Raw genomic sequence first — 72,089 nt, forward strand, 5'->3', positions numbered from 1 at the left:
GTGGATTTGGTGGTCAACTTTCAAAGCGACCCTTTTCCACCGGATGGATTTCCGCACAGGCTCTTAAGCACGATCAATTCAACAGAAAGAACGGTTGAATACTGGCACTTTTTTCTTTTGTTTTGATTGACAACTGAAAATTTTACAGACCTGTAATTCGAAAATAGCATGTAAACAACATGCTCAATCGATAATAAATAGCTTTGACCTGTAAAACTACAGTAAATGTCATGCTCCTTTTTGTTACAGAGCATTTACTGTAATTTCAAACGATTTTTCATTTAATATTACATGTTTTTCAAATTACAGGTTGCTTTATTTTACAGGCAACCGTTTTCAATGACACGTAATAGTCATTATTTTTTTCTGTGTAGATAAAAAAAAAAACTAAATTGCATCAAGGTCACTAAATGTGAATTTTTTGGACCGATTATCAGAATAAAGTTATACTTTGCGGTGGAGCTTGAGAGAGCACACGGCTAGCAGTATTATTGGTATGATTTGCAGTTGAATCAGAAGTTGAGATGAGCAGGAATTTTGGCGGTTGTACATCCTTGTGCTGGTGATTCTTTTGCAAATCCAGAAAAGCTTTCTGCAGCGTGAACTTCCACAAAACTGTGATGGGAAAATACCTCAAAATGATGAATATAGGCCTTAGTTAACCTGGCAAATTAATACTGAGACTTAATTTGGTTTTAACTACAAGATAGTGCTGCCATCTTCGACTTGAAACTGTAATAAGTGCGGATTACTGAAAAAAATGTATGTTTTTGATTTCCAACCTATTTTTATGATTAAAAACAAATCCCGAATATTTGTTTTATCATTTCATGTAATTTGAATGAAGAAAGTAAGTTGTTTGGTAAGGAATGACAGCTCAAATATCAAATTCCTTAACGCTAGAGGAGCTTCTCTTAAAACCCCCTTTTAAAACCTTTGATAACCTTTGGAATTCTGCAAAACTCCTTAAAATGCAGTTATCTATGAAAATATTTTGATGTGGCATTATGATTCGTTTTTACCTACTAAATTTTTTAAAATAATCTTGTTTTTGTTGAAAAACTCAAGTGGTACTATTCTTATTTCGCACCTCTTTTTTCACTTTTTTGGTCCTCATCGCCAATTGCTACGTCCAAAGAAAGTAAACTTATGCTTGATTTATCCGTTATACAATTCAGGACAAACTGTAGAAGGATATTTACGTGATTTTCATCATTCATATTTTAACAAGCAAAACACATAGTGGTACAATTCTTATTCGGCTCATTGTATAATAAAACACCAACTTATGTGTTCGCTCCAAGATTTTTTTTTTTGCATGTTCTATAATAGCACTCAGTGCATGGTGGATTATCTACATACATACATATATATGTACAAACAACTTTCATCTGAAGACACCAAAGTGAACCAACAACTCTTTAAGAGTTATGAAAGTTATAATGACAAAAATTCTCTTTTTTGCATCGAAACAATCAAAGCGCAATGGTCGAAAAACTGCACTCACATTTGCAGGTAGCGCGTGCTTCTAACAACATGGGAACAAAAGTATTTATCAAAGCAGGTAAAAACATTATTATCATATCAAATCAACGGAGAAAAGTTAAGTCGGAAGGTCTTTAACTTAACGTTGTAACAAGAGGTCCTACACTCAGAAGAAAAGCATAGTAAAACTCTACCAAATTCGCGATTCAAATGAAAAACCCGCAACCATATTTTTAAGTCAAATATGTTTTGTTGTTTAAAATACCTTATAGGCAAAGTTATTGTACCATGTGCTGAATTTGGCTGCGCATAGTAAATTCGACTGCGTTTTAGTAAATTCCCAATGGAAGGATGAGTTGTTTTACTTCGTGCGTTGTGAAATGGATACGTTTCATGATATAATAGTCTTGCCAGATACTTTCATAAAAATAGCGGGACATTTCACGACAAAAAAGCTGGACACAGCCGAAAAAAAACGGGACTATAAAGATTTATTGTATTGCCAAACTTATACGATTCGAAACAGAAATCAATCCAGATAGCTGTACCTTTGCACGCTTCAAAGCTGTAATAAAGAGTTATTTCTGACGAATCTTCTAAATTTAACAATTAGTGTACATTTTAGCACAGACAAAATTTTAGTATTCCTACTCACGTATTCCGAACCAAACTTGCATACGCCTGTAAATACCAACAACCTGTAGTGATTTAGCATTATCAAAGTTAGTCATTCAGTTCGTTAACAATTTAGAGTTACTTACTATGGAAACTTATGTTTCGTAAAATTAACAGCTGGCAAACGGCTGATGCGTATTTCGCGGATCTACTCTGCTGGCTAACTATCATCGGAACACTGATATATTTAGCTATGCTTATTATGCACAGTGAACGTTACCTACATATATTGAAATAGGAATATACTTAGCGTGAGCAATTTCTGCTAACACTATCCTCTTACCGAATCTAAATATCATCCGAAGGTATTTCACTGTGTGTTAGTTACAATTCACTCGCTTAAATTTCTAATTTAAATTATAATTATTCGCAATTGCGAAACTGTAGAAAAGCTACCAAACTCGTGTATAATCACAACTCTTCGCGCATGGTATCAACTCTTGATTGTAAACAATAGTCTAACCGTCACTTCTGGGAGCTCCTGGAACTCACGATACTTGCACCGGTTACTCATAGAAAGTACACAAAGGTTTTTTTTTAACGCGGATTGATTTTGCCTGCTAACATACTTCTACCTGCTTCTACTTACACGGTTTTTTTGTCATAAACAGCGTTATTTTACATGGTTCTCGCAAATTACCACGTTATTTGAGAGAAATATTTCAAGTTCTACATATAAATGGCGGACTAGATATCGCATGAAAAACCTTTATGCAACAACTAATATCTATATTACTTTATTTTTAATTTGAATACTCCTGCAAACTTTCATCATTGTATACTTTGGACAATTGAGTCGAAAAAGATGATGTATGATAAAAGGCATTTTAAATAAGATTCTGTTGAAAAATTAGGATCGAAAGATTAAGATCACTTGGAAGCAAACAATATCTTCTTCAAAGTCATTTGCTGAACGAACTCCGAGAACGCTTAATTGAATCAGAATCATACTGTAACTTTAGGTATTTTTGTGATATTTTTAAATAAAAATTGAGATTGAAGTTTGATTTTTTTCCAGTGTAAGTCAGTCAACTTTCCAAAAATTTTGCATAAAAAAAGCGGTACATTTGGAGGAAGAAACGGGACAGCACAAAAAACAGCGGCACACGTCCTGTTTTTGCGGGATGGATGGCAACCTTATGATATAACTAATTTGTGTTATGATAGAGATTAGTATGCACGAGGAGCTTGATTCAAAAAGTTAAATTACTATATATTGTGATATTTATTAACTACAGCATAATATATTTTGCACTTTGGTAAATTTATGAGTTTTTAATCCAAACCCATTGTTTATAAATATTTCACTGACTTACTTCCGACACACGCCGGTCAATTTGACTATGCTCTTCCGATGTTCTGAAAGAAATTTACAAAATATAAAAAAAAAATAAGAAGCCAAAATTTGTTTGTTTCATCACGGGTTTGAAAAGGAATGTTGAAAGATATCAACTGGTCCTCTGAATTCCAGTCAACCTGCAATACAAAACAACAAAACTCATTATAATAACATCAATTAGTATATAAACAAAAATAATATTTACCGAGCTCAGTCACGATCAACTTCTCCGAAACCATAGTATAATTATCATACCCGACGGTAAAATTTATAACACGCATTCATGTTTTGTTTTGTCATGTTTTCTCAAAGTACCATGCGCGTAGTATTTCATTTGTTTGAATTAATGTTATAATGTCTAGATAACTATGCGGACGCTAGTTGCAATAGAAATTACGATGAAGTTATCAAAACCATAGTTTTAACGAAAATTAAATTTGCAAGTTGTCAAACTTTACCAGGTGCATAGAAATAGCGATTAGGTATCAAGCGCACTTTTACTAAATTAATGCAGTACTATGCCGTGGGTCGAAATATTTAAACGATTAAATGGTAAAATTATTATGACAACGTTTTTTAAACAGCCATGCAATTTTTTCCGTGTACAAAGAAAGAATTGAAAGTCGCATAATAGTCCTATTTGCCGCTGGTAGTGTTCGCGATATTATGCTGGTTGTTTCACCAACACTTTTCAGTTTTGGGACAATCAACCTCAAAAACAACCATGTGTGCCCGTTTTTTGTACCGAGAGTTTTTGAGGTTAATTGTCCCGTCTCATCTGTACACGCTCAGCAAGTGTGCGTAAGAAATGTCAAAAACAACTCTATTGGAGTGGGAGTTGAATGAACTGAGAAAAAGATGAGACGGAAGGTCTTTAATTTAGCGTTGTAACGGGAGGTCCATCAAGTTCATCTGATTTTAAGCAACCTGGTTCCACTGCTGGTCGTAGAAAGAACAACATGGCTCATTTCTCACTTGGTGCCGCGCGGCAGAACAAATTGAGCAAAATCGTCATCAGCATCTGCAAACATGGCGTACGTCTCGACATCTCCGATTTAAACCGACTTCAAGTTATCATTTTTACGATTTTTACTTATTTGGTAGGAATTGCGATTCGAAATAACGTTGTCAACGACTTGAGCTATCATTTCTCATGTTTCCGTTTGTTTGCAAGGAATAGACAGACGGTTCAATTGAACATTAGGCTGGCATAAAAGCCAACGAAAAGTCTAACTGAAGAACTGTAGAGACAAAGGATTAAACAAACAAGAGAATAGACGAGAGTCCCAAAGGATAATGTCTAAAGAAAATGTTGCAGAGTGAAACATTCTTAAAATACTTCATGTAAACGTGAAAACCGAAACTTCTTCGAAAACTTTGAACTAGATCACCACAAGGGAATTAAGTTAACTGAACGAGTTTTAATAAATCCATGTTCTGCTACGTTATAAAATTAAATAATTTCGTTATTGTTCTGAAAGCTTCCTACTTTTTTTTATCTTTTCCAGTTTTTTTGTGTCTTTTTATTTTATCTTTTCCAGGTTTTTTGTGCTTTTTTGTGTGTAAGGGGGAGATGTGTGGTGGATTATAACTATCGTGTAATTTCGCAGAAGAACTACTACAAGGAGCCGTTCAACGGCTCCCGTTTCGTGTGAGTTACATGCTCTTCCTCTCTCAGTGCGCTCAGCAGAACAGACACTATCGCATCCGCATCAGTCGTTACTTAGCGAAAGGACCGTAAGGAAAGGAGTGTTGTCTTCCGTTCAACCAGGATAGCGCGAATCGCATGTTCCACAAGGCCAAGGCATGATTTCAGCGTAATATCTATTCCAAAGTAATCCCAAGTAACAATTTTAGCTTTATTATGGTCAGCAAAATTTCGTTTGGACTATCGCATTAATCTTCATAAAAAGCTAAAGCGCATTCTATAACATCACCTAGACTCTAATAAAGCCAAAATCAGGCTATTTGGCCCTACCCTAGAAACGTCATCAAGACATATCATTGTTAGTCATCAATGTTGGTCACCAAAGCTTTTAAAAAGCTATTATTAGAAATTTTTGTTTTTTTTTCGGTTCTGTGAGTTCTCGGAGTTTTTTTTTTATTTTTTCCAGCAACCATAATGGTTGATGAATGATGATTGCATTATTCAGATATGGTCTGGTAAAATTAATAGCTAAAAAACCAATGTTTTAACCATATAATGAGCGTCTTTTCTACTGCCAGTCAAGATTTTAGGTAAAATGTATATGAAATAGTATCTTAAAATAAATGCGCCTCGTCAAATCTGATGGTCAATCATGATGGAATTGATGAGAAAAAGGCCTGAAAAAATATTTTCCAATGCTTGCATTGTAAATCCATCAACATGGCGTCATTTTGTGCCCCTCGTTTTTGCAACCAACATAGCGTGAGTCAATTCATAGTTTTATTATGGTTTAATGATGACCTCAAAAAAAGCTACGATTTGACGTTTCTCTCGCAAGCCAACCAATTACACGCTTTTGATGAGTTCCTAATTTCTGAGTTGTTAATCCTTAGTACAGTAAATGAGGACAGACATTTTAAATAAAAACGGATTGGTTGTTAATCACTCGTGGAATAAATCATAAGTTGAAGTCAAATTTCGTTGTCTGACGCCATCTTGAAATCTAAGATGACGGCTTCCGCTGAACTTTAAAATGGTGTAAATGACTTGAAATCGCATGAAACCTCAACAAAATGGGTATCGGGTGAAAGGGCTAAACGAGTAGAAGTTGAATTTCGCTATCAGACGCCATCTCGAAATCCAAGATGGTGGTCGAAAAAAAAAAGCATTTTGCATGACCATAATAAAACCGTCATAAAACGAGCTGCACAAAAAAATGCCATAATTAAACCATAATAAAACTTCCTAATGCTAGTTGGCATAATCTGTGTTACTTGGGATCTTATCGAATCTGCACAAGAATGCCAGTTTCCTTCCCAAATATGATTGTTCAATATTTTCAAAGCAACTTCACCAGCCTCCAAAAAACGATAGTAACCGGTGAAGCGGTAGATAATCGATTTCGAATTTTTATAATGGTATCGCCCTAACCAGAAAGCACTCGGTTTAAGACCGATGTTTATGGTCCTGGTGAACGCAAAACCAGCGGAAATTCGACTGCTGGCGGCCGAAGATTAGTTTTCGAAAAGCTGCAGAACTTACCTAATAGCGTGAAAATGAAAAATACAGAACCCCGCAGACTGGCACAGCAGCGCTCAGCAAAATCCCGCCCGGGGCTTTGGCTGAATTGCACAGAACAATTCTCTTACGAACTACGAGGATACCACACTGGTACAGCACAGTTCGAAAGAAGAAGTAGAGAAGAGCGCGGGGAAATGAATGTTGCAAAGAATGTGAGCGCATGTTTTACATCAAGATTTGTGATTAGAGAGTTGAGCCAGCAGGAGCGCATTCGGGATGTTCGAGAGCGAGTGGAAAGCTGGGTCCGGGAATCGTTAAAATGAAAATAAACTTACGGCTCGGCCGTGTATTATTGCTGATCCGGCACGAAGCATTCATTCTGGTTGGCTTTTTTTTTCTTTGTATCTTTGCCTTACTTTTCGGGATAGCCGTATCGTGTCACGGTTATCTCGGGCTCCGGATTTTTTCTTCTCGCAGTTTTCGCCGCTACGAGTGGGTTCCAGATATGGGAGGTTGGATTATTTTATTTTCCGTTCAACCTCCATCACGATGATGGTCGGCTGTAATGTATTCCGTATGGTTGCCGGAACGTAATGATAGATTTAGGGCTGGAAATTAATCATCCTGCATCAGGCAAGGCGTAGAATCAGGAATGTATTCTACGTTGCAGTGAGAGCTATCGATTGATTAAGGGAAAATGGTGATGAATTTAAAAGGCCACATATGTATATGTAATCTGATGAGTAAGCGAATCGCAAATTCTTTTTCACTCTGGCTCTTAAACATTCGCTATAATATTGAAGCCCATGTGACGACCCTAGGCTACCCTTAACATTTTATACAGGAAACAATGAAAGGCTTCGAAAAAACCTGATTAAGCTATTCCGAAAGAACATTATCCCTGGCTCTTTCCAGTAAAACCAGCATGACACGGGCAGAAATTGCAGCCGCTTGGGTACGAAAAAAAAAAACAAAAGTTTTCCAAATAAATTAGTTCCATTTTAGCTTTGCCATCACGGCCGGATTGCCCGGAAAGGAAACTGAAAACACAATTAGTCACACGCCATAATTCCTTGCTTCGCGTTGTTCTTCTTCTCGCAAGTACACTGAACTGTAGTAGGAAAATGTTCCAACAGCGACGCCATTAGAAGGCCTTTTCTTCGAAATCTTTGCCATTGATTGTCTTCGCTGCATGGCATTTTCTCAATCGTCAGCCATGTGTCATCTCGAAGAAATCCCATCTAATTCAACTCGAAGACCCGGGAGAGAGGAGGAGAAAAGAAAGAATGAAAAAAAGAGACCCCCTGTCATCAAAAGTCAGTTCCAGATTGATGACCCAATATAATGGTTTCGTATTGTCACCAGATTAGTGAGGAAGGGTGAGCTTAAAAATACGGATGACCATAGTTTTGAAAGGTGTTTGACGTCCTTTAATCATGAAGCATTCAAACAGCATTTCCAAAGATTATGGCTATATGTAGAGGAATGGAGTCTAGAAATTCTTAATCATAATAGGAAATCTAACCATGTACCTAAGTATTTTTGTTAGTTAATATTTTTATGGATATCATGGATTTCAGGATGGCAGCTTCCTCTAAACTTAAAAATTTTGTGAATGATATAAAATCACCTGAAACTCCCATGATTTGGTTATAGGGTGAAAGGGATCTATTTGTTTGTTATAATTCTCTTTACATTACAACCTTTTAACTGTAGGGGAAAGGTTTCCTAAATGGGCCTATCGGGTTAAATGACCCTACGGCTGTTTGATGAAATGGCTGACTAGACAGCTTATCTGATCAATACATTTTGAGGGTGATACGCTTAGAACATAAGGCAAGAAAGAATTTTATGAATTTACAATCTCAAGAAAATTTAAAAATTCATAGAAGGTTTTGATACATTTTGATGTAATATTTCGACCTTTAAAAATTATACGGAAAGAAGCTTAGAACAAAAACTAGGATGGTTTTTGTTTCTTACTCAAATGAACTTAAGAAATTCTACACATTTCTCCTTTTGTGGAGGTTTAATAATGATTATATAGTGGAATAATAGAGTGTTTTTGTATGCCCCCATCATGTTTGTAAAATGCCTCCATCCTAAAATAACAGGTTAAATAGAATAAATAAATGATTTTTATCATTGAACCTTCAAATCTAAGCTCTGAATAACATCTTAAGAGAGAATTGAAGATCTAAAAACAGATTTGATAAAGTTTTTCTCTTGGATGCCTCCATAGCATGGCAACCCTAACTTTTGTTTTATTCCATAAAATTATAATATACATAGATTTTTATAAAACTTCAGCTTTGTCGTACGGAAGTTATTACCTTCTAGCAGTTTCTATGAAATTATACGGAAATATTGCCCAAAAAACAGAAATTTTGTTCAAAACATAAATAGGCGCATTTAGCCCGCACGGTTTGAGGTTTGGCATTTTAGACAACACTTATAATAAAATCATTTTCTTGGAAACAGAAGAAAAATTCAACATAAAAATTACTCTAATGTATAGAAAACAGATGCCTGCACACGTGTATATAGTTTTTGTACACATATTCGATGTGATATTTGATTAAATCAGTGTTCTGCTTAATAGGCGCATATAGCCCGCTCCTCCCCTATTCGTTTAATCGTTGCATGAGTTTCGTTTAAAGTACCTAGTTCCAAACAAGATTCACCATAAATGACCCATCACATATTGTTGATGAGATTGGATTCGAAATTTGAACGCCTTTTTCTGTCCCAGGAAACCGAAACAGATTGACGGAAAACAACTGTCTTCGTTCAGTCGCCACACTCTCATCTCAAATTTCCAGATTGATTTCCATACTTCATCAAAGTTTTTCCAACGCTGAAAATTGATTCTTTCTGGGTAAACAATTTTAACGAGCAACTTTAATTAACGATGTACCACCGAACCAAATCATGAAGCTATCTGTTTTTTTTTCTTCATTCTACTCTTTCCTCCGGGCAACATTCGATCCCATTGTGAAACATCATAGTCTTGAGATTCGAAACAAGCAAAGAAAAACCTTCCCGCATCAGCGGGTTTTCATGGGCTATAATTTCCTTCTTCGAGATTCTGGCTGGCCGCAGAAATCGACATTCGCTTCCAAAATCAATACCGACTGTATTTCGATATGCAGCAGCCTAAACCGTTCGCTGCGATGCTGATGGCTCCCGGCCTCCGGAGATTAGATTTTCATCGGAAATCGTTTTTTTTTTGTGCCGGATCCTTTCCTTGGATGCGGGCGGACCTGGCAACGACGACTTTCGAGAGAAATAACTCGAATCAATGAAATTCGAGCCATGCACCAGACGAAGCCTCCCAATATCGAAAGTTCAACCCATGAAAAAAAAAAAACATTCGAGAATGAGCCAAATTCTTCACGTGTTTCTTCGTCTGCCAGTAGCCATTAAATTGGCTGCTGCTGGTTTTCCCATTTAGGACCTTTGGCCACGAATCCCGACATGCTAGATTTTATAGGCAGATTTTAGATTGATTCAGTAAAAGTCATAAAAAGTCGGTTCTTTCAGCACCACTCATAAAAAGTCAGCTGGGTAATATGTACTTTGTTTAACGTCGTGCTCGATGAGGCTAAAGAATGAAAACCTAGAAAAGGTCGTAAATTCGACGCACTTGATGGAAAACCAAAGACTGTGTTTTTCCTTTAAGAATGATAGGAAATTATGCACAGTATAAAAATGTTCTCGATGGTTCTTAATACAGGGAGAAAAAATTAATCTCTCATGGTAAGAGCATACAAATCATACTGAAAACCTGATCAATCAATATAATTTTAGAATATAATTAAAAGAAAAGTAGCTCAAAACTACATTGCTTCTGGGTAAAATCATCAAATAAAAGAAATCATAAATAATAGTAGTATTTTAAATGACGGTAGCTTACAAAATTGGAATTTGACGAAGGACCGAACCGATTGGCCTTATTCAAAACAAATATTTTTGTGTGTCTATCGTCTCTTAAGCTTTTCCAAACGTCGCTCATCCAATAATTCTTCAAAAGACTCAACCACCGTTTACTAGGGATCTTATATTTTTATAAGAGCAAGTTCACCGGTGTTGGGAAAAAGTGGTAGACATTTTGTCACTTTTTGCACATTTTGAAAATTTTCCATGCAAAAACATTTTAAAGATCTGTGGACTTCAAGTTTTTCTACAACACGTGTTGTATTTCCACATGCTGTGATGCAAAAATAGCTTTAATTCTATCACATACGGCTGAAATAGAAACAGTGCTGTTAAAAATATAACGCCCAAAGATCTTGAAAACAATTTTGCATGATAAAATTTTCAAAATGTCAAAATTTCTACCAATTTTTCCCAACACCAGTGAACTTGCTCTGACAAACAGGTCTGTTTTTAATTCTAGAAGGTCGAAAAGCTGCCCATTCAATAAATAAACAAAATACGGTGGTCAAACCGTGCGCAAAATATTTGGACCGTTAGTGGGAAGATATTTAATAAAATGAACAGCAAATCGTAACGAACATCAAAACGAACTCCTTAGCGGACACCTGGCAGATTTTCAGCCAGAAAATTTCGAAACCGACCGAAAAATTTTCCTTCAGTTCAGTACGCTGATAGTCTCAAAATTCGTCTTAACCTGACTCGTTTTTTTCTTCCACATGCGTTCGTCTTTTCTCTCTCAGCTTCATCTCTCCGAATTGATTCATTTTTGTAAAGGGCGAAAGAAGTTTCGAGAAAATCGCGTTGAAAGTAATTAGGTTTAAAATGTAGGTCTTTAAACGGTACTTTTTCACCCAGCTGACTATTCGATTTGTTAACATTTGGCCGCACGCCCTTTTGAAAAATTGATACCACTGCAGCTGCTCTCATGCTAGGTAGGGAAAATAGAATCTTATTGGAAAAAAATACAAGTACAATTTTTTTTATCATTCAATTCCACTTGCTGTTCCAAATTTTCTTTGCCTATGAATTAACTGACATATACTCGTTCCTCAATCAAATTGGATAATTTCATCATCATTACAATTATTAATCTATTTGTCTATAAATTTATAACTTTCATTTGATAGTATTTCATATAAAGTTTAATACTGACAAAATCGATTAAAAAATGAGAAAAATGAAAAAGTTTACAAAATAGACAAATATTGACAAAAATAACTAAATTGAGAAAAGTCCAAATCGACCATTTCGACCAAATTCTCAAAATTTACAAAATTGGAAACAGTTGACAAACTTGAATAAATTAACTATACGACAAAAAATGAAAAAAAATCTATGTTGACCAATATGCGAATTTGACAAAATTGCAAAATTGTTAAAATTTAGACAATTGACAGAATTGACTAAACTGACTAAGTTTACTAAATTTGCTAAATTGACTACCTAGGCTTAATTGACAAAATAGCCTAAATTGACTAAATTCACAAAATTGACAAAACTATCCAAATAGACAAGATTGACAAAATTTACAAAATTTACAAAATTTACAAAATTTACAAAATTTACAAAATTTACAAAATTTACAAAATTTACAAAATTTACAAAATTTACAAAATTTACAAAATTTACAAAATTTACAAAATTTACAAAATTTACAAAATTTACAAAATTTACAAAATTTACAAAATTTACAAAATTTACAAAATTTACAAAATTTAAAAATTTACAAAATTTACAAAATTTACAAAATTTACAAAATTTACAAAATTTACAAAATTTACAAAATTTACAAAATTTACAAAACTTACAAAATTTACAAAATTTACAAAATTTACAAAATTTACAAAATTTACAAAATTTACAAAATTTACAAAATTTACAAAATTTACAAAATTTACAAAATTTACAAAATTTACAAAATTTACAAAATTTACAAAATTCACAAAATTTAATAAATTGACAAAATTTACAAAATTTAAAAAAATTTACAAAATTTACAAAATTTACAAAATTTACAAAATTTACAAAATTTACAAAATTTACAAAATTGTCAAAATTTACAAAATTTATAAAATTGACAAAATTGACAAAATTGACAAAATTGACAAATCGACGAAATCGACAAAATTGACAAAATTATCAGAACTGACAAAATTGACAAAAATGATAAAATAGACATAATTGACAAAATGACAGAATTGAAAATATTGACATTTCAAAGTTGGCAAAATGTTAAATATCTATAGTTAATTCGATCGATTATTGTAAACTACGTTGATTCATCATATTTTAGTCTAGCAGTTGTAATCTACTTTTTTTTATAACTTATTCGCTTCCTTTACTTGAGAGGTTTAATTATTTGAAACACATGGTTAGGAATCTTTTTTATAAAATTATACTCTTCATTTTTAGAGCTCTTCTATTTCATAGATATAAGATCATAATGTCATAGAAACGGGATAATACAAGATATTCCAGAATTCAATCATTCAAAAATTTACAATTAGTTTACAATTATGTTATTATTTAAGTGAAAGTTATAATTATTTAAAAATACGTTTGTCCTATAAAAAATTTTGAATCTTAATTTCTTAAATTCATTTAGGATTTACTACGTTCGAAATACTCAAATCATTACTCAGAATTTCTAAATCTATCATTAATTTATTACTTTGTGTCATGTGTATCCAAATATAATTTATAGACTGTAAGAAAGGCTACAATCCACTGTTAAGTGTATTAAATCGGGTTTTTTTCTCATATATTTATTTCCCACAGCCCGTATTTTCTGGAGTTAGACAAGAAGTTGAAAAGAAAGATGACAAGTACTCGAAGAGTCAGACGATTGGTGGAAGCTAAAATCAATCAATGTTTCATAACGATTGACACGATGAATGGCTTAATTTGCTACACAGAAAAAAAATAGACTATTACGTGTCACTGAAACTGAATCCTTTGAAATAAATCATGTCCTGTAAAAAAGTAGCACACTAAAAATTAAATGTCACGTAATTTGTTTTTCGACCTGTAAAATTACGGTGATTGTCCTGCTCCTTTTTGTGACAGGACATTTACGTAATTTTACATGATGTAATTTTTGCTGTGTAAGAAGGCTGCCTCGAAATGCAACCGTTTTCTCTGCACAGCACTCCAATAGGCCCGACAAAGTTTATAGGGGAAAACTGTACAAGACGCACCAGTTAAGCATAATCGCTATTTACAGCGATACCAATCATCTAAGAACCAAATTGAAAGTTTACGACAATTCAGCCTTCAAAATTACATATTATTAAAAAAGAAAAAATATGATAAAAACACGATTTTGATGATATTTTTGTAAAATACATAAACAGCCAGAAAACAAACCGCGGGGTAGAACGCCAAAACCAGTGGACAAAACGCACCATACCGAAAGGGTGGTAAGAAATGAAACAATGATTATAAGGAATGTAATGATTGAAATATTAAATGTTTGATTACATGTTCATCGTATTTTTGTAAACTAACCATACTTTGGCAAAAAATCATTTACTAATGTTAAACTTATCGAAAATTCGCTTTTCAAAATTTGTTTATAGCCTTAAAGGTAAAACGCCTTCAGGTAGGTAACGTAATTCAATTTCTTGTCTGATATCGCGGCAAACATGGCGGCAGATAATTTTTTCGTGTCGAATATTGGTGCACCTTTTTAACTCTAACAAAGACGAAATTTGTTATAATTATGCATTGATATCGTAATTTGGGAGTCAGCAAATGAAATTAATGGCATTTTGTATTGATATTTGGGGATTCTCAAAAGTTAAAAGCATTTAAAATTTGAGCCTGAAACACGTGGTCTTGTGAGCATTCTGCCCCAATTTTTATATGATTGTTTTTAGTTCAAATTTACATGAAGTTTGTAAAATAAAACAAAATATTTATAGTCTTCCGAAAGTGTATGCGATTGGAAAAACGATACGCTGCAGTTTCAGCACCTTGACCAGGCCAGTTTACGATAAAACCTTAAATGTAAACCATGAAAAATAATAGCTTTCACGCTGATTTAATTATTCCTTCTGTTTCTAAGAATTAAAGCCGTTTTTGTGAATTTTTCATCTAATAAATGATGAAAAAGCTTGTTTGCTACAATATCAATGAAGAAAAACAACATTCGAAGCCATAAGTTGGTGTATTTTTGAGAAAGAATGACATGGGCCATTTTACCTCGCTGGTGCGTTTTGTACAGTTCTCCCCTACTCTGTTTTGGTTGTGTTGAAACTCACTAGCGACGACCGAACATCGATGTTTACACCGCGGCGATCATTCCGGACTGACGAACCGCGTAACAAACAGTGATGTCAAACTTCCAGATTTTGTCTGGATCTTCCAGACTTTTTGGACTTTCGTCAAACATTTTTTTAGGTTTCCAGACTTCCAGACTTTTTTCATTTCCTCCAGACATTTCCAGACATTAAGTTTGGACATGGATGGTTTTACAAAACTGTGAAAATTCAAAATTTTTGTGGAAAAATAGCAGGAAATGATAAGATTTATAATTGAAAAGTGAGGAATGCTACGAATTTGTATGTCAAACTGAGAGCTAAGTTAAAAACGTACACGCCGCTACTACCAGAATGATCCAAGGATTGGTAGTGGTGAATTTAATGTATGATCATGACACGATTAACCCTTTCCTTCCCATGGTAGCACAGGTGATCCACAAATTTGCACAGCTCGCATTTGAACTGGGCGCTTTGGATCAACACCATTTATTCACCGAATGTGTATAGATATGAGTGAAGAAACATTGCACAAAATTTGAAGAAAATCGGTTTGCTAGGTTTTGCTTGGCAGATCAAAAGCTGCAAAAAAATCGGATTTTTTTCGAATTTAAATCAAGTCATCATTTGTTGTTCAATAACTTGACAAGTTTTTATAATTTCCTCCAAATAAAATTACTAACGTGCAGAAGATTGCTTATGCAAGCAGAATCAATTAAATACTTAGATTTAAACTAAAACATATAAATTTTTGAGTAAGTAAAGTGGATCACTGGTGATACAGTGGTAACATAACGTACTTTTCTTCTTGTGAAGCTTCTTAGCAATACTCAAAAAAATCATTTCGTCAACAAAAAAATTCTCTTCAGGATAGTTATTTCATCTGCTCAAATGATCACAAATCTCGAAATATTTGTAAGTCCGTGATTTTCTTGAAAAACGGCATGTTTTGTTTTCCTTGCGCAAAGTGTCATGGCGGCCATTGTTCAAGGCAAAAATGAAAATTTCAAATATTTCAATAAATAGGCTTTCGAGGGATGCGTATACCAAAGACATTTTTTTTATCAAATGATCGTTTTAGTTTGTGATCAATGAAGTGATGAAATTCCATGTTTTTTTGCAATAATTTCCTGTTTTTCATTTGCACCCTATGTGTTGTTATCTTCCCAATGGAGCACATATGATCCACCTCAAAACCCAAATTTATCAAATGGATCATTAAAGTAGGCTTAAATTATGCATCTTTTGTTCTAGAACTTTAGCTGTAAATCAATAATTCTATTTTCAAAACGTGAAAAACCTCGTGGGAAGGAAAGGGTTAATAAGCATCTGCAATATAGCCATCTGGTGACCAGAAAAAAAGGTCACCACCTATAAAGTTCGCCATCCACGCTTTTCCAGATATTTTATCTAAATCTTTCAGATTTTTTTGAAAAACTGTTGGCATCCCTGGTGACAAATATAAACAATAACAGAGAGTCACAAGTGTGTGAGAGAGAGAGAGAGAGAGAGAGAGAGAGAGAGAGAGAGAGAGAGAGAGAGAGAGAGAGAGAGAACGTCAATCCCCTCTTGTTCTAGAATCGACGGAGAGTGCACCGAATGAATTCTTCACATGAACGCTACGTGAAAATGTACATGAATTTTTGCTACCATGAAAATCACGTGAAACTTACGTGAATTGCAGGTGGCAAACAGAGCTCGCGCAGCAAGCAGAATTCACGTTATTTTCATATGAATTCAACTTGAAGCGTACGTGAAGAAGGGATTGGTTCTGCTACATGCTGTTCACATGAATTTCATATTGATGCATGGGATGTTTTATTTCGAATCGTAAATTTGTTAAAAAGGTTTCATTCTCAGAGGAACTTTATTATGTCGAATCATAATATAAACACGTGATGATAGATAACACGATTAACAAACTTCTTATTGCCACTTTTGCATTTTAACAGCACATTTACGTTTCACTATTTTTTAAAACACTTTCGCCGAGAAAATAGCATTCGAAGAGCCGCAGTTGCTGGCCGTCCTAGTGGCTCTAATTCCAAATCCTGTAAAAACAAAAGATGTAATCAACATTACGACACCTCAAAATTTTTACTACTTACGAAATATTTGCTTTTCTATAACCCAGAAAGTCTTCATCTGCCATCACCAACTGTTGGATCTATACGCCATATTGAATTCAGAATTATGTGAATTTCACTTAGAAAGCGCCAAATCCATCTATACTTGGCGAATCACTGGATTTTGTGTCTTTGTTTGGGCAGCATACAACTATGTGAATGTCACGTAAAGATCAGGTGATTTTTTATTAGCTACTAAGTGCTTCACGTAAATCAAGCAAAAATTCACATAATGAGCGCCTACGTGAAAATCCAGGTGAATTTAACGTTTTCTTTTCGGCTGAGTGTGAATTCGTAGTGTTCACAGGAATTGTTACCAGTTGAACCAACAGGAAATCATTAGAGAAATGTTGTCAATTTGACGGATGGATATCAATCACTATGGTAACCTGACCTTTTTACAAGACTTGACGAGAATAAATGTACTTGTATTATCAGTTTCCGATACAAATAGTATTTATTATGGTTTATTTTATATCGAAACTGGTTGAATCTGGAATCGTGCCATTACGCAAAAACTGTGGTGGAGTGACAAGAAGTCAATTATGTTGTTTTTCTTCCGAAGGAGGACAATCGACTAAAATTTTCATGACTTCGTCCAAATTAAAAAAAAAGAGTTATTTTGAAAGCAAAGCTTCAGGAAATAAAAAAACGTAATCTAAAATAGCATTGATTTGGAAATAGGGTAGTTAATAGGATATATAGATGGCAGATAGAAATAGGAAGGGGAAGAAGGTACTTTATCACCCTAAGCAGACTTAGGTGATTTTTGACAGAAATATTTCCGAATTAAAGTGATTTCTGTACCGATTTTGGTATTCTGATTTTGTTGTTTCCCGGATATCTATGAATCATTTCCAAGCAAATAATTTTCAATCACCCAAAGGCTTTCGTCTATCTTTTCGTCGGTGATGAAAAATCTTCTGCAGGCTTGGATAAGAACGGTTGTACTCCATTTACCCGAAAGCCATTGCCCAGAATGAAAAATCCCCAGAACTTCAATCGCCAGAAAGAACCATTCTCCAGAATTTTTTTCCCCAGACGAACCATTTCCCAGAAAAATTTTCGCCAGAATGTACCATTTCCCAGAAATTTTTTCACCAGAATGAACCATTTACAAGAAATTTTTTCACCAGAAGAACCATTTCCCAGAAAATTGAAAACATTTATCCTTACCAGAAATTATTTAAAAAAAAAGGAATTGTTACAAAAAATGTGGTTTCATAACCTTATTCTTTTGCGGCAAAGCCGCAACCAACGAGGATGCAGGGGCGAAGCTCCCAAATCCGAGGTGGCCGCCGACCCCCCGTCGGAAGCGGCGGCCCCATTACATTGGTCTAGGTCTGCCGGGGTTTCCTAGGTCTGCGGGAAAGCTAGGGGTGATCCCTTAGCCCCGTCCGCCACGCGACAGCGTGAAGGACAATATTTCTTTAAAGTTCGAACGCGCAGCGTGAGGAGTCGGATACAAAAACGGGTTTCAAAAGACCATGGTTGGCATTAAATTAATTCAAGTACCCAAACCACAAAACATAATATCGGTTCTGAAATAATTTTAGTTGGAAACTTTCAAAAAATTGGTTTCATTTGAAAAATCATTTTGAAAAATTTAATTTCGAATCATATGAAATTTACAAGAATTCATTAGATTTAACACCACAAAAAAAAAACAAGATGAAATAATCTGGGATTTGTGTCATTCTGGGAAATGTTCTATTCTGGGGAAAAAAAATTCTGGGAAGTGTTCCATTCTGGGAAAAAAATTTCTGGTAAATGGTGCATTCTGGGGAATTTTTTTCTGGGAAATGGTTCATTCTGGGGTTTGATTTCGGGTATTTGTCATTCTGGGGAAAAGTCATTCTGGGCAATGGTTTTCGGGTAAATGGGATACAATCATAAGAACGACCTAGACTGTTCAATTTCTGAAAAAAAAAAGAAAAAAAAAACATTTCCTATAAAGGGTGATACGGTCAAAATTTGGTCAATATCAACTTGACGTATTTCTTTCAATTTTGCATTTAAAAAACCTGAACACCCCTCATTTTGAAGGTGTGTGTGTAGAATGTTGCTCGTATTTTGATTTTGGAATTTACTCTTCAGTTGTCAAAATGCCGTCCAAGGAAGAAGAGCAGCGTATCAAAATTTTGCTCGCGCATCGCGAAAATCCGAGCTACTCGCACGCAAAGCTGGAAAATCGCTAAAAGTTGCCAAATCAACAGTTACAAATGTAATTAAAGTGTTTGGGGAACGTTTGTCGACAGTCAGGAAGTCTGGATCGGGAGGAAATCGAAAACCGGAAGCCGCTGAGACGACAAAGAGAGTTGCCGGTACTTTCAAGCGAAACCCTAATCTCTCTCTCCGAGATGCCGCAAATAAGCTGGGTGTATCGTCTACAACCGTGCATCGAGCCAAAAAACGAGCCGGACTATCGACTTACAAGAAGGTTGTGACTCCAAATCGCGATGATGAACAAAATACGACGGCCAAAGCGCGATCCCGAAGGCTGTACACGACGATGCTGACGAAGTTTGACTGCGTGGAAATGGACGACGAAACCTACGTCAAAGCCGACTACAAGCAGCTTCCGGGACAGGAGTTTTATACGGCAAAAGGAAGGGGAAAGGTAGCAGATATTTTCAAGCACATGAAACTGTCAAAGTTCGCGAAGAAATATCTGGTTTGGCAAGCCATCTGTACCTGTGGCTTGAAAAGCAGCATTTTCATAGCTTCCGGGACTGTCAACCAAGAAATTTACGTGAAAGAGTGTTTGAATAAACGTCTGCTGCCTTTCCTGGAGAAACACGGTTGTTCCGTACTGTTTTGGACGGATTTGGCATCTTGCCATTACGGTAAAAAGGCCATGGAGTGGTACGCCGCCAACAACGTGCAGGTTCCCAAGGACAAGAACCCTCTTAACATGCTAGAGCTCCGCCCAATTGAGAAATACTGGGCTATTGTCAAGCGGAGCCTAAAGAAGACCAAAAAAACTGCTAAGGACGAGCAGCAGTTCAAGGCAAACTGGCTTTCTGCGGCGAAGAAGGTGGACAAGGTGGCTGTACAAAATCTGACGGCCGGGGTTAGCGTAAGGCCTGGCAATTCGGATTTGGAAAAGCGGAAGCCTAACTGAATATTTCCCTGAATTTTATACTAATTAAACTTGAAAAAGAAATTTAATTTGATTTTTTAAATAAACGATTTCACCGATTTACACGCGTTTTCCCTTGACCAAATTTTGACCATATCACCCTTTAGTATCATTTTCCCGTGATGAATATTGTAGCCCAATCTTTGAAGTTGAAAAGTTCAGGTTTTCAGTTCGTGCTGCAAAAGCCTTAATTCAATTGTGCAAAAAAAACACACCGTACAACATCATTGCCAGACCATCGAAGGGGGGCAAACTGTAATGTTATGTTAACCACTGCTGGTAGCAGCAGGGAAAATTGTAATTAAAGGTTCTTCGCTCGGCTGAAAGATGCGAGCAGCTCCTCCTAATTGCCATCTCCGCAAATTACTAGCTAGCGTGTTACATACAATGTTATATGTTCTCGCTATCAGTAGGCTCGGTGAAGTGAGGAGGGACGTCCTGTCGTAACCGCAAGAGCCGGCAGTAGTTCTTACCCGGCGGCATTTCGGCCTGGTGTTCTGTCCCAAAAAAAATGTACGAGAAAGAAAAAAAAACGGCTTCTGAAACTTTTCCGAAGAACTGCCAGCAGCTCCACTTTCGTATCGCATAATCATCATCGTCAACATAGTATGTCATGCATGCAGCCCATCAGCTTGCTGGGATGGGTTGGGATATACGATTCTATCTCCGAGAAGAACCATTATTAGGCGGAAGGGAAAGCCATTCGGAGTCTTGTAATTTCATACATCTCACGATGGCCAAATGCTGCCGGAAAGCACTTCGTCTGATGTAGCTTTTTATCTGTCGGTCGGAGAACTTCTCTCTGGGCTACTATGCTCCGGGTTTCATGGAAGACCGGTTGTACACATTTGACGTGCCGTATTTGACATGTCACCGCTATCATCATCATCATCATCGGCATTCGTCGGCAGTTCTAGCTTACGAGAACCTCCTCGGCTGATGCCAAGCAAAAATAAGTGGAGGAAGATGCTCTCCCATGTGCACAGTCGGCCAGGTCCACAATACCCCACATACATATGAATCAGTAATGTTCCGGACGGTTGTTAACAACTATTTCCGCTGTTTCATCCGTTCTCCGGGCGATTCACTCTTTTGGCCTGGAGGGGCGTCTCTGATGGGCACGATAGCGTGCTGTAAAGGAACAATGTCACTCTTTCTTCTCATGTACACATACACAACACAAACACTCTATCGTCGGGCAAAACCCCAACAACACGACGGACGAGAGTGTGACATTATCTTTCCGCGTACATTGCAAAACTTAATTGACAGATTGCCATCAGTTTGTTTTCGATGTTTTTTTTTCTTTCTGTGTCTTGCTTTGTTCTCCCGTAACGCAAAATGCCCTTTTGCTGCTTGAGAGGTTATGTTACTCGAGGTGTGTCCTTCTACCCACTGTACTAGGGTAAGGTAATGTATGAAGACTACCCGTAGTAGCCAGCAAACATCACCCAGGAATGGGATTCGAGAGCGCACGAATTCTTCGCTTGCTCGTTTAATTTTTCGCAAGCGGTGCTGCAATCTCGTGTAGCGTGTTCCTAGATCGTTAAAGCTGTCAAGGTTGACATATTATCGTCCACCTGTATCTATGTTTCCGTTGAATGACAGTAGTGCTTTCGGAATATGTTCAAGTCAAAATGCATCACTGAAAGGAACTCGTCTACTTTATTGAGAGAATAGATGTAATGTATGTATTTTTTGAAAATATACCTACGAATTGTTTCTGTAAACTTTAAGTGTTGGCAGTTGTTCCTTGAAGAAGTACTATACCTACCACCAATAGAGAACATCAGTAATAAAACACTAAGTGATATGTTTTACTCAATCTACAGGAAACAGCCTACATGGTTTTAAAATTCCCGATTTTTTAAATTACTTATCTAAGGTTGAACTATTAAATAAACAATAACAGGTATTAGAATAGTGTGGGAATTATATTGACTTTCGGGCCTATGGTTTTGGCATTCCGAAAGTTCGAGACACAGGCATCCAAATGTCAAACAGTGTATGATTTCAGTTTTGTTCAATGCAGACTTGATTCTTTGTTCTTGATGGGGTTTTAAAAGCAGAACCGTGAAAAAGCTTTATACTTTTCTATGCGCATAAGATTATCTTTGCAATTTTCGTTTCAAATCATACTGTATTACCAAGCCAAATGAAATTCAGTAAACTGCTTGTCGCTGACAGTAACCATAGTACTGGTATCATATTCTAATTAGGCTCATCGTCTGAATGGCTGTATGTGGTTTGACAGCCCTTCTATCGTCAACTTTCAGCTGAGTACTTGTAAAAGATCGACAACCGGAAAGACTCGTTTGACCATTTCAGGAACCCGAGCTGTCACTCTGTTCCTGTCCAATAAACGAAGCCGTTTCAAGAAAAATACAACCAGAATCGTATGGGAAAAAAACAACAACACTTCAACCATTTGTATTCGACATTACGTTCGTTGATTCGTTCCCCTTCGCAACAGTCCTAATTCTCGCGGGAATGGAACCAAATTTTTCAGTCAGAGAGATCGGATTGCATCCTAGGGATCCCAAATCTATACAGTTTCTCTTAATGTGAACATTCAAGGAATGGGGTAGGATAGTTCTAAAATCGAAAAATAAAACTTATATTGAAGAACCGAACCAGAAAGTTTCCGACCGTCTAGGATTTTTTTTTATTCGTTAATGCAAATTTCATTCTATAAGAATGGCAGTTAAATCCTCGCCCCGGCAGACTGCGCTCGTACTGTATGGCACAACAGAACGGCAAAAGAGGATTAAAGCAGCAGCAGTATCATTTTAATGGTCTTGAAAAGCATAGCATGAGAGTAAAATATTTGGCGTGCAGCAATTTCTACCCGGGACTTGTGCTTGAGGGGCAGTAATTTGAAAAAGTTATCTTTCCCCAGAAATCAACTAATTGGATTAACAGGGCAATGTCCTATTTCGTGTTCAAATTTTAACATCGTGCAATTTAAGCAACTGCGTCGACTTTTGTGGGTACAGATTAAAAAAAAAGGTACATAACCTTGCAAAGTCAAGACGCAGTTTTCACATTACTTAAGATAATTTTACAGAACAACTTTGGCACAATTTGATACCAGAAAGAAAGTTCACACCATTTTGAGACAAGATTGACATAATGTTGACAATATCTTGAACAGTTTTGGTAAAAAATGACAAAATTTCATTTCAATATTTTGGCACAATTGCATCAAAGTTTTGATACAGGTTTGAACTTATTTTTGATACAATTTTCACAAAATTTTGACATTATTTGATACAATATTAAAAAAAAATATTGACACATTTTCTACAAAATTGAAACACTTGATTTTAAATTTCTCACTATTTCGACACAAAACCGAAAAAAATTTGTTTCAATATCTTATCATTTTAAAACTACTTTTGATTAAATTTTAAAATAACCTTGACATGATCAAACAAATTTTATGCACTATTTGAACTACATATTTTGAAAATTCTGACAGTTAAGACATGATAAAAAAAATTACAATTCAATTTTGGCAATTTTGACAATGCAGACATTTTGAAAATTTGAAATGCTGACTATTTTGACAATTTAGTCATTTTTGACATTTTTATGACAATTTTGACAATTTCGACAATTTTGACAATTTTGACAATTTTGACAATTTTGACAATTTTGACAATTTTGACAATTTTGACAATTTTGACAATTTTGACAATTTTGACAATTTTGACAATTTGGACAATTTTGACAATTTTGACAATTTTGACAATTTTGACAATTTTGACAATTTTGACAATTTTGACAATTTTGACAATTTTGACAATTTTGACAATTTTGACAATCTTGACAATTTTGACAATCTTGACAATTTTGACAATTTTGACAATTTTGACAATTTTGACAATTTTGACAATTTTGACAATTTTGACAATTTTGACAATTTTGACAATTTTGACAATTTTGAAAATTTTGACAATTTTGACAATTTTGACAATTTTGACAATTTTGACAATTTTGACAATTTTGACAATTTTGACAATTTTGACAATTTTGACAATTTTGACAATTTTGACAATTTTGACAATTTTGACAATTTTGACAATTTTGACAATTTTGACAATTTTGACAATTTTGACAATTTTGACAATTTTGACAATTTTGACAATTTTGACAATTTTGACAATTTTGACAATTTTGACAATTTTGACAATTTTGACAATTTTGACAATTTTGACAATTTTGACAATTTTGACAATTTTGACAATTTTGACAATTTTGACAATTTTGACAATTTTGACAATTTTGACAATTTTGACAATTTTGACAATTTTGACAATTTTGACAATTTTGACAATTTTGACAATATTGACAATTTTGACAATTTTGACAATTTTGACAATTTTGACAATTTTGACAATTTTGACAATTTTGACAATTTTGACAATTTTGACAATTTTGACAATTTTGACAATTTTGACAATTTTGACAATTTCTACAATTTTTACAATTTTGACAATTTTGACAATTTTGACAATTTTGACAATTTTGACAATTTTGACAATTTTGACAATTTTGACAATTTTGACAATTTTGACAATTTTGACAATTTTGACAATTTTGACAATTTTGACAATTTTGACAATTTTGACAATTTTGACAATTTTGACAATTTTGACAATTTTGACAATTTTGACAATTTGGACAATTTTGACAATTTTGACAATTTTGACAATTTTGACAATTTTGACAATTTTGACAATTTTGACAATTTTGACAATTTTGACAATTTTGACAATTTTGACAATTTTGACAATTTTGACAATTTTGACAATTTTGACAATTTTGACAATTTTGACAATTTTGACAATTTTGACAATTTTGACAATTTTGACAATTTTGACAATTTTGACAATTTTGACAATTTTGACAATTTTGACAATTTTGACAATTTTGACAATTTTGACAATTTTGACAATTTTGACAATTTTGACAATTTTGACAATTTTGACAATTTTGACAATTTTGACAATTTTGACAATTTTGACAATTTTGACAATTTTGACAATTTTGACAATTTTGACAATTTTGACAATTTTGACAATTTTGACAATTTTGACAATTTTGACAATTTTGACAATTTTGACAATTTTGACAATTTTGACAATTTTGACAATTGTGACAATTTTGACAATTTTGACAATTTTGACAATTTTGACAATTTTGACAATTTTGACAATTTTGACAATTTTGACAATTTTGACAATTTTGACAATTTTGTCAATTTTGACAATTTTGACAATTTTGACAATTTTGACAATTTTGACAATTTTGACAATTTTGACAATTTTGACAATTTTGACAATTTTGACAATTTTGACAATTTTGACAATTTTGACAATTTTGACAATTGTGACAACTTTGACAATTTTGACATTTTTGACAATTTTGACAGTTTTGACAGTTTTGACAATTGTGACAATTTTGACAATTTTGACAATTTTGACAATTTTGACAATTTTGACAATTTTGACAATTTTGACAATTTAGACAATTTTGACAATTTTGACAATTTTGACAATATTGAAATTTTGAAAATTTTGACAATTTTGACAATTTTGACAACTTTGACATTTTGAAATTTTAAAACAAATTGAGACTTTTGACAGTTTGGTTGTTTTTGACTAACCCTCATGGTTTTTAATTTTTTTCTTTACAGGCGTATTATTTTTTTCTTTATGTTTAATCGTGCATCACACGAAAATAGAAAAAAATCCCATGATGTCCTCAAAGTTTCAACAGTTTAGGACAGCATAAGGTAAACAATATTTTCACGAGGCCCTTAGAACCAAAGGTTTATAAGTGTATAAATGCTTATTTTCATTAAACACGCCACATTGTTGTGTTTGGCCATTTTCCATACATTTTTCGAGAGCTTTTTCTTTTAAAAGAAAGAACTTCTAAATAAAATTCTTAAAATCTGAAAAGTCACCAAATGAAATATGAAAAATTGTATGGCAGTTTAAACGCAAAACCGACCATTTTTGCACTTTTAACTCATTTTCTCTGAGGGCCTCAATTTATGTTAACATAGGCAGGTACTTTCGAAAAAGGTTGAAATTTTTCGGAATAAGCGGGAGATAGCCAAAAAATGCGGGAATTTTAGAAACTCTTTGAAAACCTAATTTCTATAGCTAAACTAATGAGGCGTTCAGGTACAGATATATAAGTGCATAAAAGCATTTTTCGAGAAAAACGCCCTTCGAAGTTTTCGTTTTGACTGATTTTCTTGAATTTTTCAGATAGTTTTATTAATTTTTCGCTCAATCAAAATGATATGAAAATAAAAATTTTACAACTTTTGATCACCTGATTTCTGAGGATACCAAAATGATAATTTTCAATTTTAGCATGCTTTTAAGCTGTTTTGAGCTGCAGCTTTCGAAAACTGCTTGTCAGTCTATTAAGTATGATTTATTAGATAAACATGTTTTGATATTTGGCCTTTTTTTGTCAACCTCATCTAAAAGCGGGATTGGGTATGAGAGGGTCAATTTTTTTCGCTAATTATTGTTTACTTGTTTACTTTTTATCAACACAACATACGGTTACACTTCCATTCGACCAGGTGTTCTGTTTTGCCCCGTAGGACCATTATATGCTGAAATTTGATGACCGCAGTGCTTCCGTTTTTTGTTTCTCTGAATTATCAGCTCACGACCCAGAGAAAAAAAAAACGATGAACCGGTTAACTAGCACCAGCCATAGTCAGCATGTTTTTACATCCCATTTTGAGAACTTAAATTTAATGTGCCCGGTCGATTCCAAATTGTATGGGGTATATTCCAAGTTAGGTTGGCTTGAGTTGCGTTTTTTTTCCAAACTTTGAAGGCTTGAACATTTTAAATAATTTATGATTATTGATAAAATTAAATCTTCTTGTGAAAATAAGTTTTATTATGCAAATTTCACACAATTTAATAAAATTGAGAAAAAAAATAAAATTCAGCCACACAAGAGCATGGCACACCTCAAAAAAGCGGATGTCCAACAGCCAGCGGTAGCGTAAGTGTCTCATTTGGTTGCCCATCGGTATAATCACTGGTTTGTTGGGGTTGTCACAAGCCATCATCGGTTCCGAATTTCCTTGCATCCGCTGCTCGATAAGGTTTTGCTCCATTAAGTAGAGAGACTTGAATTTAAAAAAAAAACCTACCTGGCCATGTCATTCAAGTTAACTTACGTTTTGGTCACAAACATCCACCAGAAGGAGTTGCGGTTGGGTTATCAATTAGGGCCGTTTTGGGTCGGATATGGGTCCGGCATCATTTCGATGCCTCCATGTTTAAATGCGGTCCGCCACATTCCCGGGACTGATTGTTATCGCTACCAACACGTTGCGTCCTCGATGAAACGCTAAAAACGACTATTGGCTGTCTAAAAGGTTTTAATTAGTTTTTAATTACATTTTAGCTTTTACTGTACCAGCATCTTTTTTTGTTACAAATGTCACCTGGGTGTTTCGGTTTGTGGCACCATTAAATACGGCAAAGGAAACATTCAAAACAAGCGTATGCCTTTATTTTAGAAAACTTTCTAGAAGGGATAGTTCCCCTATTGACTTTTATCTTCGCTTGAGTGAAAAACTACCCACTTGAAGTTCCACGTGGCTCAAAAATTTAAACGAATCATGATGAGTAGGTACTACGTATTTTCATGAACTCAATATTTAATCAGGTTCCAGCATTTGTATCAATATCAAAGACGCCCACAAAGTGTTCGTAAGCCAATCAAAACGGCTAGCTTCCCACACTCATGCAATCAGTCTGTTGGTAATTATTTTTTTCTGAAAGGAAAATGACAACATCAATTAACGAAATCTGGATGACAGCTTTCATTGCTTAACTATCGAGGCAGCAGAAAGCAAGTTGAATCAAGATGAAGTTGAACAATAGATGGAGGAATACTTGAAAACTACCTTGGAAATATACTCGAGCAACAATTCTCGTTATTATTACTAGAACCTTCAAATCCGATATAAAACATCGTGATATATTAATGTCACAGATTCCTTTAAAACATTTATACAACGCCTAGAAGATTAAAAAGGCCCGTCTACAAAAGGTTGTGAAGAGTAAAATAGAAATGAATTATAAAACCCTCAAGTTTTTGAAAGACTTTATTAAGAGTTACCATCCTCAATAAATTAGTTTTCAACCCCTGACCGAATGCAGTTTTCATCAAGACAATCAATATCAGCGATTTCAGCGGCCTTAAGCTGCAAACAGCAGCAGCATGAACAAAACGACCAGCGAGTCCGATTGAAATACGTTGTAAAATCCAACCAGTTTGTTGAAATTTTCAGCATGAATAGATAAATATTGCTGGGAGTCAAAGGGGCTTTTAACAAATAACTGATTTATCAAAAATAAATTCTTCGAAAAAATTGTGTGTTTGTAAGAATATTTAAATTTTGTCAAGTACCATACGTCCACGTAAAAAGGTTTTACTCAAGTGCGTTAAAACCTTCTTACTTGGACTTTTGGGAGCAAAAAGAAAAAGAAATTATTCTGAAACTTTGCAATCTTTTTGATCCTTTCAGTATAGTTTTTTCCGAGACAGATTGTGGGAGGGTAACATTTTGTTTTTGTTTTGAAAAATGTAAACACTAACTGGTCGCCATTTTGATCCTCGATTATAAGCTTTGTTCAATGCTTTCGTTTAAAAACTTCTTTAATTAAAAGCATTAACATACCTTCATGTCTTAACTTGTTATGGAATAAAAAATTTATATTCAAGGTGCGCTTGCAAAACCACTACAATTGCATTGCCAATTTTATTTCGTTACTATCTGCTCATTGAACATGCCAAATGTTGTTGGTATGCACGGAAAGAAAAAACAACCCACTCTAGGTAATTTTGACGTAAATCGCCACTTCAGTGCAGGAACTTACTAGTAGGTTAAAACACAACAACCTTAAAGTAGGTAGTTGTACTTTAAGGTGCCAGTGGGTGAAAATGACTTACTTTGCAAAATTTGCTACAAAATAGAAAATAAAAACTTTGAAATGTCCATAAATTTATGTTCTAATTTGTCGGGAAGTGTTTTAAGACAGGAATACCGCTATTTTTTTTTAAAGACTGGGATTTAAATTCAATTTATTTAATTAAAAATTCATCACGAGGAAAATCAATAAAAATTCGTTTTTTCTGGGGTGGATTAAATGATTGGAACTTAATTCTCAAGCACTGTTGCTTTTCCGATTGTTCCTAAATCCTCCAGGTCGTGCTCAGGTTTTTTTTGTTCCGTTATTCGCACGCTCTGTCCGGCTGTTCGGATGAACTCGGTGTCACAATAACGTACCGATTGTCCACTTTTTTTCCTATTGGTTGAAGGACCTCGATTAAATCAACTTAACCTTTATTAAAGTAGGTCAACATCAGAAATCGAACAACAAATTATTTACATAATTCTGGAAATATTTTATGTTCTGGTTTGTAGAGCAGATAGACCTCGTCGTTGCATTCGGCCTATTCTCGATGCTGTCAGTCTTCTCAACCAGGGAATCAGCCGGCAGGATATCCACGAAAACTTCAGCATCCAAAAGAACCATTCCTTGGAAGAAGGATCCCGTCCTGGGACTCCTGCGGGTAAACCAGAACAGCAAAAGTAATTGTTGCTATCGTTCATCTTCATCGGAATCGGCAGCTGGGTGGTTCAAAATAATCCGCTAAAAAAATTTGACCTGGGATGCAGTCGTCGGACAAGAAAGTCTCCGACTGTGGAAGCAAAACGAAAATGTGGGAAACTTTTTTTTTTAATGCTAAGCGAACTTACCGAGAGAAGCTATTATCTCAGCACCCACGATTATCACGTATCGTCGTATCCGATCCCGTTTTTATTAATCCGGATACCTATCTAGCTGGTTTAGATTTTTCTTCACGTTTAAACACGTTGGTTCGACGAAATTAAAGATGTCGAACAATGCAAACAGGAGAACACAAAAACAGGAGTGTGGCAGTACGTAGTTTTCACTAATTTCGGGTGGGTACTTAGCTGAAAACCTCCCAGTAGATTAAAACTACCCACCCAAAACTACGTACTTTGGGCTTAATCTGTATCAACCCAGTAATGCGTAGTCCAGTGGGTAATTTTGTTTCGTCCGTGTGGTTGCCCTACCACGATATGCCGAATGAGAAAATGTAAACATGAGAAATCAGCTGTTCGTCTGTCAAGTGGGGAAATGCCTCATTCTACCATCCAATTTAATCCTTTTCGATGTAGCAAAGTCAGCAAAGAAGAAAATCACCGGTTTTGACTGTTGAATACAGTATTTAGAGTTTAGACTAATCCAACTGCTAAAAAATCGTTAATCAAGCAATTTAGAATATAGTTATTTGTCCAGTAAAGAATTCTAACAAAAAATTGTTGTGTCATTTAAAAAAGTGAACACGTGGAGATGCCGGGGATTGAACCCGGGACTTCTCACATGCGAAGCGAGCGCTCTACCACTGAGCTACATCCCCCGATGGGAGAGGCGAAGTTCAAAGCGGTACAAAAGCCAACTGCTCGCTGGGACGACGTCGACGACCAGAGAATGCCGAAACGGGTCAACATCATCGTCGTCGTAAATAAAACACCAACGAACGAAGCAGTGTGGAAACCGTCGAGGGAACGAAAGAAAACCGGCAACCGATCAGCTGATTCCGGTTTCCTCACTTTTCTCGTCGTTCGGTCGTACTCCCAGCCAGCAGCAGCGCTTCGTTTTCCACCTTGCTTTGACGGGTGGAGTGGAATTCCGACGCAACAACGACGGCAATGTGTGCGTTTTTGTTTTCGTTTTCCCCTTTCGGACCGGCGCACTGCCGATGGATGAGCTTCGTTCGTTCCTTTGCAGTTTCCCGTTCCGTCCGTCCACCGTCTCGCAGCGGGGCTGCTAAAAATAGATTTAAAAGGCTTGAACTTCCACTACCCGGCTGATGGATGAGCGCTTCCGCTCTCTCGCTTGCTGCGTATTCTCGAGGATAGGACTCTTGCTCTCCCTCCAACAGTGGGGAAGCTTCCAGCCCACAGTTTTTTTTGTTTTTGTTTTGATAGCATGTTTAGGTGGATGACTGATAATGGATAATTTGCTGAGCCTATCATTTATAGAAAAACTTGAAGGGCAAAAAATATTAATTTTAACGTGTAAGTTTAACAGCTACTTTTTTAAATAGCAATTTAGCCCTTAGGAAAGGATTATTCTTCTTAGAAATTTGATGGTTACTGTTTTGTCTATCGAATAAAAAAAAAAAGGAAATAGCTAATGGTTGAAGCAAATCCAAACTAATAGTTCTCGACTTTTGCATCTATGCATGTGACTGTTTTGAGAAAATACACAATCGTTCATGGTATCATTAACTCTATAGACGGGGTATACTAAAATCGTCATAAAACCAAAGCTAATCATTTTATTTACTTTTAGTTTTATTTACTTTTTGAGCCAAATTTTTCAAAATGTGTTAATCTAACAACCCATACTAAGTGGCCAAAAGCTGCGGCTTTTTACTAAAATTATTATTTTGATAGTCTCAGAAATCCTTTTTCCATGCGTGTGTTCGATGTAACAACATTATTGACAGTTAGGTCCAAAAGTTGTCACTATTCTGGGTTGATTTTGAGAAAACAAAAATCCTAAGTAATGTGTAGGAGAAACGAAATATGAACCCCGTCTAAAGGCGAGGTTGGAAAACAACGACAACAATAAATAAAAAATGTTTTATACATACATTTCATATAAATTGCAATGTTTCAATAAAAATTAAATTTACATACAGCTATGAGTCAGTCTTTAAATGTTTCAAGGTTTAGGAAGAAGAACTGGTTGAAGTGTGAAAAAACTACAACCGAAAAAGTACTATTAGTCAAGTTCCTTAGCCCCTGTGGTTATGCAATTTGACAAAAAAAATTGCAAAAAATTTGTCTTATCTAGATCTTAAATTTTCATAGAACAAAAGTTAGTAACTATAAAACTAAGCCGAGAAGACTTTTATGGCAAATTTAAAAAAAAATATAATGCTATCATGCCCTGCTAGTAAATTTTGGTACCATTTTGCCCGAGTAAAGGTGATAAATTTGGGTCTGACTTTTCATATGCGGTTACCTCAAATGTGCCAAATGTAAGTTTCATTGAAACCTGAATGACGCCTTGTTCAGTCATAATTTCAAAACAAGTTTTTAGGGCAAATTTATATCACTTTTATATTTAATTCTCAGTCAGAGTTTGGCGTCATTTAGATATCAAATCTGTTTCAAAAAAAACATTAGCCAAACGAGCCATATTAGGCTTGCATAGGAACCAAAATTTGGGGTACCTGTGATCCGGGCCGTAGGAAGAACCGCCTCATGGGGGGGGGGGTACTCAAGGATTTTTTAAAATAAATAAGGAATTTGAAGATTTTGTTTTAAAGAAAAACTATTTAATTTACTTAAATAAGAAAGTAGTATCTAAGCTTATTCTTTCTAATCACAAGCAGGTTGAGGCAGTGGTAAAAATTTATCAAATATTGGTAAATAAAAGTAAGAGATTAAGTTTGCGGTTCAAATCAGATTTATTTTCTACTCTTGTAAAATCGAATATAATTAAAGATTTTAGTTTGAAGCTTTGCTTAAGAATAATATGCAATATAGATAATGCTTAGCAAAAAAAACAGGAAAATGTGTTCTTAGTTTACTTTTATCTTGGAAATAAAGTACAAGTTCTTTGGCTACAAAAAATAGTTATTAATAATTTATTTCATGATTTATATTATAAATATGATTTCTTTAGATTTGTGTTCCAAACTAACTATGATTGAATCAAAATTTTAAATATGAACCCAGAATCAAAACTATGTAACTGCGCCTGTAATTTGAATCTTTAATGAAATTCTCACATAGATATTTGAATCTTAATTATAAAACTTAACTTCGTGCTGAATTTGAATTTTTAATTGTGATATAGAAATATGAATTTCGATTTTTGAATCTAAGTACCAGATAACAATTCTTACTGATTCTGAGCCAAAAAGGGAAATTTGGACCAGAATTTCAATCACAGATAACTGATTTGAATTCTGAATTTTTGGCATTCAATGTGAATATATTCAAAATTCAACTTGTGAATCTGAATGAAAATTGCGAATGATAAAACTGTTTCAGATCTAACAATTCTGGATAAAATGACATCATTATCAACTTTCTTTAATTCCAATTCTGCATAAGAATTAAAAATATAAATTTTCAAAATGGTTAGTACCTTACTTTGAATTTTTTTTTCATAATCCGAAATGAAGAGTTTTTCATATAGAAGTATAAAATGCAAAACCGAGATTCGAATAAGGATTTATTCTCAATGATGATCCAAACTGAAGTTCAGTTAAATAAACAGAATACAGAATCCGAATGTTATCACAGACATCAAATTTTATTGTAATGAGCAAATTTGGAACCCCAAATCCGAAAACTATTCTAACTTAGCTTACGTTATCTAAGCTTTCCAAATATTTTACCACAAGTATCCGGACCGTGCAAATTCGGGGCCAATATCAAAATACATAGATTAAAATCGTGAAGAAAAACACTTGACTTTTGTTTATCGGAATACAATAAACGATTTTAAATCACATTTCAAAAAATAATTCACATTATTTTTGATAAAGTTAATAAAAAAACTATAGACTCAAAAAAAAATTTATCGACTCGATTATAATTTTTGTTGGATTTAGCAAATAAAGTGCAAAAACTTGGGCAAAATCTGGACGCTTTGACCTGCTTAAATTCTATATTGGGGACTGAATTTCAAATAACCAGTGTTCGGCATCGCTAACTGAAAAGTTAGCGGCGCTAATTAGATCGCTAACTCGGTCAAAGTTAGCGATCGCTAATTAAGACCTCTAAATGATGCGTAAAAGTTATTGATCTATAATAAAGCGCTAATCGCTAATCGATAGTAGAAAGTTTTGAAAAAAGATAAGCAAAACACAAATTTTGCAGCCATCTTATATTATAATAATATTTTAAAATTGTTTAATGATATCGATAGGGGCAGTTTCTAACTTGTTTTGTAATATTTCTGTCCATATCAGTTGCGTCAGTCCACTTTTAGTTTTAGTTAGCGTATTTGATGGAAAGTAAAAGGAAGAACTTTTGAATCAAATTTTTCAAAATATTCACCCGTTTATCAATTTTTTTACATCAGTTAATGCGAAGTTTCTTTTTAGGTAGATGTTTCATCTATTTTGACATTAATACTCACTAATATATTTTTCACAACTTTTTCAACTCTTTTATATTTAAAGAAGGCTTATGCTTCAGACATAAATTCGAGTGAAGACAATTCAAGAAGTCGCCTATTTCTTTGATTCCAGTCAAAATCGAGATCGAATAGCTTCTGAAATCAATCTTTAACGAATAGTTAAATACCTGATCGGATTCAAAATTTCAAATCTGAATGATGCCGAATTTATGACCTATAAGTTTATGGACAAATTAACACTCCAAAGAGGTAGCGTTCTTCAGTTAGCGGAACTAAAAATTAGCGGAATTTTCTTATTCGCTAGCTGAAGAAGAAATTAGCGAGAAAATAAATTCGCTAACCGAAAGTTAACGGACTAATTAGCGATTAGCGGATTAGCGTATTTGTGCCGGACACTGCAAATAACAAATTAGAAATTTTTCGAAAAACTGTAGTAGAATTATCGACCGTGGATAAGATTTCAAGGTTTTGGCTTTAGTTCTGAGTCGAGATTGTTGCACTTGAATAACTTTAGTCGACCATCTACATTTGATAAGAAATATGTAATGTCGAGTTTAGATAAGAACATTTTGCAATGCATTTTTAGACCATCGTGGTGGGTTTAACCCGCAAAACCCTACGGCCACGCCTCTGGTATATATCATATTTTTGTTAAGCATCACACCAATAATGTTGTAACATCACTAGAACCGATTTGAAGTTGCTATTCTTGTGTATATAGATTTATTGCCTAATCCTTACATTAAAGTACTCAAAATCCAGTATAATGTTTAGAATTTAGGTGTATGAATTATCTCAGAAAATGCAGATTTAAAAACAACTACCTTTGAAAAGTCGTCATAAATTTTCTGATTCTTATTTCAAAAATCTAGAGATGCCAAAATGTAACAAATTAACTGAACAGTGTTATGAACGCAACATTTGGGATGCAGTTTCAAAATTTTAAACTTGCTTTATTAACAAAAATTGTATTATTTATCGCTTAAATAACAGCATTGAAATGTGAATATTAGAAGAAAAAAAAGATCCCTCGAGTGTAATGAATCCTTTCTGGCGTTTCGACTGCCCCGACTAGACTTTTATGGCAAAATTATGCTTGATTTTATTGTCAGGCCATTAAAGTAAAATGTGGTATTTTGTCTGAGTAACGGTGGTACAATGCCAAAATTTGGGAGTCAATTTTAAACGCGGTTTGGTTCAAAATTGTTTTAGAGGGCACAATGATTGTACTTTTTTTTCAATAGTATCCAAAAGTTGGTATCGTTACGTCCTCCACTTTTCTTTCGAACGGCTAGCAAAAAGATTGAACTCAATACTCTATTAAGATTTTTTGGCATTATCTTTCGACATGTCGATGCTTTGATGCAACCTTATTTTGCCATCGGGAAAACTGCGACCCGAAACTGTGCTATCATTTTGGCATCACTAGCTCATTTTGGTTATTGTTTGCTATCAATTCAGGCATCAAAGTCTGCTCGGGAAGCTTCTGTTAATTTTCAGCGAAAAAAAAAATTTTGGTTTCAGTGGCTTAAAGCTTAGATTAAGCGTCTAAATCTCGGCGTGTTAGATCAACTTTTATTCGATTCAGGATTCAGATATTACCTAGAAATTTTTGTTACAGGGATTCAAGGCTTTAAACTATAAATTCTAAAATAATAATAAATTTGAACTTTTTCTGACATCATTTAGGAAATTTGAAAAAAGTTTGAAGATTTAAACTCATCTAACAACTTTGTTGAAAACTATAAAATGATTTAATCTTATATCATACATTGTAAAACTTTTCACTATTTTGCGAAATTGGGAAAAAATTACAAAAAGAAAACTTTGATAATTTTTCTCTCAGAAATCAAAATTACTCACGTTCTTCGGGAAAGTTGATCATAGAGTTAAAACTTTTTTCTAATCTTTGTCATGTTTCATAGTTTTCCCATAAAATTTCCCAAATTTATTTAATTAATTTTTTGATCCTCAATTCTGTTCCTGAATATTGGGCTCACATTCCGATTCTGAGTTTTGAAAGCTGCTAAATTCTGTTTAATTCTTGAAAATTTGTTTACTTAAATAGCTGCGTGTGAATTCATAGACCGTAAATCAGAAAACTGACATAATTTTTTTTTAATAATTTCTTTACGCTTTGGAACATCACATCCACATGTTTCTAAATGAAGAAACTTATATTTTACAGAGAATGTACCGCATGCCGCACAAAAAACCTTAAGCTTGATTATTTATCTGGGGTTATAAGTTTGGGGCCTATCAAACCTAGCACAATAATAAAAGCATTTAATCATAATTTTTTTTCCCGGAGCCAAGCCTGGCTAGAATTGGACCCGGGATATTTATGGCACCATTAGCACCCAACAACGATCGGAATAGAAAATCTCGCAACCATGCGCTGGGAAATTTAGTTCCAAACCCCTTGGAAAAAAAGCTGAATTTATTGCCAATTTTGGACCTAGCGTTCTCGAGCCAGCAGGAGGGATCTCCTCTCTAGAGTTTTATGCTTGGTGATGGTTCCTCCATGAATAGAAGTTTGAAATTGACTCCCTGGATAGAGCAGCAGCGGGAGAGAGCAAGCCGAAAAAGGCTGAAACGAATCGCATACCATATAGGTACTAAAATACAATGTACAATTTTATTAGTCCCAAACATCCCGAATCATCAAAAGATTCGCCGAGTCAAAGACCCTCCAGACTTTGCTTGGAACTCCGAAAGTGTAGCCCCCCCTTTTTATGAGAGAATGGCCGTTAACGAGAACAAAAGCGAGAAAAATCAGTACAGAAAATATCATAGAAGAAGGTCGATTACAACAACAACCGACATCAAACTAAAAGGTAAGCCCATAATCGTAAAAATGATGACTCGGCTGCGTCTATTCTTGGAAGCTGTTTGGCCGAATCGATCTGTCAAGAGCTGGAATATTTTTGCTTCTTCATTGGTGCCCTTTTTTTATCTTCTCTGAGGCATCTTGCCAGGATTCTATTATCTCTATGGGTCTTTCAATTGAAAAAGAATACAGATAAAAATTTGAATATTTTTGGAAACACTTTCTAGGAACTGAACTAACTCAGAACAGTAGATTATTTATACAGAAAAAACTGTATTTGGCTATAAACGGCTGTTAGTATTAGTGGCAAATTCCCTTCCCCCTAATTTCACATATGATGGGTTATCTGTAATAACAGATTTCAGATATTAAATTGGTCCCATTTGTGCATTGATAGGCATCCAGAGCTTTGGCAGTAGCACGGAGAGCATCGCCTAAAATTTGTATTTGTATTTTAGTCAGTGTTTTCGGCTTGTAAAATGTGAATTGCACATAACTGTCATCATTGGTTTATTACCTTCTGATTAAAGTTAACGTAAGTTCAAAAGTAATTTTTGGAAAAATGAAAAAAATAAAAATTGTCTACGCCCGGACACCGTATTGTTTGCTATGACCGGACATGCAAATATTCAAAATTTAACATGATTTCAACTTGATACTTTAATTTTTTTATCTTTTAGTAAGGATTCAAAAGGAAAATATTTTGGTCCTTTGTTAAACTTTGAAATTTGCTGTCCAGTCATTGACCATTTTCTCTAGTTTTAACGAAACAATTATTACATTCTGGTTTGTCATAAAAACTTTTATGAAAGGCTTCTTGGAATGTTCAGTATTGAAAAAAAATGTACTCACAAGACCTGTGAAGTGATTTGAGTCATTTTATAATGTTTTGTGCCATTGATGAGAACTTCGGTGAAAAAATTCATAGTGTCCGGCTGTAGGAAATTGGAAATGAGTGAAAACTAACATATAATGATTTTTTTTAACCAGTTTACAGATCATAATGCAGATACTCTTCATATCAGAAAAGGAACCAATAATTACAAAAATATATTTTTTAATTTATTGTTAAAAACCTAAAGTACAAGGTAGTAGACAAGTTCCACCTACATATAGAATATATAGAAATGATTGTCTGTCTATCTGTCTATTCCCTATAGACTCGAAAACTACTGTTCCGATGAATATGAAATTTTGTATTTGAAAATTTTTGGGGTCGGAGAAAAAAAATTAACACAAAATATGACACAAGCCATACAATTTTCAAGGTAATTTGCATCAAATTTCCTACAAATACAAATTATTACATCCTGAGATGATTTTGTGTAATATTGGACCAATTTTATTGTATTGAAACCATGTAGCCATTTTTAATTAAAAAAAAAAGGATCGTGATAACATTCGAAATTTTTTTTTGATAAAATGAAATTGGGTAAATATACCCAATCTTGGCCCCAAAGGCATGGTTGACTAGATTTCCCATGATTGTAGTCTTCCTGTAACGTGTACCCACAGACTAATAGTGTACCTTCAAAAGTCCTTCGACAAATATGATTGCTTACTAGCCTGAAATGCAGTAAAAATATGTCCGCGCTTGAAAGCTTTTGATAATTTGAGCTAAATCTGATCAAACTATTGATTAAAATGTTCCTTATCGTGGCCCCCGCTCCGAATTGTGGCCCTTTCTGAGTTCCTTAAATTGGGCGTGTCTAGAAAAAACTTGCCTAAATAATACAACAACAGCCCCCACGAATTTATTGATAATATCCCTGAAGGAAGCACAACAATGTTCGGTATTGTTTTCAAAAAGTCGAAGTTTTCAAAATACTTTTAGAATTGATATTTGCATGCCGAAATATAAACTAACGTTTAAAAGTTTTGCTTGTTTATTTTAATTTTTGTGTGTGTTTAAAATTTCTATTATAAGAATTATACTGCCGTTCCAAGCAAGATTGTCACATGTGTAAAAACGTGCAAACGAGAAAAACGCGATTGAAATTTCAGCTATATTTTAAATTTTTCTCTCAAACTAAAAATTCACCGTCAGTTTTTTCGTAGTGAACAGTGCTAGTTGATCATTTTTAAATGTTTTCTGACAAAAGAAAATAACATTTCCTACAAAAAACACCAAATTAGAGCCAAAAACGCCCCGTGTGACACTTTTGCGTAGAATCAGAACACATGCCGATGCTAGTTCTACGGAAAACTGTCACACGGCTACAATTTTTCTATCATTTTAAAAGCTCCCATAGTTTCTTTTTTTTTCTAAAAACTCAAGTTAAACCGTAATTTGGGAAATACGTCCCTTTTTGTTTATAAAAATGTATAGTTGAGAATGGATCCTTTAAGTAGTGCCTACCGAAAAATGTTTTGTGAAAATTTCTCTAAATAAAACACTCAAAGCTTCCCGCTCCTCCTCCGCCCTCAATTTTAGTGTTTTTTTAAGTGAATAACATTATATTCAACAGTTTAAACTTATCTTAAGATAATTTTTTGATGAAATTTGCATTTTTAATAGAATTTTCTCTAGTGTGACATTCTTGCGTAGAAACATCAACATAGAGACAACCACCTTGATGAAAATTTCGTATAAGTTCAGAACAAAGTATACTTGTTTGTGTTTTTATTCGAAAGTTAACACTAAAAAAGAGTGTTTCCAGCAAAAAAGTGAAAATGACCCAAAAGTCACATGGGACAGTCTTGCTTAGAACGGCAGTATAATCTAAAACAAAACAAATCTTTCGTTCAATTTTTATTTATGCAATCATGATAGATCTGTTTCTATTGAAGTTAACATACGATAGTGAATGTTCATAATTTTTTTTATTCCACTCCCTTAAAAGGAAGACCGACATTTAAAAAACCATTATGACCGAGACAAGAAGCAAGCTAAAGCTCAAACTAAAGTAATCGAACGATTCTTTGAATCATACATATTTAAAATATCGCCTTTAGGAATTTTATAGCAATCGTATGCGTAGAAATCGTATCCATGAGGAAGTGTGTTTTTAAAATCAATCCGAAGATGGCAGATGCACTAGCAAGGTAGGTTCCTTTCAGATTTTTCCGATGATCACAATTTTAAATAATTGCAGTTTGTCATGCGAAAAATAAAAAATTACGCAGTTATTTGGATTCCATTGTGGACAAACGCTATGCAGAATGTTGACATATGCGATTTTCTTATATGTTTGAATTTTTTTAGGCGTATATTTGACATGTAAAACACCAAAATGCATTTTGGCATGCCAAGATAAGGAGCATGCCAAGTTAAGGCACACTTTCCCTACACGTCTTTATTTAAAGTAATGAGATGAGTTAAAATATTTTAAGGCGTTTTCCGTTTGTGGGAAGGGGGGCTTCCGTATAAAATAACCAAAAATTTGCCAAACTCGAATTGATTTTAATTTAATTATTTTTTTTTTAATAAAAAATCAATAGGTATATACCAAATAAACGGCAACCTTCGAACAAGAATCTATCTCTTTTTTTCCATCCATCGGGAGAGACGTTTATGGTATTTTCCTCTCAAAGCAGAAGGTACGGAGTTGAAAAAGTCAAAATTTCAACCAATGAGGAACCAGAATGATTGTTGTGTTAGTGTGCAATCATTCATAATTCTCTGGGATATGACATTCAGTCCGGATCCAGCAAAATTTCAGGTCTGTTATAGCCCCACAAAATCGTGGGCCCTCAATTTCGATGGTTGCCAATTTCAATGACAAAGGATAGAGATGCCAGCCCCATCATTGAATGGGCAAACAAGTTCTGGTAAAAGAAGAATACACATTACAAATACTGTGGCTGAATTCAAAGGAATTCATAAACTATCTTTGAAATCATCAAAAATGTACCTACTTGTTATATCAAAAGTCCCTGTTCATTTTTTAAGATAAGATTTCATAGAACAAATGTATCATATAATGGAAGATCCACTGCATTGAAAAGAAATTTTTTTCACATTCACAAAGGGTTTTCATATGAAACCTTCTTTCAGGTGAATTCCTTTAAATTTTGGTTTAAATAAATCTTGCCATAATGAGATTTTTTTATTATATTGAAACCTTTCCAACTTCCAAAAAATTCCGCATCAATTTGTAAACTTAATTGCATAGTATTAAATTTAATTTGCTCATAAATTAAGTAAAATAAAACCGGTTTTCGAATATTTGAACACTGAATACTGTTAACATTTTTGTTAGAAATTTGAAGATCACATAAAGTCTTGAATGTTTTGAAAATGTATACAAGTGAGGCGATTCCAAACACCAGCGGGGACTTTGAAGTTCGAATGAATAAAATTTTTGATCAACACTGAGAAATCTATAAATCATAAATTGAAGAATAAAAGGCCGAAAATAGATTTAAAACAACAAGAACAATTCATTTCTGAATTCTAAGCATCAAAGTTTATTTAAAAGTTAAGAAATTAAATCTTTATTTTATTTCTTTACTGTTAAAACCAACATCGCTTCTTTCGTGAATATTTAAAAACGCTCACAAATTTGTTTAGAAAGGACAGGAAAAAAAATTACGATTGGAGAAAATTATTAATCAGGTGTAAAATACACAAATTATTTGAAATGAAAATTCAAACATTCAAACAATAGCTCAGCTTTCATTTCACAAAGTTTTGTATCTTATGTGTTTAATGTTTTTATTTGAACAATTTTTGCATGGCGTTGCAAAACACACCGAGTCAGCTAGTTTATTAATAACGGGTGGCAACTAAAATTTTGGAATTTCTCTTTCAAGCTGTGGAAAAAAGTCAACTACACCTACTTGAAGAAGATTTGATTTATTGGAATTAAAGGTACATTGACCATTATTAAAAAAAATAGTGAACTGTTGAAAACGGTCCATCATCGGCTGTTCACAGAAGCTTTGTGTCAACTTTGTGAACACATCTCTTGAATCTACCAATCAATTGTTTGCAGTTCTTGCCTTTCAAATTATTTTTGTACACCAATGAGCTCAAAGCACAGATCTGTGCTCAAAGTTCCGAAAAAATCTTCAATTGGGTGACACAGAGGCTTCAAACTTATGTTTGAACTTGTATGTAATGTACGGACTTTTGCAGCATCCCGTTGGCTCAGTGAATCCTTGTTAATGAGGACACGAGAAAGAGATCGAAGTGCTTTTGCGTCCATAATTTTTAAGTAGTTGTTGGGGATTTTAAGATATGGCAAACAGAGGAAGCCGCCACATTTTCACTTTTAAAATGTTGTACTGTATACTTTTTGCCGAGATTTTTGAGCAGTTCGTAGAACTTTAAAAAGTTCTCGCGAACCGCTTCTTTTTTCGACGGCATTTTGAGCAAAACTGGGCAAACATTTCCAATACAAAAAATTATTATTCGGACACCATAGTTACCAGCACGAGGAAGGTGAATTTTAGAGGTTATTTTTAGACAAAAAAACAACGTGTAAATTTTTCATACATATTTAGATTTTTAACCTATAACTGCATGATGCATTTGACTGAGTCGATTTGGGGTCAGTTTTGAATTTCTTAATCCATGGGGTCTTGAAAGCTTCGCCTTGGTTCGAAATTCATCCATGATTTTTGGTAGAGTTTTTAAGTATCGTTTTCATGAGTAAATTTAAACTTTTAGGTTTGTATGGGAAAATTGAATATTTTGTACTGAAAAATCAACATCATTTTTGTTTCTTTTGTGGAATCAAGCCAGCTATTGGTTTGCGTGCCATTTTATAAATTCTGTGAAGGAAATTTTCCGCTGAACAACTTTGTCGAAGACCGTATCTTTGTATCTTACTAGGCAAAAAAGTTATTAGCTGGTTAACAGGAGTATGTCTTTTGGCATTGATTAATGATAAATTCGTTTGACATCACTGCTTAGAGAGGTATTGCATGACTCCTTTTCAAGCAATTCTTTGCAGGGTACAAGCAGTGGTGTCAAATGAATTTATTGTTTTTTAATTCCAAAAGACATATTTACCCCTGTTAAACAGCTTATAACTTTTTTGCCTTATAAGATACAAAGCTACGGTCTTTACGGTAACAAAGTTGTTCAGCGGAGAATTTCCTTCGTAGAATTTATAAATTGGCACAAAAACCATAAACAGGATTGGTTCCACAGAAGCAGCAAAAATTATGTTGAATTTTCAGTACAAAATATACAATTTTCCCATACAAACCTAAAAGCTCAACTTTACTCATGTAAACGTTAATTAAAAAATTCTACAAAACATCATGAATCAGTTTTGAACCAAAACGAAGATTTTTAGCCCCCAGGGTTTGAGAAATTAAAAAATGACCCCAAATCGACTCAGTCTAATGATGCATATCTTCTTCAATTTCACAAAAATAAAAGATGCCTATAAAATAAGAATAAACCCGTTAGCCAACTTCTTCTAAATTGAAGAATAAGGTTTATAAAAATATATCTCAAAAATATCTCCACGCTTCCGAGAAAATTTGATTTCAGGAAATGATGTTTAAAAACAACATAAGTGATTGTCGATATGCGTTTTCATATAAAACATTGCAATAGTTTCCGAAAGCAAAAACAACGTTCGTCATGTCCATGTCCGTCATTAATGAAGGCTATTGTGCCATCAGCGATATTTATCAAATGGTGAGTCAACCGGTCGCCGTCGGCCAATTTGCTTGACCAATTATGTAGTTAAGGATTTGAATAAACTCTAAAATTACCTGAAAGTAAAGCAGAAACATGCGATGAAGACGGTGTTTCAGTGGTCTGGTCGCCCAACTAAGGGTCCCACTACTCTAGAGTTCATTTTTACGATTTTACAACCACTCCGCGGATGCCATTTCAGAACAATGTCGAGCCATTAAGGCAATGAATGGATACCGATGTTAAAATTGATTGCCTTCCAAGCAGAATCGTAGCCGGGGATTCGATTCAACTGCTCATCACTCAATAACTACCACTCGCCATTGATTCATTAGCATCAATTTATGGTAGCAGGCATCATAATGGCCGGAGGTGGAGGAGGATGGTGGCCATTTCCAAAAAGAAATTCCAATTTGATGCCTCCCAGATGATGGGGAGCGGGAGGCTTATTGGAGAAGGGCCGGCCAAGCGTTTGTATTCATGGAAGAGTGAAAGCCTTCTCAAGACCCCAATAATAACATATTCTTTGCATGGCGGTTCTTTGCAATGCAAAGTTGGGACAAAGACGAATGGAATTGTTTATCGATTTCTTCGGAGTGTTTGCAATGGGTCCACACGAGCTCTTTTGTACCGATACTCAAAGTTTTGCAAAATAACTTGAACATCCACATTCGGTATTTGGTCCTCTAAGTTGTTGGGTTCTCTAGAAGCATCCAAATCGGGTAGAGTTTCCCGGAGCAGAGAAGGACGGCGACGACGGAGGGAACATTGAAGTGGACATATCCGGGCCGGTGCTGCTCGACTGAAACGTGATAGCTTCGAAAGAATGTGTAGCAAAGTTCCTCGAGTTATGTATGTGACCTGCGAGTCGATCTCTATCGGTATGAGCCCGACATGAACAACGCATATTATTTGACATTCGTTTGGGACTTTTTTTTACAAGGGGGCTCACGGTGGGATAGAGGTTGGTCGAATGGAGATAAAATCATGCATTTTATTTGTTCATAATGGTACTCTTTTATATCGTCAACTATTCAATGATTATTCTTATACCAACTACATACTTTCAAGCTATTTTACGCTTCAAGTTTATTTTTAAACGAAGTACAAAAGGGAAGTACTTTTTATAGATATTATCAAAGATTTATACTAGAAGGTTCAGCATAAATGTAAATATGAGACCCACCAGCCTCTTATAACAGAATTGGTACCAACCAGTGTTACAGGATATAAACACATGGAAGCACGTGAGTGATCAGTAGTCCACGATGCATCCATATTAAAAGCGACAGCTAGGCTGAAAAACACTGCATCTATGAGCCCGGACGGTATACCTGCTACTTTTTTGAAGCCTTTTCTACCACTTTTCGGTTTCCTAAAAGACACATCTTCCAATTATCGCTGGATGGCGGAATCTTTCTTTACTGTGGAAGGAAGCCCACATCAATCGACAGAACCGTGAAAACGAAGGGTTAAAAATAGTTATGAAGTTTCGAAAAAAATATATGGAATTTCAAACAAAATTACAATTCACGGAAAATTGAAGAGTCTTCTTGTTCAAATAACTAATCAGCCGCATTCGTTGAAATAACTTGTGTGGCTATCAGTAAAACTTATGTTCAAAAGCTTTCAATATAATGACTATGGAACAGTTTTTCTTTGGAGATTAAGCAGTATTTCAGCAAAATATTCGAATTTCGGAAAGCGTTTTTTCAAATGAAGTTTAAAAATCTGCATTAAATATTACTAGTTACAACTTGTAATGAATGCTACTTTATTTTACATCCTACAAAAAATAAAAAAAATCAGTTGCAAGGATTTTTTTTTACTTTTTAAAAGTTCTACGTAAATTTTTTTTTTCTATCCGCATAAGCCCATAATACATTGTAAATACTTTGGTGAACACCTTTATATTTTTAGCAGAATTTTAAAATAAATAGTTTTTCTAGAGTTCTTAAAGTTTTAAACTTTTCCATAAATTTCTGTGGAATTTCTATAACTATCTTTGATGATAAGCATTGTTCAATGCTTTCTTTACAAAAACTTCTTTAATTAAAATCATCAACATACTTTAATTCTTAACTGAATTTACAATTGATAAAATAAGAATTTATATTCTCCTCACCAAGGTGCGCTTGCAAAACCACTACAATTGCATTGCCAATTTTATTCCGTTACTATCTGGTCATTGAACATGCGTAATGTTGATGTTATGTTTACCCTACCACGATATGCCGAGAAAATGTAAACATGAGAAATCAGCTGTTCGTTTGCCAAGTGGGGAAATGCCTTATATCTATGAAAGCGAAAAAATAAGAAAATTTACCATCAATACCCGATCAATTTAACAAAAAAACGGCTGTTAAAATGGAAATACACATGTGGAAGACCATGACAGTTTGTGTTTACGTTATACTGGTGAAAACCATCCTGAATATGTTTGTGCTCCTGAGCTTTCGGAACAGGACTGCTTCGAATTTCAGGAGCAAGAGACTGTTACGAGAGTCGCATGAATACTTCCCCGTACCTTGGGAAATTCCATTGTTTTTTATTAAAGAATCTTCACTCCATTCTCCTGCTCACCACCAAAAGTGATTCTTAGCGCCCGAATACTTCGAGTGTACGCACGGCCTTCCTCAAGCAATCGTACGAGGGCTAAGTGTCTTCTGGTCCTGTTTTATTTATTTATTTATTATATTATAAATCAACGGATCACATATTGATCCAAATGAAAAACTATAGTTTAGGACAATGTACATACAAGCGGTAATCTACGTTAAACTTAAAACTCTAAGAATTTTTCTTCGGAATACATCACGCGAAACGTCAAAGTCGAAGTACCCGGAGTAGCGGTTAAATGTTTTTATAACACCGATTAGAGCTGTGTTGGCCCCATAATTGTTCAGCCGGAGAGGGACGAAGAGCTGAAGATCACGACTCCTCAGAACTCGTGGCCGTACGTTGAGTCGAAGTTCCTCTAACAATGCGGGGCAGTCTATTCTCGATGAGAGCAGATCGGCAACGACCGAGGCTCGTGTGGCGGTCCGGCGGGCTTGTAGCGTGTCGATGTCGATTAGACGACAGCGGCTCTCGTAGCTGGGAAGTCGGAACGGGTCGTGCCAGTTGAGTTGTCGGAGAGCGTATCGCAAAAAACGCCGTTGGATGGCCTCAATACGCTCTGAGCCGTTTTGATAATATGGGCACCAAACAGCCGAGGCATATTCAAGGGTCGATCGAACCAAACTACAATAAAGACTCTTCAAGCAGTAGACATCCTTGAAGTCTTTCGTCATGCGGAAAAGAAGACCCAGACATCTGGAGGCTTTGTCGACGATGTAGTTAGTGTGAGTCTTGAAATTCAACTGTGTGTCAAGAATCACGCCAAGATCTTTCACTTGTTCGACGCGAGCGATAGCCTCGTTTCCAAGATGATAAATGGCTGATAATGGGAGCCGCTTGCGGGAAAACGAAATTACTGCACATTTGCTGCGATTCAAGGGAAGGCAATTTACATCACACCAAGAGGCGAAGAGGTTGAACTGACTCTGTAGGAAGTTTACATCCTCGGGACCGTTGATGCGGCGATACAGTTTCAGGTCATCAGCATACGCTAGTTTTGGTCCATCAAGGAGCAACAGCACGTCGTTGAAGTATATCAGGAATATTATTGGTCCTAGATGACTCCCTTGAGGCACTCCGGATTTGACGGAGAACTGACTGGAAAATGATTCACCTATTCGAACAATGAGTTTTCGTCCTACCAGGTAGCTGCGGAACCATTCCAGTAGAGACCCGCAGATACCAATACGATCGAGTTTGGCGATGGCTATGGAATGGTTCACCTTGTCGAAAGCAGCTGACAGATCAGTGTAGATGACGTCGGTTTGAGATCCCATGGCAAAACTGTCTTGCACATTAGACGTGAATGTCAACAGGTTTGTAGTCGTAGAGCGCTTGGGCATAAATCCATGTTGTTCATTTGAGAAATAAGGCTTGCAATACGAAAAAATGGGTTCCAAAACAACCAGCTCGAACAATTTGGCTATCGCACATAAGGCAGAAATGCCACGATAGTTGTTCACATTTCGTCTGTCCCCTTTTTTGTGCACCGGAAACATATAGGCCTCTTTCCATAAGGATGGGAACGTAGACTGATCGAGTGAAACTTGGAAGATTATTTTTAGAGGTATCAGCATATGTGATATATATCGCTTCAAGAAGGTAGCTGGTATGCCATCTGGTCCTGCGGAAAGGCTGTGTTTCAGCTTAGCGGTCGCTTTCAAAATAATATCGTCGTCTACAACAATTTGATTCAGCCATGTGTTCAAATGAGGGACGTTACAAGCCGCGCTGGTAACTTGGTCCGAGGATATTGAGTTTGAGTCAAATACACTACGGAATTTGTCAGCGAAGAGGTCACAGATTTCAGGTTCCGAAGTCGCTAAATTATCATCCAGAAACATGGAGGGCGGTAGGCCGGATTCTTTCCGCTGGTCCTTGATGTACTGCCAAAATGATTTGGGTTTTGTTTTGAAACCTCGCTGTATCCGAATTAAGTAGCTCTGGTAGCAGCGTGAGCATAGTTTTTTGTAAGCTGAGTTGAGTTTGCAATACTCATTTTTAGCGCGGAGAGTTTTGTGCCTAGTGTAATAACGGAGAGCTTTATTCTTGAGCGTTTTCATTTGTCGCAGTTCTTTCGTTACCCAAGGAGCTCGTAAGTTAGAAACTGATGAGCGTTTCGGTACGTGACGATCGATGGTGTAATTGATTATATGGGAAAATTTCATAGCTGCAGCGTTCGGATCGGAAGATTCCAGTTCAGTTTCCCAGTCGATAGCATCGAGCGTTTATGAAACAGCGACGAAATCAGCGTTCTTAAAGTCGAGAAAGAATTGACCAGGTTTTTCGATTTGGGCAAAAGCTCTAGGAATATCAAGTGAAAGCAGCAGAGCAGGGTGATGAGGAACAACCTTGACCAAGGGCGTAGGAGCCTCTTCAATCGTAGCCAATTGGGGTCCGTCGCTGATGAAGCAGAGATCGAGCATGCGACCATTTTCATTCTCTATGCTGTTGATCTCGCGGAGAGTTGCCGTGCTTAAAGAGTCGAGAATCGTATTGGAAGGCACCGTAAACGAAGATCTGGTGGGATCGGCAAACAAAAAATTGCTTTGCGAGGGAATCCACTTGAGTCCTGGTAGGTTGAAGTCCCCGATGATAACGATGTCGTCTTCAGGAAGCGTGAGAGAACACAATTTAGAAAGGCCGCTGGAAAAGGAATCAGCAAAAGATGCATTTCTAGTACGATCAGGAGGCAGATACACAACCCCAACGTAGAGTTTTTTCGTGCCAAGATCGATACGGGTCCATACGAATTCTTGATCGTTCCATGATTCGGCGTAGATGGGGATGGCTGAAAGAGTGGATCGGATAGCAATCAGAACTCCACCACCTGTGGATTTCGTGCTGTTGTTGGGACCTCTGTCACAACGGAACACAGTGTAGTCAGAGCTGAAGACTTGACTAGACAGGGTTCTATCGTTCAGCCAGGTTTCTGTTAGAGCGATAATATCGTAGCAGGAGCATGATGAGGCTAGCAGATAATCGCTAACGCAGGAGTTGATACCACCAACGTTTTGGTAGTAAAGGTTGAGATGATCGCTTTTCCCAGCAGGCAGATCGTGTCGTTTCACACTGGTCCTGCTGATTATTCGCCGCCGGATAGGAATGAACTCATTAATTCTTCCAAAACCTGCACACAGCACTGTTTTCCATCCATCGTAGCGATTGGTCTGGCTACTCCAAAAATGCCGTTATTGTCTATGATTTCCCATAGCTCGCCACGGTTGATAGTGTCGTATGCGGATTTGAAGGTGGCAAACCCTCGTTTACGGATAGCATTCCAAGGCACGATAAGCCACTGCGTCCCCCCAGTTTGCTACTCCGAGTCCATAGATGCAAAAAGGGACTCCTCATTATATAGTCTACGTAAACCTTCTACCACCTTCTACTCTCTAACCTCCACCTAAGGCTGCAGACCTCAGTTACCACCTTGAGTTGTTTAACACTAGCCTACATTGGAATCCTCACGCTACTCATTGAGTTCCAGCAATCTCTCTTTCATAACAATTGGAAGCCTGAACTCTCCTCTAATGAATGACCCGAGAATTGACATCTCCTCGTTATGTGACGAGGCTCTCACACAAACGTTTACTCTTTGCGACGCGAGGCCTGATTTCTTCTCTAACGGTTCGAGATCTCACCCCTCTAAATAAATCTCTCATGTCTCTGCTATTTTTTATAGATTAACCGTAGTATGAAGGTCTGGTCCGTCGTTTACCGTCACTCTATTGATCCGGCCTGATGAAATATCCGACCCGGAAACATGTTAGGTGACAACTCACTAAATGTAATTTCGGCAACTTTTTGTCGTAAATCCAGCACACCCAAGGCCCTAATGTTGCTTCAACAGAGGAAGCCGACGCTTCCGTAGAATTTCCGGCAATCCCGAAAGCTACCGGATGATTGACTTGATGTAAATCTCATAATTCATGATGGTATATACATAAGAAAGCACCTTCAGCATCTGAGTGTTCAGTATACTGCCCCTACTGGCATATCAGTCCCATATGAATTTTCATCATTTTTCATCTAACCTGACAGTTCGTCATTTTAAACATTGAACTTCAAAATGAAACAATAAAAAAAGATTTCTTTCTTGAAATTTCGAAAAAAAAAATCAAATCTTGACTGCCCTATATGAAATATACCCGCATAACAGTTCCATATGAGAAGTACCACGGATGTAGTTACCTTTCTATGTTTCTTTCGGTAAAACTATCTTGGATTTATCGCTTTAAGTCATTCAAAAAATATTCAACTCACTGGATGTCGAATTATGCACACTCGTTTCGAAGGCAGGCTAAAATGAAGGAAGGAATGCCTTCCTGTGAGAAAAACTATCAGAAAGAACTAAAAATCATGAGATTCAAATTAAAAAGTGGAATTCACGATATTTTCTCACAAGTGTGTATGTTACTTTTTTTAAAACTGCTTTCAGAAGTTCAGAATTGATCAAATTTAAGTCTTAGAAAGTAGCTTGGTGATTTCTGTATGGGACTGGTATGCGAGTAGATTAAAAAAAAGGGCTCGAATATATTCGCATAACTGTCCCATTATAAACTGAAATGATGCTCCAGGCCTAACTAATTGCCTGATTTCGAAAATTTCAGTTCCTACGATTTATTATGACAACCTAGAACACATTCCATGAAACGATTATTGTTTACACTGGAAGTTGTGGTCACAATTTAATAATATATTCCAAAACAGAAAAAGCTGATTTTCTCGCTGGCTCGTTTTTGCATATGCGACTTTTATGAAAGTAGTGGCAGTATACGAATCGGTAACTTTCCCAGCATATTTGCCACTTGTTACTACAGGTTTAACTATGTGGGTACTTTGTTGAACATTAGGATTCCGCTGACGATTTAAAAACAGATTTGTGATCCTAATTAGCCATAGAACATTGATACGATATTTTCTAACCGTTTTTCCTGTGAGCTCGCTGCTTAGTGTTCCGCAGTTATGTTTAATCACTAGGCTCGCCGTTCACTTTATGGTTCCACGTTCCTTTTTAAACATATTAACAGCGAATAGAATGAAGTATAAGCAGTATTATTATTGTACTTCTAAAAAATTTTAAAAATACCCAATGGAAAATTTTCTACAATGTATATCTATTATCACTGACATCAAGGGCACTCATTTTTACTCCCCCAAAAATTTAATTTGTTTTTTTTTTTTGTTGGTGGACAGAAACTTGTTTTCGAATTTCCAAATTGTGATGGAAAACAAAACATCCACTTTTGACGTTATGCAAAAGTATCTGATTGCTTTGCCGAAAACCCCACGGTGCAAACAGGCCCTGGAGCTGTTCTTTGCGTTTCTGTTTCTGTTGCTAGCAATTACAGAACCCCGCACTCCATCAAGGGAATATCTTGTGCGGCAAGGCACGTTTTTGCGGCCAGCATCGATTCCAATTCATCTCGCTCCGGAATACCTAGTTCGTGATCACAATGATGTTATTGGAGCCGAACCCTGCTCCACTCTTGGTTCCCCCTTCCCTGCTGCTTTACTACTCTGAGCTCTGAACGCCTCGGCGGGATTGAGTGGGAGCCTCATGGAAACGAGCTTTTTCAATGGAAGTAATCGATTAGATGTTGCCATTGATTTTGCGATTAGATCCAACTAATTGCTTCGTTCGGTCAAGAGACTTAATTCAAAGTGGGCTCTCGAGAGGCAACACGAGGTTACTGGCTCATTGTGGGGCCAATCGAATAAATCGAGATTACCTCAGTCAGTGAAGGCGGCGTGAAAGACAGCTGCCGAGATATCTCTGGCTGGACCGATTCGGTTGGACGTGCTGGCAATTGCGGAACTCCGACCGAGCAAACCGAGCTGGAGAGAAAGAAAAAATTAAAACCCAAAAGGCTTTGTTTCAAAATTAATCATGTCGATCTCCCGATGAACGATAGATTTCGTGCGGTTTTGTTCGAGGCGATTTCGCAGCCAATGAATTATTGCCGAGCTGCTTGGCCGAGTAGATTTATTGACGGTCGGGGGATTTCGTGGTTATTGTTCGATTTGAAATGAACACCGAACGCAGGGGAAAAGGGCGATGCGAAACGTAGCCGAAGACCGCGATGGGTACAGGTAGGGCCAAGCTGCGGGGTGTCGCTTTGCAGGGTACAAGTGGTTTTGCGTTTTGCTTCACCGTGCCCTGATGAGATTAATATTTATTTACTGAATTTACAATTTACAATTGTAGCGACGTATTGCATTGTTTTAACCAAGCATTGAACTAAGGTAACAAACCTAAGCTTCTACAGCAATTTATGATTGATTCGGTAGTTCAATTGAATCAACTGCTTATCATGAAGAGAATATTAAGGTTCTAAGTCAATTTCAACGCTTTCTTCATGACGCTTTTTTTTAAATATGTCTTTATTTGTATCAATTCATCATTACATTTACATTACATTATAACATTAAATTAGGTATTCAGCTCAATAATGAACTGTTCAGAGCATGGATTACGAAAAATCTGAACGCATTAAAAGGGTCTATCTCGGAGCTATGTAAACGAAATAAAAATGTTTTGTAATCAAAATGTAGGGTTCATTGCACTTCAAGGGAAAAATAAGAAAAAAATTATTCCGATTTGGTTTTGATGAAATTTCGATCTTTTCTCCGATTACCACTCATCATAGTTTGGACACCCTATTCACTGACCTCAGCAGCCATTTTGTTCCACAATCTCTCCATCTCTTTTGCATACCGAGTCGTCCTAAGAGTCTTCTTCATCTTCTGCTTGACAATTGCCCAAAATTTTTCGATAGGGTGGAATTGAGGGCAGTTGTGTAGGTTGATGTCCTTTTCGACAAAATCCACCCGTTGGCCCGATACCACTGTAATACCTCTTTGCTGTAGTGGCAGCTTGCCAAATCTGCCGAAAACTTTACTGGATTTTTGTGAGATCTAATGTACGAAAAAAAAACGTTTTTCAGGCACTCCTCCTTGTACATTTCGGAGTCCATTGTCTTGTTTTTAACAAAAAAAACCGGGGTTTTTCGTCCGCAGCTGCAAATACCTTGCCAGATCAATCACTTTTTTGCCAACTTATCGGCAATAACTAATTTGAACTTGGCGGGGACATCACCCCGACCAGTGGCTTTGTAAAATTTTTGGCCAGAAAGCCGCCCAAAATCAGATTTCACGATTTTTGAACCAGACCACGTCGGGTTTTTGACGTGGGTGTCCAAAATTAATTTTCGCCTCGCGGCTTCCATTAAGTGTAACTTTATTGGAACAGAACGAATCGTAATGAAGTTTTAAGCACTAATAGAAGAAACATTTCCGAACAAAGTACTGTCAAAACATTCCAGATCCGACAACTAGGAGCGCTATGGTATAATAAACAGTGCGTCCAGATTTTGGACGATGCATGCTTTATAGGTAACTAGATAATAAAAATTTATTTATAAGACTGAAATTTGCTGAGCGCAATCAAGTATTTAATGTAAGAGAACATCCTGTAATGGCAAAAATATATTAAACTTAAAACTAAAAACTTTCTTAAAATTATACAAATTATAAAGAGAACGACTCTCTGCGATTGAAGACTGCATCGATTTGCCTCTGAAATTGGAGATGATTTTGTTAGCCATCTCTTCGATCGATTCAATGTATGCAATCCGATGAAGATCATCTGTGCCAAGGTGGAAGCCGCAAAATCATTTTCAGAACCTTGTTCTGAATCCTCTGGATGGCTTTTTTCCTCGTCACACAGCAGCTAGACCAAATCGGAACTGCATACATTATCGCTGGTCGGAACACCTGTTTGTAGATTAACATCTTATTCCTCAGCACAGTCTGGATTTCATGTTGATGAGAGAATAAAGAGATTGAGTATGTTTATTTCATTTCGATTGAATATCTTCAATGTGATTTTTAAAAGTTAGATTGAAATGAAGTGTGAGTCCCAAGTATTTCACGTGATCAGACCATTCTAATAAAACCCTATTAAAAGTAATGAAATGATTTTCATTAGGTTTTAAAAATTGAGCTCTCGGCTTATGAGGAAATAAAATAAGTTGAGTTTTCTAAGCCTTAGGAGAAATTTTCCACATTTTCAAGTAATTCAAAAAGGAATTTAAATTTTGTTGCAATCTACTGCGTACCACCCGTAAATTCCGACCTTTGGCTGAAAGCAAAGTATCATCAGCAAATAATCTTCTACCCTTTCCTTCTGGTACATCAGGAAGATCAGAAGTAAAAATATTATACAAAATTGGCCCTAGTATACTGCCCTGAGGGACACCAGCTATAATGGGTGTCCTTTCAGACAATGAATTTTGATAGCTTACTTGTAAAGTTCGGCTAGCCAAGTAATTTTGAATAATTTTGATGAGATATAAAGGAAAATCAAATCGAGCTAATTTAGCTACTAAACCTTTGTGTCAAACACTGTCAAAAGCATTTTCAATATCTAGAAGAGCAACACCAGTTGAATAACCTTCAGATTTGCTAGCGTTAATCATATTAGTTACACTCCATGACGAAAACCAAATTGTTCATCAGGGAAAATAGAATTCTGATTGATGTGAATCATCATTCTATTCAAAATAACTCTCTCAAATAGTTTACTTAAAAAAGGAAGCAAACTAATTGATCGATAACTTGAAGGCTCTGAAGCACTTTTTCCAGGTTTTAAAATTGGAGTTACTGCATTTTTCCATTTATTGGGAAAATAAGCCAAGTGAAAACATTTATTTAAGATTTTTACTAAAAAATTTTAAGTGCTTTCAAACAACTTTTTAATAAGAATATAGAAAATCCCATCTTCCCCCGGGGCTTTCATATTTTTTAATTTTTTGAAAGTCAATTTAAGTTCATCAATATTTGTCTCACATGAGCTTTCAAATGCATTTTGCTTGGAAAGAATATCATCAAATTCTAGGGAAATTGGAGCATCAAATGGACTTACAACGTTTAAATTAAAATCATGAGCAGACTCAAATTGTTGTACTAATTTTTGAGTTTTTTCTGCGTTAGTTAAGAGAAGTTTAACTCCATTTTTCAAAGTAGGAATTGGCTTCTGAATTTTTTTTTCAGAACTTTAGTTAACGGGTTATAAGATGAGTTTTATTTGTTGGTCGTCATTCCATCAAACTCTCTGGGAAACGATTGGAAAAAGCTGAACAACATTGTCAGCCGAGTTCAGAGTACATAAGTTGGACTTGGGAAACGGAAATGGTATCGTTCAAATGGTTAAGCGGCTAAGCGAAAACAATAATCGGCAGCTTGGCAGTCAAGGCACTTCCACGGCCGGGTAGCAGGACATTCACTTTTTCTGATAAGGCCAAAAAACGGTAACGGAAATTTGATCCCTCGTTGCCGCATCTCTCACGGTCGCCACTCAATTGCACCCTGTCTGATTCGATTCGATGGGACTGAAACCACCACGGGCAGGACGTTAAATTTCGAAGAGTCACCTATTAAATTAAACAGCACCCGGGTGAAGTGCCAAGCCAAGAGTCATCGTCGTAGCGAGCGATGCAATGCCCTGCAAGCAACAGCAGTAACAACAACAGAACGGCAGCCAGCAATAATAATGAAGCACTTCTACCTCCCTACGAGTGGAGGAAGACGCAGAGCACATGGCCGCAATAACAATAATCAGTAATCAGCAATCAGTCTCCCTGGCTGGCAGGCGTTGAGTGCTCTGTGAATGGTTTGATTGCGTGCAGAGCATTTCGAATGGAGTGAAATGAATAAAAAATAATATGTCTGAAGCGCACAGAAACATTATCGCGGGAGGAAACCGTGCCGAGCCGAGTTTGTGTTATATTTCCTTCCAATCCATCCAGTTTCGAAGTGTTTTTATTGCTTGCTGGTGTTGTTACCTTTCTTCTGTCGTAGTTGTTATTCAGGTGGGAGCCCCCTTTCTTCCACACCCAGTCCATTCGTGAGTTGCATGCCTTTGAGGGACTCCGGTGGAAAACGCCCGAGTAAAACAATCCTAAAACGACACCCCAAGCCTAAACGAGCGCGCAGCCGGAGACGAGGCACAGTCATTAACAAAAAGGCAACTTTTGCGGGTAATAAATAAAAACCTCTCGTTTAATTGCTCAATTGGGACCGCCTAAATCGTTAATCGATTAGCTCAGGTGGAACGAAATCGGGTTGGTTGGCACAGAAATGTGGAGGCCACAATCAGGCAACAATCGTACCAACTCATTAAAAGTTTAACGTTTTTGGGGACGACTAACGCGATGTGAGCAAAACGGCTTATAGCTCTAAGCAAACAACATTTGAAGCAATGACACTTGAAAAATCGAGAAAAATGATTATGTCTGCCTGACAAATCTGCCGTTTGATAGGTAGAACCGGGCACCACTCGGCTTAAGGGGGCATCCATAAATTACGTAACGCTCCTAGGGGGGGGAGGGAGTAAGCTCGAGCGTTACGAATTGTGACATAGGGGAGGGGGGGAGGTAAGTTCATCGTTACGTAACGATTTTTTACTTAAAATTTTCAGTTTAATCGCAGGTATTTTTATGTCATGCAATTTTTTCAGAATATGCAAACCAAAATCAGTTTAAAATTTGTAAGTCGTTTGAAACTGGTTTGTAACCTTTCCACTTCAAAGATTCTGAGATAGACTCCTAAAAATGTGTATTGAAAATCCGTGAAATAATCGTTGGAAAACCGAATATCAGGTACATTTACCCATAAGAACTTAATTCAACCATAAGACGGAAATATAAAGATTTTTTCTCAATTAATTTAAAAAATGCAATTTTGATTATTCTTACGAATATTACTCAGTGGAGTATATTTTGCATCAAATGTTGTGCTCCTTGAACAAAATAAAGTAAACGAGGTAGAGCATCAGTTTACAAGCACAGAGTAACTCGTAATAAGACAAATAATTTTTTTATCAGAGAGTTATCATCAATGAGTACTAAGAAGCTTTTTGGATAAATATTATTTCCGATTTGAAGAACGTTAACAAAAATGTATGTTAAAATCTTCGAAAATCAGTATTCAAAAATATGAGAAGAGGGGGGGGGGGGGTATAATTATCAGCGTTACGTAATTTTCATAGGGGGGTACGTCGAAGCGTTACGATTTGTGACATACGGGGGGGAGGGGGTCAAAAAAGTGCAATTTTTGCGTTACGTAATTTATGGATGCCGCCTAAACATTGCATTTTCTTTAAAACCTTTGAATCCCAAATACTCAGCGATTTGTTTTGCAATGACTTAGAGTGACAATGATGAAGAACTATCAATTAAGAATACCAAACTTATTCAAGATTTTTTCAGCACGAGTGATGCAACAACGACATACACAATGTTTTGCGATTTCGGAAACTAGAGTCAAGTTCGTAGAGTCTACACCTGGGAGGTACAGCGAGTACAATTTTATACACTCTTCCAACGACGAGAAGGATATGATGAGAAAATGAAAAAAAAAACTGAGAAACTGGCCGGATGACACTGTAAAGACCTTGAGAGGGGGTATCAAGCGAAAATGCGTTCAATTTTTCACTCAAGGCTCCATTGATTAACTTTGTTTTTGATTTTGAAGTGAAATATGTATAAAACTACCCTAAAATTTTTGTTTGATTCTAAACATTATCAGAAAATTGGCATGACATTTTTGTTGTCGCAATAATTTTGTAATCCTCCTTCAATAATTCGAAATTTATTCCAGCTTGCACAACTCCCTTGCTTTATGGGAGTTAGCCCTCAGAACTCGCTAAAAACTACGAAAACATAAATTTATTTCCATTGTTCGAATTTTTGATATTGTTTCGAGTAAAAAGATTCATGAAAATTTTTGACTTCCAAAAATGAGAAACTATGCAATTTCTCCTTTGAAGATTTTTGAATAGGATTACCAGGGTCACCCAGCAAAAAGGACAATTAGCCGGTTAGGGTCATAGAGACCCCGATAGTTGTTTTTTCTATGAAATCAAAATTACCGAAATGGTTTTCAAAAAAACTATACAGCAAAATTTTGCTGGTTTTTGTCCCGCTGACTTTCCAGCAAAATTTCCAGCAATTTAAATTGCTGAAAAAACAGCAAACGTCAATGCTGGTTTCCAGCAATTCAATTTGCTGGAAAATCAGCAATCCAGATTGCTGGAAACCAGTTATTTCTTTCAGAATATTCGGCTGTATTTGGTATCAAATTTATATTTCAATTCAAAATTAAATATTGAATACTGGCTGTGGTATGACAAAAGAAATAAATAACAATTATTTTCTTCCATTTTTCATGTATGTATTTCTTCCCAAAATCACATGTTATTTTAATGTACAAACATCGGGGTGTTAATCATCCGCCACCTGAAATAGAGTTTTAATCAGTATTTTTCATGAAATATTTAACTATCTTTCAAATACTCACCCTTGGCTTAATGTCTCGTTGCTACACTCAGCCGAAAAGGAAACTTTAAATTCACCTGGATTTTCACGTAGCCACTCATTACGTGAATTTTTGAATGATTTACGTGAATCACTTAAAAGCTAATACAAATTCATTTGATCCGTACGTGAAAATCACATAGCCGTTTGTTGTCAAAACTAAGGCACATTTGATTTACGTGAAAATCCAGTGATCCGCTAAATACAAAGGGGTTTGGTGCATTCTATGTGATATTCACGTAACTCAGAAAAGAATATTCACGTAGCATCTATGTGGATGAAAACAGTTTTCAATATGTCGCCGGACCCAACAGTTGGTGCTGAAGCTGGAAGATAAAAAGAATCTGGGGCATGCAAACGCTGATTTTTGTAAGTACATAGTAATAATTTGATTGTGTCTTTGTTGTTTTAATCTTTTACTATTTACACAGAACTCGGAATCGGGGTCGCTAGGACGGCCAGCAACGCGGCGGTTCCTCAAAATGTCATTTCATCGACGGTGTTTTAGTGAATATGTGTAGTTAAAGTGTTAAAGTAGAAATAAGAATTATGTGCTTCGTGTTATGAAATTAATTCGACATAATAAAACAACTCCCTGCAAAATTTAAACATTTTTTTTTATTTAATTAGCGAAATAAAACACCCTCTACGTTCATATCAATATGAAATCTACGTGAATTTCATGTAACATAACGAATTGTTTTTCTATGTACGCTTCAAGTGGAGCTCACATGAAAATTACTTGAATTCTGCTCACTACGCGGGCTCTGTTTGCTACCTGAAATTCACGTAGATTCCACATGATTTTCAGGGTGGCAAAAATCCACGTACATTTTCACGTAGCGGTCATGTGAATAGTTTTTTCGGTGTAGAATATAGAAAAAAATAAGAATAATTGTATTAATCTTATCAAAGTTCATGAAATAAAGTGTCACCTTGCTTCAGCGTATACGAAAACAAACAGACTCCAATTTGACAATTCGATTGCTGAATTTCCAACAAACTAGATCAATTGCTGGAAAGTCCAGCAATTTGAAACCCGATTGCTGGTTTCCAGCAAAAATTTGGATTGCTGAACATTTCCAGCAATTTTTTTTTGCTGGAAATCGAGGCAAAAATTTACTGTGTACTTTTTTTTAAAATCGTCCAAATGTCTTCTATCAGATGCTTCGAGGAGCGAAAGCTAGAGTCGCTCGAAACTTCTGAACAACTAATAAAAATCATTTTTGATTCTAAATTCCACCGGAAATGTCGAATTAAGGTTATATTCATTGTTTACTGATCTTGCCAAAGTAGGTCAAATGTTTATATATTGATATGATTTGAATCAAACTATCCGTCACAATGTTTTAGGGATCATCTTTTGCCCAGATTGTTCTTTGGTAAAAAAAAATTTTAAACATTATGTTCATGCTTATTAAACCCTTTCTTAAGGCTAACTCTATGTTTCTTTAACTGTCTGTTCTGCTAAATACATTTCATCAAGCAAGCAGCAGTGCTTGAGATGTACTTTATTTATTTTTCAAATCCAATTTGCCATGTTGATTCCGCGGTAGTTTCGCCAACTTTAAGATATTCAGAAAGTATTTTACATTATTATTTTTCGTATTTTAGTAAAGTATCGCAGGGCTTATGTTATTATATCTCTAGAAAAGGTTCAAAATGTGCTTTCTGGTGAATGTAAATTCATAACGGAAATTTCGCGTGAATATACTTAAAATACAGCGCACAGTTTTATTTCAGTGCAAAAAAAAAATCTGAGAAATTGCAAATTTACAAAAAGTAATTTTTTTAATCCTGTTTTCAAAATTTATCTGGTGTGACTTGAACAATTTTGACGGTTCATTGATTGAAATATACGATTTTGACACCACCTTTTACATTTTTTGTAGTCATGATCTTAAAATATTTAGAAAATATTTATCCTTACGTGTAAAGTAAAGCTTCTAACTACAGCTTTCTTGAACTCTAAGTGATTTTTTTTAGCATCCCGTCTTTTTTTCGAAGCATGTTTTTTCGGATTTTTTTTTCTTAAACATTGAATAATGGTTAACTGAAGTGTTGTAGGTGAATAATGTTTGAGAAACATATTTGAGTTAAATAACGAGGTCTCCAATAGTATAAATTATGTAGAAAATAGTTGAGAAACAAGAGAGATAGAGCGGTTGTAAGCAAGGAGTGTCAAATTCACGCTCAATCTCTGATTAGAGTATTTTTTTCCTGGGCTTCCAGGGTGCGTCCATAAAAAAAGTAATGATGTGAAAGTAAAAGTAAAAATTTTAAGGCCCCCGAATTTTTTTTTTATTTGGATGCACCCGAATAATGTAACAAGCCGTCAAACTTCCAATAGTGTCATATTGAAACTCAAGAGCGGATAAGGGTTATTGATTATCTGTTTAGCATGTGTAGTGTTGTTTTGTATCGCAAGTGAAACTATTTTGTATGTTATATTGATTTTTTGAATTTTTTTGTGGAAAATAATCCGTGAAAAGTTTATTTTTGCTATAAGCAGTGAAAAGTGTAAAATGAATGATTTTCAACTCAATATTTTTGAAAAATTTAACTCTACTACCAAAATGTTTTGAACCAGAAATATTTTTATGATACCAATAATGTTTTTTTGAGAATATTTCTTAGATGGATTTCTGACTTTCCGTATTCATAAGATTCCTTAAAATAGATTTAAAAATGTTATCAAACCTAAAGCAGTTCTGTTGAAAAAAAACTTATAAGAGTGCTTCATAACTATATCGGTTGAAAAATGCCGTTTAATTTCATAACATTTCATTTATAAGTAAAAAAAGTTGTTCAAAGGTTTATCAGTTTCAGAAGTTATTCTTAGAATACATAAACGTTATTTAAGTGTTCTATAACGACCATTATAAATTTAGTATACTTTCACCATTTTCATAGGTAATAGTGGTCTATTTTAACATCAAAATTATTCTTCTTATTAAAAGTCTGGAGCAGAACTACAGTATGACCCATAAAAAAGTGCGAGAATCTGTCATCAAGGTGCACTTTTCTTGATGATTAAGATGATTAAAAAACTTTTTTGTTCATTCAGACATTTACATATATAAACATATTAAGAAACAATAACTCTATGTTTCCACTCTCGTTCCCAACTACTCTCTCCAGGCGAGTTTTGAATCGGGAGCATACCTTAGAAATACAAGCCTCTGTCATTAAAGCCCACATCTCAGGGTCGGAATCAACATTTTTGTGAGAGGATCTACAGGCCTTCGCCAGACCATACGCCCATATCAAAGAGTCGAGGGGGTAGAAATCCGGACCAGGGAACCTACCCTACCCAGGGGAAGGAACTTTACCAGTCTACATGACAACTCGTCATAACGATGGAATACTACGGGTGTTATTGTTACGTGCAAGAGGATCGAATGAAAATGAAACCGAACCAACTCAACCAACTCAACCCAGTCAACAAAAAGAACAACCTCGACTACCTTCCAACCCATTTCTTATTGCTCGTTCAATCGAAGCCGTGATTGGATACGGAAATCGATCTCTGGTAATAGCCACTAAAGAAGCTCGTGGTACTCGATACGTTCTTCGCACACAATCTCCTGAAAAGTATAAGGCCCTTTTAGGAATGTCCCACCTTCTAGATGAAGATAAAACACCAGTTGAAGTTGTCGATCATCCCAGACACAACTTTACAAAGGGGATAGTCTACGACGCCGGTACCGTGGATGTCGAGGAGCAAGATCTCCTAAACGAACTCAAAGGACAAGGAGTAACAGCCGTAAGAAGAATTACCAGAAAAGTAAACGAGGTTACAAAAAATACACCATTGTTAGTACTGACATGTAGGGGTACAACCCGTCCGGACCATAACTTCTTTGGATTTATTCGCACCAATGTAAGAACATATTATGATAATGTTCAAATATGCCGTAACTGTGCATCTTACGGACATTCCCCTAAGTACTGCACAAGTGAATCGGTGTGCCTTACTTGCTCTCAAAGTCACAAAACACTTGAAAATCAAACCTGCCCCAACCCCCCGTTCTGTTGCCACTGTGAAGGTTCCCATTCTCCGGTTAGCAAATTGTGTCCTGTTTTTCGTAAAGAAGAAGCAGTGATACGCCTCAAAACCGATCGGGGAATTTCTTTTACTGAAGCCCGAAAAGAAATTGAAGAATTTTCTAAGACCCCTAGTTACGCCAGCAAAGTGCAAGAACGGTTAAATGACAGTACTGAAAAACATCGTGAGATAAAAATTTTACGCGATGAACTGTTGAAAATTCGCGAAGAAATGAAAGATTATGTTGCCTTAAAATGCGAATTAGAAGCTCTAAAACAAAGCATTAATCTTTCCAAACTTCCAACTTCTCAAAATATTGAAGTGTCTAAATCAAAAGACATACACATCAACAACCAAAAATCATCGAGTACCAATGTATCCAGTAACTCAAATCAACAGCACGAAAAAACGCACATATCTAGGAAAGACTCCGGGCCAAGGCAATCTGTCACCCCCATCAACCAACCGAAATCTCAACGAGTTCCAAAAAAACTATTCCCAAATTTCCACCAACAGACTCGCCACTCGTAGCATGAGCAGAAAAAGAAATCTCGATATATCTCCCACAGCAACAGAGGCAGAAATCAAAAAGATGACAACTTGTCCAGAACCCAGTCAAGAAATTATCATATCCTCTGATGACATTGAGATGCTTTTCGGCGACAACGAATAAAAGAGTTTTCGCACCGTAAACAAGTTCAAAACCTTTTATTTTAAATTCAATGGCTAGTTATAAGAGTAACAAAACTGACAATCGTCATATTAACAATAACACTGAAAACGTACCAAGCATTCCTGTCATACAAAACACTCCACGCACTATCACAACGGTATCGACCGACAACGGCCAGCAGATTCCAGAAAACAACACACAGCATCTTCCAACAGGAAGAATCAATACTCAGCTGAGTCACTCACCATCACCTCCCCCGCACAGCCTTTCACAGGCCCCACCGATGATCCAAGGGACTTCGGTGGTTGCTAGTGTTTGGCAACCGGAAGGCCCACAGGTTCGTTTTTCATCCATTACCAGCCGCACAGTAGCTATTGTCTTACAAAATCCACAGTTCTCGGCATCCATCTCTACCAAAGCGAAGATCAGGGTGATCCACCAGAGTGATCCAAACATAACATCATCAACCCCCCCGCTCGGCCTTTCACAGGCCCCACCGTTGATCCATGGGACTTCGGTGGTTGCCAGTGATTGGCAACCGAACGGCCCCAAGGTTCGTTTTCCAACTATTATAAGTCGAACACCAGCTACCGTTTCACCATCTCCACAGTTCACGACACCTGCCCCTGCAATACAGACCAACTGCTTCCTCCAGAGTGATACCATCCTAGAACCATCACTCCCCCCGCATAGCATCTCACAGGCCCCACCGTTGATCCACGGGACTTCGGTGGTTGCTAGTGATTGGCAACCGGGGGGTACTAAGGTCAGTACCCTTTCCGTCACAAAAGAAACAGTTGCTACTCCTCCACACATTCCAGGATTCTCATCTGGGTGGAATCCAGGCGAGGGAACCAGCTCTCGTTTTGCACCACGAAATGTCTCTTCAACTACTTCTGCGCGGATATGCGATCCACCGAATCTTCTGGACACCACACAACCTCCCAGTGAAGAAGCAGATATCCGAACACGTTCAACTTCGACCGAATCCGAGGAATCCAGAACCCAACTGAATGATAGAAACACCGCCCGCCTGGCCCTCCAGTGGAATGTCAACGGGTTGATGAATAACCTCAATGATCTCACTCTCATCGTCACACCCAACCCCCCAGAGGTACTCGCTCTCCAAGAGCTACACCGAGTCAACCCTTTTGTGCTCAATTCCTGGTTTGGTGGTAGGTATTCATGGTACACAAAAATTGGGGAGACCAGATACCAAAACGTGGCAGTTGCAGTTCGAAACCCTATTCCACATACATTATTAGATTTGAACAGTCCCCTTCTTGCCATCGGTGTGAAACTAGAATCTCATACTCCAATTTCAATAGTTTCAATTTATCTCCCGCCCGGGAAAATCTCTGAGCTAGAGAAAACCTTATCTGAGCTACTTTCTCAACTTGAACGACCATTTATCGTACTCGGAGATTTTAATGCTCACCACCAATCTTGGGGATCTTTAAGGTCGGATTTTCGAGGGAACATCATCTCCAGAGCAGTCGAAAAGCATAATCTCACGATACTCAACAATGGCACGGACACCTTTCTGAGAGGCCAGACTAGATCTGCCATTGATATATCCATATGCTCGCCAGGTTTTGCCAGTACAATCGATTGGAAGGTACATCACGATGCAAGAGGAAGCGACCATTTCCCAATCGAAATTACTAGAAGAACAACTCTACCTATGTTACGACGTCGTAAAAAATGGTGCTACGACAAAGCTGACTGGGAAAAATTCGAAAACTTACTACTTGATCGAATCGAACCTCACACTTCCTACACAATCGAGAACCTCAACAGCATAGTTTACGAAGCAAGTCTTGAATGTATTCCTCTCACAGGAGGTAAAGTGGGAAGAAGAGCGACTCGATGGTGGAATGATGAAGTTAAGGCTGCAGTTAAAAAACGACGGAAACATTTACGTGCGCTCAAGAGACTACCACCGGGGGATCCACGACATACCGAATATCATATCAGCTACTGTGCTGCTCGGAACTCTTGCCGTAAAATAATAGTCGAAAGTAAACAACGCTGTTGGGAAGACTTTCTGGATGGAATAAGTCCCCAATCATCGAGCACTGAGCTATGGAGCCGTGTGAATTCGTTGAGTGGAAAGCGCCGTTCACAAGGCTTCTTCTTGAAACTCAATGGAATGTTTACGGATGGAACTTCAGATATAGTAGAAGGTCTTGGTAATTATTTCCAAGATCTCTCTGCATCAAATAATTATGATCATGCTTTCTTGGTTTTAAAGGCCAAAGCTGAAGCAGAAGATGTTAGTTTTCATCAGTTGGTTAACCTTCAACAAGACTATAACCTGACTTTCAGCATGAATGAATTTATGTTCGCCCTTGATAGCTCCAAAGGAAAATCAACTGGTCCTTGCATGATTGGGTATCCCATGCTCAAACGCTTGCCCCTACCTGCCAAACTGGCGCTTTTGAAATCTTTTAATGATCTTTGGTGCGATGGAACGTATCCTGAATGTTGGAGAAACAGCTATGTTGTACCAATTCCAAAAAACGGTACACAAAGTAGAGAGCCTTGCCATTTTAGACCTATAAGTCTAACGAGTTGCCCTTCCAAAGTTTTCGAAAGAATGGTAAATCGTCGTTTAGTAACCCTATTGGAGGAAAATGAATGGTTAGACAATCGACAACACGCTTTTCGCAGGGGTCGTGGAACGGGAACTTACTTTGCGGCTGTGGGCGACGTTATTGAGAAAGCAATCCGGAATGAATTCCACGCAGATATGGTTTCCCTCGATATATCGAAAGCTTACAATAGAACTTGGAAGAAAGGTATTCTGAAGCAACTAAAAAGTTGGGGAATTGATGGGCGCCTTGGAAAATTCATTTCAAACTTTTTATCCAATCGAACTTTTCAAGTTGTGGTTGGGGAATCCTTATCTTCAATCAAACGTGAAGAAAATGGTGTACCACAAGGATCAGTATTGGCAGTTACCCTTTTCTTGATCGCAATGAACTCGCTTTTCTCTGTTTTGAACAAAGGGGTCAATGTTTTCGTGTACGCTGATGACATTCTAGTTATTGTCACAGGAAAAAGTTTGAAAATAAACCAGCGAAAATTACAAATAGCAGTAAATCGAATTTCGAAATGGGCTAAATCAGTAGGGTATTCTATGTCTGCTGAAAAATGTTCCAGAAGTCACATATGCCTAGGTAACCACCATCCATGGAAATTCAAAATAGAACTAGACGGAAAAGCAATTCCCTACCGGAAAGAACCGAAAATTCTCGGCATAACGTTTGACCGTAGATTTTCTTTCGAACCGCACTGTAGACGAGTAAAATCAGATATTTCAAGCCGCTCAAGATTGATAAAGACTATCAGCAATCGTCACAAAGTAAACAATCGCCGCACGATTCTCAAAATCGGCAACTGTGTAGTTACAAGTAAACTGCTATATGGGCTGGAGATCACATGCAGAGCATTCGATAAACTTGTGGACATTTTGAGTCCTGTTTATAATACAATGATCAGAAATGCCGGAGGCCTTTTACCTGGTTCACCAGCATTAGCTGCATGCACAGAAGCTGGAGTTCTACCATTTTATTTGATAGTGGCTCTTAATATAATAAAAAAAGCCATTAGTATATCCGAAAAATCGCTGGAAACTCATGAGGAACGCACGTTGTACATTTATGCAAAAGACATTTTTCAAAGATACACGGGTTTGGAACTACCGAGTACAGCATGTCTAGAACGTTTAGGCGACCAGCGTTGGGACGCTGACAATCTCAAAATAGATTTGAAAATAAAAAGAAAGATTCGCGCTGGGGACCCTCATAAAAAAGTGATCGCTCATTACAATTCAATTGTTGAACAGAATTTTTTCTTTTTCGAAAAACTCTTCACCGATGGCTCCAAATTGTCAGACAAAGTCGGAATTGGTCTGTACGGCGCTTCAGTGACAATCGCAAAAAACTTACCAAGCCAAGCTTCTGTATTTTCTGCTGAGGTCGCCGCACTACTACTTGCAATTCGTCACCACAATACATCTGCTGAAAATACCGTAGTTTTCACAGACTCTGCCAGCGCTTTAAGTGCCTTGCAAAACCCAAGAAATCGGCATCCTTGGATTCAAAAAATACAAAAACTTAATCCACGGAACATCACTTTCTGCTGGATACCAGGCCACGCAGGAATTCGTGGCAACGAGGAAGCAGATAGACTAGCATCTGTTGGCAGAGACGCACAACCTCGCCCATTGAACATTCCTGCTTCTGACCTTCATTTGTGGGTGAAAAATATCATCTGGCGAGCATGGACAAATATCTGGGCATCAAACCGAAACCTTTTTTTGGCAAAAATCAAGGGAAATCCAAATATCTGGACTGATCAAAAAAATAGGAAAGATCAAACCATATTATCACGACTTCGAGTTGGACACACCAGGCTTACGCACCGACACACCGTTGAAGGAGGATCCGCACCGATTTGTGAGCAGTGCAACACGAGACTTACTGTACAACATCTAATCACACAATGCCCCGGTTTCCATGGCATTAGAGAAAAGTACGATATAGACCAATCCATCCGCAACGCACTTTCCAATGACCCAGTGAGCGAAAACAAAATGTTAGAATTCCTTAAAGAAACAGGTTTATATAACGACTTGTAATTGGTTTTTAAATAGTTTAAATCTTTCCAGAGGTGAACCAGCCTGTGGCTGAAAACCTCGTAAATAAAGACAAAAAAAAAAAAAAAAAAAAAAAAAAAAAAAAAAAAAAAAAAAAAAAAAAAAAAAAACATAAAATTGATTCAAAACTGTCTTTGAAACTTTACACTCATTTCATGGCTTAGCTTGAACATCTGTTCATCTGTGGTACCAATGAATAACAAAGCGAACACCGGATGCCAAATAAGTATCTCTGGCTGGAGTCAATACCCATTTCAAGTGCCACTTTTATTTTTAGTGAAGTACTATAGTACACACCGCGGAAAGTCCATGTAAACATGATAGTGTGGTTTGATAAACTCTTTAGGTGCAGAGAACTCACACGACCTGTAAAGCTGTTTTCAGGAGGATTTGGAAGGGGTTCAACTGTGGGGAATCCTACATTAGCTTTCTCATGCCAACAATGATGATTATGATTGGTCCTTAAATTTATTTTCTTTAGGTGGGTCATCTAAACTCGACGTGTGGTTAAGGTCAAGTATAAGAAACTAGCTAAATGTACTCATTTATGACGGTCGCCATATAAGGAAAAAACACACTACAAGAATCATTTGTTCAAAATAACGAGAAAATGCTTTTAAAATTCATTCAAATTTGCTCTATAAAACCCTACGTGATAGAAATCTCATGATAGTATTACATCCTATTCATAAAAGGAGGATTCTATCTTGCCTCGTCTGGATGCCCGATAAAGTCGGGCGAGAAGTGTAACAGAAAACAAATAAATCTACTAGAGGCAATTCCTCACTTTGTGTACAGTTTCCTGCATTGGTTCTTCTAAGTATACCCATCGCACCAGCAAAGATCCTCACCTGGAAGTATCGAGGTGCCATGAGGTGTTGAAATCGAATCGACTTCCAATCGATAGCCGCCGTTTGTATTAATGATTTTTTTTCTTCTATGGCTTCCAGCACATGTGCTTGACAATGGACCTCGACGTCGTCGGTCGGGATAATCCGGGAACTTAAGGGAAAGAAAACGGAGCCAGCAAAAAAAAGAGCTAGACTGGCGGCAGTCGACAGCTAGCTTCGGGTACTGACGAAGCACTTGTTTCGCCATTTAAAATCCCATCAATGCGCGCCTTCTGTCCGATTCGATCTGCATCAGGGGATGTCTGCCATTTGGAATATGCGACGTCTGGAGAGGGTGTAGTAAAATGAATTACATAAACTTAGTTAAGCGTTTTAAAATAAATGAGATAAGATTGTTGGAACGCCAAGTGGTGAAGTGAAATTGAAATGCTTTCTATGAGTCATGATTGCCGCCTGAGTGAATTTGAGAAAAGTTATTTGAACATTTGAAACAAAAACCAATATGTACATCTCGAGCAAGAATTTTTTTTTGTAAATTAATACTACACTCAATTGATCAACTTGCCGTTTATTTTTGTGTTATGTAGAAGTGACGAAATTCAAATTCATTGACTTATCTTCTGGCAGGTTAAGCTGAAATATGTAAATAAAAATTCTTATTCAACGCCTGGGCATTCATGTTACGAAGGTAAAATAGCAAGTACTTGGAGTCGACATGAAATACGGTTTCAAATGGTTGGAAAAAGTCACAATTAACAGCTTAGATTATTTAATTTTATTAAACCTACTTTTAAGAGATTGGAGAAGGTATAACATTTCCAAATGGTTGCGTTCCATAAAATTGCCCTTATGGCTCGAAAACTACAATAAAATATCTCCCTCCCTCGAGTAACTTCAAGAAAAGAGCTAATTGAGTTTAAAGCTCATCCACATTTTTAATGCGAAGCAGCAGCAGCAGTTCAGAGACAAGCTTCACATCAACCTCGAGTGTGAAGCAACCGGCCTGCCAGGCAACACAGCTAGATAACCACGCTTCGAAACAAGAGCAGCGAAGGGAAAGACAAGAGCCATCGCAAACTGCAACTATCCGACCATCTAGGCTTCAACAGAAAAAAAAACAACCTACACATTCCGAATAAAAAAAGGAATTACAATGTGTTGTTAATTTAATTACTCGGCAAGCAGTCGGTTGCCCCAGAATGTCGGCGAAATGTATTCAGCATGCAGCATCAACGAACGAATGGCTGCTCTGGCAGCTAACGATCCGTGCACAGTGGGGTTTAGTTCACCAATTAGTCTTATTTATTGGCCATACCGAAATCCCGGATCTACAATTAATGACTTCGAATTTATAAAACCCCTCATTTTGAAGGTGTTTGTGTAGAATGTTGCTCCTACTTTGATTTCGGAATTCACTCTTCAGTTGTCAAAATGCCGTCCAAGGAAGAAGAGCAGCGTATCAAAATTTTGCTCGCGCATCGCGAAAATCCGAGCTACTCGCACGCAAAGCTGGCAAAATCGCTAAGAGTTGCCAAATCAACCGTTACAAATGTGATTAAAGTGTTTGGGGAACGTTTGTCGATAGCCAGAAAGTCTGTATCAGGGGAAAATCGAAAACCGGAAGCCGCTGAGACGACAAAGAGAGTTGCCGGTACTTTCAAGCGAAACCCTAACTTCTCTCTCCGAGATGCCGCAAATAAACTGGGTGTATCGTATACAACCGTGCATCGAGCCAAAAAACGAGCCGGACTATCGACTTACAAGAAGGTAGTGACTCCAAATCGCGGTGCTACACAAAATACGACGGCCAAAGCGCGATCTCGGTCGCTGTACACGACGATGCTGACGAAGTTTGACTGCGTGGTAATGGACGACGAAACCTACGTCAAAGCCGACTACAAGCAGCTTCCGGAAAAGGAGTTTTATACGGCAAAAGGAAGGGGAAATGTAGCAGATATTTTCAAGCACATGAAACTGTCAATGTTCGCGAAGAAATATTTGGTTTGGCAAGCCATCTGTACCTGTGGCTTGAAAAGCAGCATTTTCATAGCTTCCGGGACTGTCAACCAAAAAATTTACGTGAAAGAGTGTTTGAACAAACGTCTGCTGCCTTTCCTGAAGAAACACGGTTGTTCCGTACTGTTTTTGCCGGATTTAGCATCTTGGCATTACGATAAAAAGGCCACGGAGTGGTACGCCGCCAACAACGTGCAGGTGGTTCCCAAGGACAAGAACCCTCCCAACACGCCAGAGCTCCGCCCAATTGAGAAATACTGGGCTATTATCAAGCGGAACCTAAAGAAGACAAAAAAAATGCTAAGGACGAGCAGCAGTTCAAGGCAAACTGGCTTTCTGCGGCGAAGAAGGTGGACAAGGTGGCTGTACAAAATCTGATGGCAGAGGTTAAGCGTAAGGCCCGGCAATTCGGATTTGGAAGAGCGGAAGCCTAACTGATTTTTTTTTTGAAATGTGGTGTAGTCTATGGCCTGCTTAGCTAAAAAGTTGACAAGAACGACGTAAAAACAGTTGACTAACGAGCGATTCGGAGCTAGCAAAACCATTCAAACAAAGCTGCATGCCCCACCAGAAACAAACTGGCATTCCGCAATAGTCTACACGCTCGTATTTTCTAACCCATTTTAGTTGAAAATTAATCATTTTCCACCTTTTCCAACGTTATATCCCTAATACAAGGGGATGTCCACACTTAAGATACAGATTTTTTTATGGCGTCTCTGTGTATACCCTCTACTGCTTCAGAGAGTCTATAGTCTCTCTCGTATCTCTGATCCAATTTCCACTGATCGATCAATAAGGGCAAATTTTGCCTGTCTGTTTGATTTTCTCAAAAAAAAAAAACGAAAACCTATGTTTAGCAAATCCTAACACAAGGCCCAGAATGAGTAATAGTCGCTTACTTCCCGTGTCAATAATTGTCGCTCACTGTGTTGCATTGAACGTTTTCCAGCAAAATTTGCACTCACAGAACGAAAAAAAAACGTTTCGTAAGCGCTATGAATGTACAAAATGCCTCCAAC

The 72,089-nt window shown here is 36.4% G+C and overlaps 1 non-coding gene across 1 annotated transcript; it reads right to left on the reverse strand.

Annotated features, from left to right (window-relative positions):
- Window positions 1–30,571: 30,571 nt before the first annotated feature.
- Trnaa-cgc (transfer RNA alanine (anticodon CGC)) lies at window positions 30,572–30,643 on the reverse strand. Its single transcript has one exon. It is a non-coding gene; the product is annotated as a tRNA-Ala (tRNA).
- Window positions 30,644–72,089: the final 41,446 nt, after the last annotated feature.

Source organism: Uranotaenia lowii, chromosome 1, assembly GCF_029784155.1.
Source record: "Uranotaenia lowii strain MFRU-FL chromosome 1, ASM2978415v1, whole genome shotgun sequence".
Taxonomy (NCBI): Eukaryota; Metazoa; Arthropoda; class Insecta; order Diptera; family Culicidae; genus Uranotaenia; species Uranotaenia lowii.